The sequence below is a fragment of the Nicotiana attenuata genome, chromosome 10 (genome assembly GCF_001879085.1).
Source record: "Nicotiana attenuata strain UT chromosome 10, NIATTr2, whole genome shotgun sequence".
Taxonomy (NCBI): domain Eukaryota; kingdom Viridiplantae; phylum Streptophyta; class Magnoliopsida; order Solanales; family Solanaceae; genus Nicotiana; species Nicotiana attenuata.
Genome location: NC_031998.1, coordinates 28,975,347 through 29,047,435, shown reverse-complemented (window position 1 = coordinate 29,047,435; position 72,089 = coordinate 28,975,347). Strand labels below are relative to the sequence as shown.

At 39.3% G+C, this 72,089-nt stretch overlaps 2 protein-coding genes and 1 long non-coding RNA gene across 3 annotated transcripts in view; 1 reads left to right on the top strand and 2 right to left on the bottom strand.

Moving 5' to 3' along the window:
* Positions 23,771-26,912, top strand: LOC109233213. The gene is made up of 4 exons (XR_002069058.1): positions 23,771-23,940; positions 24,305-26,422; positions 26,538-26,598; positions 26,700-26,912. It is a non-coding gene; the product is annotated as an uncharacterized LOC109233213 (long non-coding RNA).
* On the bottom strand, positions 34,599-53,616 carry LOC109233672. Its single transcript, XM_019399543.1, has 4 exons — positions 53,605-53,616; positions 51,938-52,523; positions 39,270-39,330; positions 34,599-34,674 (listed from the first exon to the last, which is right to left on the bottom strand). The coding sequence occupies exons 1-4, from the start codon at positions 53,614-53,616 to the stop codon at positions 34,599-34,601; spliced, it is 735 nt and encodes a 244-aa protein (XP_019255088.1).
* Positions 67,540-72,089, bottom strand: part of LOC109233212 (cleavage and polyadenylation specificity factor subunit 1) — a 40,404-nt gene continuing 35,854 nt past the window's right edge. The window contains exons 25-26 of the mRNA XM_019398999.1: positions 70,924-71,309; positions 67,540-68,287 (exon numbers count right to left, since the gene is read on the bottom strand). Coding sequence (XP_019254544.1) covers positions 68,173-68,287; positions 70,924-71,309 — 501 coding nt within the window. The 3' untranslated portion in view covers positions 67,540-68,172. The remainder of the gene's footprint in view (positions 68,288-70,923; positions 71,310-72,089) is intronic.

The following is a 72,089-nucleotide window of genomic DNA, read 5'->3' as shown; positions in this document are numbered from 1 at the left end:
TGGACTGGAACTCATGCTAAGTGGCTTTCGCCATCAAAGATCAATCAGTTCGACTCTCTTGCTCGTAACTAGGACTCAGGCTAAGTGCCTCACCATCGAAGACGGCGAGCTAGTGTTCGACCTTCGCTCGAACTGGGAACTATCAGGATAAGTCCTCGGCCATCAAAGATCGACAGTTCGACTCTGCTCGAACTGGGACTGCAGGCTAAGTGCTCGCATCGAAACTCGACAGTTCGACCGTTGCTCGAACTAGGACACATCTACAATGCCTTCCGCCATCAAAGATCGATCAGTTCGACCTCTGCTCGAACTGGACTTCAGGCTAACTTGCCTTTGCCATCAAAGATCGACAAGTTCGAACGTCGCTCGAACTGGGACTCTAAGGAATAGAGTGCCTTCGCTTATCAAGATCGACAGTTCTGATCTCAGGCTCGGAAACTGGGGCTCAGGCGAAATGCCTTCGCCATCAACAATGACGTTGCACCTTCGCTCGAGACTTGGACCCTCAGGCTAAGTGCCATCGCCACGAAAGATCGAGAGTGACCTCGCTCGAACTTGGACCTAGGCATAATACCTTCGCCATCAAAGATCGACAGTTCCGACCTCGTCGAACTGGACTCAGGCAATAGTGCCTTCGCCATCAAAGATCGACATTCGACTTGTGCTCGATACTGGGACTCAGCTAAGTGCCTTCGCCAATCCAAAACTCGAGCAGTTCCGATCTCGGCTCGATACTAGGACTAGCAGCGCTGGTGCCTTCGCCCTCCAAAACTTCGACCACGTTCGACCTCGCTCGAACCTGGACTTCAAAGGCTAAGTTCCTTCGCCCATCGATAACTCGAAGTTCGACCTGCTTGAACACTAGCTCAGGCTAAATGCCTGTCGCCATCAAAAGATCGACAGTTCGAGCCTCGCTCGAACTGGGACTCATGATACAGTGCTTCGCTATCAAAGATCGACAGTTCGATCTTCGCTCGATAACTGGGGCTCAGGCTAATATTACCTTCCTCTCTCATCAAAGATCGATGCAGTCGATCCTCGGCTCGAACTTGGACTCAGCTTAATTGCCATCGGCCATTCTCTCAAAGATCGTAGTTCGACATCGCTACGACTTGACTCAGCGCTAATCTTCGCCATCAGATCGAGCAGTTCGACCTCCGGCTCGAACTTGGGACTTCAGGCAAAGTGCTTCGCCATCAAACATCGACAGTTCGACCTCGATCGAACTGGGACTGTGCAGGCTGTGCGTTCGCCATCAAAACTCCCCCGACAGTTCGACTGCTCGAACTGAGGACTTTCAGAAGCTGTGCCTTCAACCATCAACGATTGACAGTTCGAACCTCGGCTCGAACTGGGACTCAGGCAAAGTGCCTTCCATCGAAACTCGACAGTTCGAACCTTGCTCTAAACTAGGACTGTGATAAAGTGCTTTGCCATCAAAGATCGACAGTGTCGACCGTCGCTCGAAATCGACTCAGGCTAAGTGCCTTCTGCATTCAAAAATCGACCAGTTTCGATCTTGCTCGAACAGGGCTCATCTAAGGCCGTTCCGCCATCAAAAAGATAGACAGTTCGCCTTCGCTCGAACTGGACTCAGGCTAATTGCCTTCGACCATCGAAACTCGACAGTTCGACCCTCGCTCGGACTAGGACAGCATGCAATGCCTTCGCCATCAAAGATCGACAATCTCGAACCCTCAGCTCGAACTGGACTTTGAGCTTTGCAGGAAAGTGCCTTCGCCAGTCAAAAGAAATCGAGAGTTCGATTCTGCTCGAACTGGGCTCGAGGCTGAATGCCTTCGCCATCAAAGATCAGCGAGTGCGACCGTCGCTCAAACCTGGGGACTCCAGGCTAAGTGCTTAGCCATCAAAGATCGACAGTATCGACCTCGCTCGAACTTGACTCAGGCTAAGTCCTCGCCATCAAAGATCGACAGTTTCGGATCGTCGGCTCGAATGGGGATTCGGATAAGTGCCTTCGCCATCAAAGATCGACAGTTCGATCGACCTCGCTAACTGGGACTTTCAGGCAAGTGCCTTCGCCAATCAAAGATCGACGTTCTACCTCCTCGACACTTGGACTCAGGTTAAAATACTTCGCCATCAAAGATCGACAGTTCACTCCGCTGCGAATGGTACTCAGGCAAAGTGCCTTCGCCATCAAAGATCGACAGTTCGACCTCGGTTCGATCTGGGACTCCAGGCTGTGCCTTCGTCCATCGGAAACTCGACAGTTTCACCTCGCTCAACTAGGACTCAGCAGTGCCTTCACCATCAAAGATCGACAGTCTGACTCGCGTCCGAACTGGACTTCAGGCAAGTGCCTCCGAACATCGAAACTCGAACAGTTCGACCTTCGCTCAAACTAGACTGCCATGCTAAATCCTTCCGATCAAAGATGACCAGTTCGGACCTCGCTTGAAATCGGACTCAGCGCTAGTGCTTCGCCACAAAGAATCGACAGTCGATCTCTCCGAAAATGGGGCTCAATCTAAGTGCCTTCGCATCAAAGATAAGACAGTTCGACCTCTGCCGAACTGGGACTCAGCTAAGTGCCTTCACCACCGAAAACTCGAAGAGTTCGACCTCGCTCGAACTAGGACTCAGGCTAAAACCTTCGCCATCAAAGATCAACAGTTCGACTCGCTCGAACGGGACTCAGCTACAGGTGCTTTCGCCATAAAAGATCGACAGTTCGACTCTCGTGAACCTAGGGGCTCCAGGTCTAAGGCCTTCGCCATCAACACATCGACAGTTCGACCTCCGCTGCAACTGGGACTCAGGCTGATAAGTGCCTTCGCCATCAAGATCGACAAGTTCGATCGCTCGAAACTGGGGCTTCAGGCATAATGCCTTCCAGCCAATCAAAGACTCGACAGTTCCGACCTCTGCTCGAACTGGGACCAGAGCTACGTGCCATTTCTCCATCACAAAGATCGACAGTTCGACCTCGTCGAACTGGGACTCACAGGTGTCCTTCGCCATCAAAACAACGTCGACAGTTCTGACCTTCGCCGAACTAGGACTCAGGCTAGTGCCTTCGCCATCAAAGATCGACAGTTCGACTCTCCGCTGCGAACTGGACTCCCTACAAGATGCAGATCGCTCGACTGGACTTCGCAGCCGCATCGAAAACTCGACAGTTCAACCTCGCTCGAAACTAGCGATCGGGCTAAATGCCTTTCGCACATCAAAGATCGACATGTTTCACCTCGCTCGAACTAGGACTCAGGCTTAGGCCTTCTAGCCTCAAAGATCGATCGTTCGATACTCGCCGAGACTGGGGCTCAGGCCTTAAGTGGCTTCGCATCAAAGACACAGTTCGACTCGCTCGAACTGGACCGCTAGGCTTGAAAGTCGTTCGGACCTGAATGACTACAGCTAGTCTTACTCGAACGACGTTCTGCCGACAGCCCATATTTCGCATCAGCACAGTTCGCTCGAACTGGACTCATCTAAATGCTTCGCCATCAAAGATCAAACAGTTCGAACTCGCTCGAATAGGACTTCAGATAAGTGCTTCGATCCAATCGACTCGACTTTTCGACCTCGCTCGAACTGGGGACAAGCGTAAGTAGCCTTCGCCCATAAGATCGACAGTTCGATTCGCTCGAACTTGGGACTCAGCTAACGTGCCTTGGCCATCGAAACTATCAGACAGTTGACCATCATGCTCGAACTAGAACCACAGTGCTAAGATGCCTTCGCACAAAGATGCGACAGTTCGACTGCTCGAACTGGGACTCAGGCTAATGCCTTACGCCATCAAAGATCGACAAGTTCGACTCTCGCTCGCATACTCAGGAATAGTTTGCTCATCCAGTCACAGTTCGTCTTCGAATGGCTCAGCATCTTCGCCATCAAAACGTCGAAAAGTTCGACCTTCGTCGAACTATGGACTCAGGCTTAAGTCTCATCGCATCAAAGATCGACGAGTTTCGACCTCCCGAACTGGGACAGGCTAAGACCTTCGCCATGAACGTCGACATTCGATCTCGCTCGAACTAGGACTCAGCTAAAGTGCCCTTCGCCATTAAGAATCGAAGTTCGAGCTCTGCTCGAACTGGGACTCAGGCTAGTGTCCTTCGCCATCAAATATCGACAGTTTCGCTCGCTCGAACCTGAGGACTCGAGCGCTGTGCTTCGCATTCAAAAGATCGACAGTTTCGACCTCGCTCGAACTGGACCAAGGCTAAGTCCTTCGACCATCAAAGTTCGACAGTTCAAGCGCTGCTGAACTAGGACTCAGGCTAATGCCTTTCGCCATCAAAACAAAGATGACAGTTCGACTCGCTTCGGACTGGACTCAGGTTCCTTTCGCATCAAAGTCGAGCAGTCTCGACCTCGCTCGAACTGCTCAGGCTAGATCCTTCTCCATCAAAGATCGACAGTTCTTCCTCGCTCGAAGCTGGGTTCAGGCTAAGTGCCTTCGCCATCAAAGATCGACAGTTCGATCCTCCCTCGACTGGCCTCGGCTTAAATAACCTTCGCCATCAAAGATGAACAGTTCCCGTCGGCTCGAACTGGGACTCAGGCTAAGTGTTCGCCATCAAATGACACAGTTCGACTCCTGACGAACTGGACTAGGCTGTGCCTTCGCATACGAAAACAGTTCGACCTCGCTTCCGAACTGGACCAGGCTGGCTTCCCTCCAGGATCGGACATCGACCTACCAGCTCGACTGGGCTCGCAATAGGCTCCCATCGGACTCCAATTCGCCTTGCCAACGCGTGGATCCATCAAAGATCGCATTGACCATCGCTCGAACCTCGAACCAAGGTAAGTCACTCGCATCAAAGATCGACAGTTTCGATCTCTGCTCGAACGGGTCCAGTAAGTTTGCCTTCGCCTCAAAGATGACAGTCGACCTCGCTCGAACTGGACTCAGCATAATGCCTTCGACCCTAAGAAACTTGCGTTGACCTCCCTCGAACTGGACCACATCTAGTTGCCCTTACCACAAAGATCGACATTCCACTCGTTCGAACTGGGACTCAGGCTAATATCCTTCCGCCATCAAGATCGATAGTTCGACTCGCTCGAACTGGACAGGATCTAAGTGCCTTCGCCATCAAAGATCGAAAGTCGATCTCGCTCGAATACTGGGCTCGGGTAATCGCTTCAGCACATAAGTCGACAGTTTCGACCTCGCTCGAACTGGCACTCAGCTAAGTGCCTTCGCACAAAATCGACAGTTCGATCTCGCACGAACTGGACTCAGTGATAGTGCCTTGACCATGAAACTTGACAGTTCGACCTCGCTCGAACTGGGACTCAGGCAAATGCCTCGCCATCGAAGATCGATCAGTTGTTCGACTCGCTTGAACTTGGAACTCAGGCTAAGTGCATTCGCCATCAAAGATCGACAGTTGAGCCTCGCCCAGAATGGGACCAGGCTAACTGTCCTCACGCATCGAAACTCGACAGTTCGACTCAGCTCGAACTAGACTCAAGCAAATGCCTTTGCTATCAAAAATCGACAGTTCGACCTCCGCTCGAACTAGACTTCAGATAAGTGCCTTCGCTCAAAGAATCGACAGTTCAATCTGCTCGAACTGGGCTCAGGCTCAGTGCTTTCGCATCAAAGATCGACATTAGAACCCTCGCTCGAACTGGGACTCAGGCTTAAGTGCCTCGCCATAAAGATGGACAGTTCGACCTCGCTCGAACTTGGTCCAGGCTAAATGCTTCGCCATCAAGGATCGAAGTTCGACCTCGCTGAAACTGGACTCAGCTAAGTGCTTCGCACATCAAAGATCGATCAGTTCGATCCTCGCTCGAACTGGGACCAGCTATGCCTTCGCCAATCCCACCATACTCGACAGTTCGACCCTGGCTCGATTTCCTAAGGACTCAATAGACTGTGCCTTCGTCGCCCTATCAAAGATCTGAATTTTGAACGCTCGCTCGAACTAGGACTCAGGCTAAGTGCCGTTCGCCATCAAAGTAAATCGACAGTTCGATCTCGCTCGATTGGGGCTTCAGCTAAGTGCCCTTCGCCATCAACAGATTCGACAGTTCGACCTCGCTCGCACAGGACCTCAGGCTAAGTGCCTTCTGCCAACAAAGGATCGACAGTTCGACCTCGCTCGGAACTGGATCCAGGCTTAAGTGCCTTCATCCAACAAGATCGATGCAGTTCGACCTCGCTCGAACCGGACTCAGGCTAAGTGCCTCTCCATCGATCACTCAACCGTCGATCTGCTCGAATGGGACTACAGGCTAAATGCCTTCGCCATCAACCCAAGATCGACAGTTTCCACCTTGCTTGCGAACTGACCAGGCTAAGTGCCGTTCGCCATAAAGACTCGACAGTTCGATCTCGGCCGACACTGAGGCTCAGCTAAGTACCTTCGCCATAAATAGATCGACAATTCGACCTTCGCCCGAACTGGGACTCAGGCTAAGTGCTTCGGCCATCAAGATCGACAGTTCGATCTCGCTCTGAACTGCGGCTTCAAAATAATGCCTTTCGCCATCAAAGATAACAGTTCGACCTCGCTCAAACTGGACTCAGCTACAGTGCCTTCGCCATCAAGATCGAACAGTTTTCGACTTTCGCTCAAAAACTGGACTCAGGCTAGTGCCGTTCGATCATCAAGAATCGACATTCGACCTCGCCGAACTGGGACTAGGTTAGTGCCTTCGCCATCAAGACAGTTTCGAATCTAAGCTCGAACTAGGGCTTAGGCTAAGTGGCTCGCCCTCAAAAGATCGACAGTTCGACATCGCTCGAGATTGGACTCAGGCTATGACTTTACCATTAAAACTCGAAAGTTCGACTCGGCTCGAACTAGGACAGGCTTGCCTTCGCCATCCAAAGACAACAGTTCGACTCGCTCGAACAGTGGACTCAGGCAAATGCCTTCGCCATCGGAAACTTTCGACAGTTCGACCTCGCTCCGTAATTAGGACTCAGGCTCAAATGCCTTTCGCCATCAAAGATCGGAACAGTTCGACCTCGCTCGACACGTACGGCTCGGCTAGTGCCTTCCCCCATCAAAATCACAGTTTCGATCTCGCTTCGAATTGGGGCCTAGGCTGAAGTGCTCTTTGGCCATCAAAGACTCGACAGTTTCGCTGACCTCGCTTCCCGAATTGGGAAACTCAGCTAAGTGCCTTCAACATCGAAACTCGATCAGTTCGACCCTCGCTCGAACTGGACCAGGCTAAGTTGCCTTCGCCAATCAAAAGATCGACAGGTTCGACCTCAACTGCGAACTGGGATCCACGGCTAAGTGCCTCGCCATCACCCAATATCGACAGTTCGACCTGCTGAACTGGGACTCAGAGCAAGTGCCTTCGCCATCGAAACCGACAGTTCGACCTCGCTCGAACTAGGACTCAGGCTAAATGCCTTCGCCATCAAGTTGACAGTTCGACTCGTCGAACTGGGACTCAGGCTTAGTGCCCTTCCCCCATCAATAGATCGAACAGTTCGATCTCGCTCGAAGTGGGGCCTAGGCTAAGTGCCTTTGCCATTCAAAGATCGACATTCGACCTCGCTCGAATTGGGACTCCAGGCTAAGTGCCTTCACATCGCAACCGACAGTTCGACCTCGCCTCGAACTGGGACCAGGCAAGTGCTTCGCCCAAAGATCGACAGTTCCGACCGCCGGCCGAACTGGACTCAGGCTAAGTGCCCTTCGCCATCACAAGATCGACAGTTCGACCTCGCTCGAACTAGGACTCAGCTTGCTTCGCCATCAATACTCTACCAGTTCGACCTCGCTCGAACTAGGACTCAGACTGTGCTTTCGCCATCAAAGATCGATCAGTTTGACCTCGCTCGAACTAGGACTCAGGCTAAGCTGCCTTCGCCATCAAGATCGACAGTCGATCTCGCTCGACTGGGGCTCTAGGCTAAGTGCCTTCGCCATCAAAGCATCGACAGTCGACCTCGCTCGAACTGGGACTCAGGCTAAGTCCTTCTCCAACAAAGATCGACAGTTCGAACTCGCTCAAACTGGGACTCAGGCTAAGTGCCTCTCCAACAAGATCGACAGTTCGACCTCGCTGCGAACTGGACGCCGGCTAAATCTTCTCTCCCTCGAAACTCAAACAGATCCACCTTGCTCAAAACTGGGACTCAGGCTAAGTCCTTCCGCATCAAAGATCGACAGTTCGATCTTCCGAGCTCGAACTGAGGGCTATCAGGGCTAAGTACCGTTTCGCCATAAAAGATCGACAATTCGACCTCCGCTCGAACTGTATCTCAGGCTAAGTCCTTCGGCCATCAAAGAGGACAGTTCGACCTCGCTCGAACTGGGACTCAGGCTAAATGCCTTTTTCGCCATCGCCGAAGATTGCGAAGTTCGACCTCGCTCGAATTGGAATGCATGGCTCAGTGCCTTTGCCATCAAGAAGACAGTTCGACCTCGCTCGAACTGGGATGCACTTGTGCTCGGAATTAAAACTCGACATTTCGACCTCGCTCGAACTAGGACTCAGTTGTGCCTTCGCTCATCAGATCGATATTCACCTCGCTCGAACTGGGACTTCAGGCCTAAGTGCCTTCGCCATCAAAGATCGAACAGTGTCGACTCGCTCGAAACTTGGACTGGTCGAACTATCGATCTTTGATGGCGAAGGCACTTAGCCTGAGTCCCAGTTCGAGCGAGGTCGAACTGTCGAGTTCACAGCCTGAGTCCTAGTTCGAGCGAGGTCGAACTGTCGAGTTTTGATGGCGAAGGCACAACCTGAGTCCCAGTTCGAGCGAGGTCGAACTGTCGATCTTTGATGGAGAAGGCACTTAGCCTGAGACCCAGTTCGAGCGAGGACGAACTGTCGATCTTTGATGGAGAAGGTACTTAGCCTGAGTCCCAGTTCGAGCGAGGTCGAATTGTTGATCTTTGATGGCGAAGTCATAGTTCGAGCGAGGTCAAACTGTCGATCTTTGATGGCGAAGGCACTTAGCCTGAGTCCCAGTTCGAGCGAGGTCGAACTGTCGATCTTTGATGGCGAAGGCACTTAGCCTGAGTCCCAGTTCGAGCGAGGTCGAACTGTCGATCTTTGATGGCGAAGGCACTTAGAACTGTCGATCTTTGATGGCGAAGGCACTTAGCCTGAGTCCCAGTTCGAGCGAGGTCGAACTGTCGATCTTTGATGGCGAAGGCACTTAGCCTGAGTCCCAGTTTGAGCGAGGTCGAACTGTCGATCTTTGATGGCGAAGGCACTTAGACTGAGCCCCAGTTCGAGCGAGATCGAACTGTCGATCTTTTATGGCGAAGGCACTTAGCCTGAGTCCCAGTTCGAGCGAGGTCGAACTGTCGATCTTTGATGACGAAGGTATTTAGCCTGAGTCCTAGTTCGAGCGAGGTCGAACTTTCGAGTTTCGATGGCGAAGGCACTTAGCCTGAGTCCCAGTTCGAGCGAGGTCGAACTGTTGATCTTTGATGGCGAAGGCACAACCTGAGTCCCAGTTCGAGCGAGGTCGAACTGTCGAGTTTTGATGGCGAAGGCACAGCTTGAGTCCCAGTTCGTTTTCATCGATGGTTCGATGCCTCGGGCGTTAAGTGTTGGCTTCGTTTCGGCTTGTGGGTGTATGTTGTGCCCGTGCTATGATTGTTCGCTTGACCGTGGCACTCAGGTTGCTTCGAGGCGATTTTCGGTTCCTCGTTTGAAACACCTCTGCACTGGTTTCCGGCCCGATACAGTATGGTGGATGAGGGGGGTGCTCCATTCTTTTGCCCGGCGCTCGGGAGGAGAAGGGGGAGCGCTTTGCATCACTTCTTTCCTCGCTCGGGCTGTTCGAGGTCTACAGGGCAGAAGATTTCTGGCTCCCGTTGAGGCGTTCGATTCTTCTCTTTTTCTTTTTGTTTGATGCGCTATTGACTCTGGTTTGAGTCGAATTTGTTCTTGGTGTTCCCTTTTCTTCGATCCAGGAAGAACTAAGTATTTTCACTAGGAAATTCCCACAGACGGCGCCAAATTATTTGACCCAAAAGTTGTTTAATACTTTCTAAGCAAATTAATCAATGTAGATGAAGGGGTAAATCGTAGTCAACATTAATTGATACTGGATCGAAGAACATAATCGTAAAGATAGAAGAATAAATTAAAATGACACCTGGAAGGTTTTTATTGATTATAGAAATTCGGTCTGCCTCTCCTTGAAGAGGTTCAGGAGATTACAATCAAATTCTTTCTTCCTCCTTGGAGGTGGAATATCTTTCTCTAAGATTGTTTCTTCTCTCTCTCTTGGAGCCCCCCCCCCCCTCCCCCCTTGAGGGGTTCTTCTTCCTTCTATTTATAGCCCAAAACTCCTCATGCTTATCATATTTTGTTTGGGCCGGGTCGGGAAAATGACCTCCCCTCATGGGGAGGCCTAGACCTCGACACTCATGTCATAAATAGCAGCAATTAGGCGAAGTCGAATTTGTTGACTGCTGCTGCAGGGTGGTCAGGACGGGGTCCTTGCTGCTGTGGTCGGATTCTGACCAATACAAAATTAAAATTCAGGAGCAACTGCTTTCGTTTCATCATGCGAAGTGATTGTCGATTGAAAACTCTGAGAATGTTATAGAATTACTATGATCAAATAGAACCCGTCAATATTGTTTTGATGATTGTAAATTGGAGAGATGTGTCATTGGGGCTGCTTAGATTCTTCGAAGTTTGCTGCTTTGCATCTTATGGTATAAGCCTAAAGAATGATTTCTACAGGTTGTTTGTTTTGAGCTTTTGACCACATGGCAAGGTTAGGTGTTGCTTGATTTTTAGCTCTTGTTGTTCGGTTTAATGAATCGACTATGTCTATGTCCTAAACTAAGTTAGCTATGTGCATCCTCTCTATCTATTTCAGTACAAATAAATCAGAAAAGTAGTCTTCTTGGCATAGGGGCGGAGCCAGAGTGTGGGATGCGAGTTCGGCAGAATCCACTAGCTTTTGTTCAAATCATGTATCTATCTTAAGAAATACATTGAATACTTAAAAATTATTAATTTAGAACCGAGTAACTTAAAAGGATAACATCACGAACCCATAAGATTCAAATCCTCCGTCTCCGCTTCTCGGAGAGTGCGGACTGTCATTCTTTGTATTATGAGTGCCCATGACAGTGAGCTATGAGCTTTATATGGGTCCAAATTTGTACGACCACAACCATCGACAAATACGACAGAAGATGAGATCTTCATAGCTCGACGCCCTGCGAAGGACGACAGGCAACGAACAAAGGACGTATGGCTTTTGCAGTAGTGTAGGCCCCATAGGGGGCATTAGGAATATGCTCGCGAATATTCCCTATGGTATGTTTTCTAGGGTTTAGAAGGGGGTTGTCCCTTATATGTAGTGGGAAAAACACCTTGTTAAAGGACTTTTGACTCTTTCAGCTAAGAAATCTAATGGTAATACCTTTTCTATATTAAAGATTGGCATTCTCAATGTGTGATCACTCACTTTCATAAGGTCAACAAATATTTTTTATTGTGTTCATCGTTTATACCTTTTGTTCTAGAGTTCATTATACTTAGTTAAGATTTACCCCTTCATTCTCTTTGATTAATTTGTTCATAAAGGTTCTAATATCGTTTGAATCAAACAAGCTTTTCAGCTATTTTTCGTAACTAACTACTATAAATGAAGTTCCTTTGTGTTCGTAGCGGCAACAAATCCATATTTTTTTAGCTAAATAACTTCCCATGCATTCTATAGGTGGACTTGTATAACATTTTCTTTGAATGTATAAACAATATCTTCCTTTCACCAAAAAATTATTAGTATGTTTCTCTAATGTAAGCAACGGAATTCAAATTCAACATAATGAGAGCAGACACACTTGCTCTCCACCATTCCACCAAAATAAAAAATAGACGATGGAGATGACCGTATAAAATTGTATGCTTTCATAGCTACAGTTAGATTCACAACACAAGCCTCTATAAATCTACAAGATGTCAAGAAGCTCATAAGTTAATAATTTAAAACTCTTACTACATGGATCCCCTGCTCATCCTGTATTATCATTAGAGTTGTATCTGGGTGAAATAATCATTTTTTTATGATTACATTTGACTTTTATTAATCAACTATAATTTTCAAGTAAAAGGTTGATTCTCTCGAAGATTTAATGTACACAAGTTTTTTGTATAGGGCATAATAATTAAATCACAATCGCCAACAACTATGTTTAGTTTACAATTGATTATACAGTGTATTTGATCACCATAACTTAGGGATATAGCCACCATAGAAAGGATCACTAGTACACACCTTTAAATTATTTTTACTCCGTTAAACATGATTTTGCTGAACGTCACATATCACAACTATCATCCGAAGCTCAAATTGCTCCAAGCCAGCGAAAACTACCATGTCCAGTGAACCCATATAAAAGAAAATGTCACAATGCCCCAAATATATATGAAATCCATCAATCTAAGTGTTGGGATATACTATTAACCATGCGGTTTAGACATAGTATTATATTTTATTCTTTATGAAATAATTATTTATTTCATTTATTCAATTCAATAAAGTACTATTTTAAATAGATCATTTGTTACATGTGTGTCCTTTTAGTTATGTAGTAGACAATTTAGTGTATGGAGTCTTAGCTCATGCACAGAAGATTAAATTGTTGGTTCTCATAATTAATAAACTACGTTCACAATCAAAGATATTGTTGGACAAAATATCTTGATGATTGTAGCACAAAATTATAGTATAATTTGTCTTGATTATGGGAGTAGTTTTGCTCCAACTTCTTGTGCTAGTATACTCAGTGTATATTGAACGGACCAAGTAGAGAAAAGATGTTTTTTGTACTGAATATATAAAACATTTTCTCTAATTCATTAAATGAGCTTAAACTCCTAATCTTGATATGATTATTATGATCAATGTAATTTGTTTATTGTTTTGATTTATCAAAAGGTACGACTCTATTTAGAGTTAGTGTATGCCTAATAGATTGGACAATAACAAATAACATTTGTGAATAATAATTAGTTGATAGACTCCATGACTCGGTTTTTGAGTTTGATGATACCCCTTTATGTAAGCTTATAAGTTTTTGTGTGAAAATCCGGCCGGTGGATTTTGTATCCGTCACATGATATGTTTTAAGAGGAATTGTAAAGGATTTAATTAGTTGATTAAATTAAATTTTCAGTGATTTAATTTAATTAACTGATATTTGAGATCTTAACATGCGGAGTTAAAATAAGTGTTTTTAAATTTTCGAAATTCATATTGAGGAGTTCAATTGCAGTTTTTTAGTGGAATAAATTGTAATTAATTATAGTAAGAATTACTTCATGCTAATTTCGAATTAATACTATAATTGGTAGCCTCTTATTATTTCTGTGGTCCCTGCTATACCTAGTAAAAACCTGGACAAGACTTGGGTAATAAGTGACTTGGGAGAAAAGTCATCTAATAGAGTTGGAGTAGGATTCTACTTGTAGAAGGAGAATCCTACACATTTTTGGAGGAGGATTTTCGGCCAAAAATAACTCTATTAAAGGAAGACTAATTTCACCCAATAACTTACTTTTAGAGTTGTATTGTTCTTGCCCACCCAATAGCAAAATCCTCCAAGGTTTTACTAGGCAAATCGCAGAAGACTGCAGCCCTAGATTCTTGCTGCTTGGAAGGTTTGTGCAACTACTTCAAGAGGTTAGTGCTTCTAATCTCGTTATTATTGCGTTGTCTAGTTCACATGTATTTGATGCCTGGTTTGTATGCTTGCTTCCGATGCGCATGTTCTAACACTAAGAACGACAATATATATGATCACTCAGAACATATCATATGGAAAGGTTTCATGTCAAGGCACTATTATTTGTAAAAGCCCTAAAATCCATTCACATTTTCTACTAAAGCTTCTTCCCCCTCAATCTTAGGTTGTGGCTCACTCACTGGCATCACAAACACTTTGACCAAAAAAAATATATAAATTTCATGAGCTAAATTTGCAAATAATTAGAACCAAGAAAATCTAGAATTAGGAGTATGTTTCTTACAAAATGCACCATGATGTAAGGAAATCTACTATAGAAAGTCAAAACATGACTAGTATAGACATTGAAATTGGGAGTCAATTACTCAAATGGTCACTCAACTATCTCAAATTAACTCCTAAAGTCACTTTTCTTTCGTTTGTAATAACAAAGTCACTGAACTATGCCTATTTGCACTCAGAAGGTCACTCAACTAGATTTTTCAAATTTTGGATTGCCAAATACCTATTCTACCCTCTAATTATAAACATTTATCTTCTTTATTTTTTTAAACTTTTTAATATTATGATTTTCCCCTTTTTAATTTATATTATGGACTTACCTATAGAATAAATAAATATTATTTATAAATTAAGAAAATAAAAAGTATTTAAGCATCTATAATGCTGGAATAATAAAATAATGAGCATAGTGAAAAAATTAATTAGAATAATCTGTTCGTAATAATAATTTTAGTATTAACAACAAAAATCAAAAATTTGTTTACACAATTCAGAATGAAAGAAAATAAAGGTTGTAGAATATATATTCCATGCACGTAACATAAAAATAATTATTTAAATAAAGATACTTTTATAATATACATTATATATTCTTGAAAATTATGCTCAATTATATTATATATATTCCATGCACGACTTAACATAGCATATTTTATCCTATATAGATAGTCCCCCTGCTTTTCAGTGACATAACTTTGTGTCATCGCAAAAGTTGGTAGAAACATAATGTAAATACCTAATTTTTGCTCTTTCTATTTCTCCTACATTACATTTTATTTTTCTTCTAGGTTTATTGTGTGCATTTATAGATTTTTGAATTTTATTTTAGTTTAATTAGTTTGTTAAAAGGTTTAAGGGATTGGGTTAATTATTTCAAAGTCAAAATTGGCCCAAGAAATCGGACCAAAATCGTAGGCCTAGTAGCTCCAAGACCCAATCCGAATGGGCTTCCTGGAAGACACCAAAACGACGTCGTTTTGGTTAAGTGGGTGAGATCAAATCACAACCTTTCATCTCTCCCAAATCCAACGGCTCTTATCATTTCCCACCCTAGGTATTTAAAGCCTAGTTTGGCCAAATTTTTGCCCCATTTCTCTTATTATTCTCCTCCTTTTCTTCTTCCTCTCTCTTCACTCTCTCTTCTTCCTCCCCCCATCTCCGCCACCCGCTCTCTCTACGGCGGCGGCGCCAGCCGAAAATCGCCCACCGCCGGCGGCTGTCCTCCAAACTCCCCCAAATTACACCATTCTTTTCCTCTCCTCACTCTCTTTCTAGATCCACAACCCAAATCCCCCAAATCTCCACCAATAATCAACAAAATCAAACCCTAGTCGCTCAGTCGCCACTGCCACTGCCGCTGCCGCCCGTCGTCCAAACTACACCAAAATTGCACCTCCTCCTCCTCTTCTCCCTCTCTCTCCATATCTCCAACTCAAATCCTCAAAAAACCTCACCACCGCCGGCCACCACCTCTACTGCCGTCCTCCAACCACCAAATGCCATGAACCTCTGTTTTTTGCTATTTTCGACTCAAAGGACTTCGTTTCTTTTTGGCAAGACGCTGAAACCCTTTTGTTTTAGCGTCTTCCCGAAAGAAACGTGCGTTTTGGAGTCGGACAGCCGCCTCTTAGCATCTCCGGCGTCTTTCTCATGGCTCGAACAGTTTCAAGCACGCTCGTTAGGTATAATCGCCATCTCTTTAATTAATTTCTGATTTTGTTTATTAGTAGGTTAGTTTCTGATTTTTAATTTTTTTCTTTTGGTTGTTTGTTGTTAATTAGAGTTTTAAGTTAGATTCATTTAATTAGTTATCTCTATTCATTTTGGTTGTGTGTTAGACTATTATTAATCAAACATAATCTTTAGTGTATTAGTAAAATCGTTTACTTAATTAATCAATTGTTTAGTTGTAAAACATCGCCGTCCGATCGTTAACGATGCTCGTTCTGTTTTGAGCATTAGTTTGTGAATTCAGTTGTTTGTTCTATGTTTAGTTTGCACAAATCAATCTGTCTTAGTCTAGTTAGTTTGAGTTTGAGTTTTAGTTCCATTTGAAGTCTTGTTTTTGTTTTGTCAATTGCTAGTTGTTTGAGTTTGTTTTGGTTCAAAATCAATAGGGTGGTATTGATGTTGTTAAAATCTGAAGATTAGATGGGTTTGATCATGAGTTAGAGTACTAGTAGCTTATTTTTTACTAGTAGGGTGGCTGAAGTGACTCTTTGCTTCCATTACAACAGGTTTTCATGCTGTCCTTTCACCTTTTGGATAGCCTTTGAACAATGTTTAGCACACAAAGCCAGTCTCTTTTTGGACAGATTTTTGGTGAACCAAAATCTGTCCAAAAAGTGGCTTTCTTTTCCTACTTAAGGGCTACCCTTTCCTCACTTTACATACACACTCTATCACACATTTGTTGGATAGTTTTTACACCCTAAAAATACAACTTTGAGAATAAAAATCAGCAGTTGAAGCACCCTTTAGTATGCTGAAATTGTGAGCTTTAGGAGTGAATCTTAGAGTGCAAACTTTTAGAAAAGTATAAGTCTTCTTTAGAGTTTGGTTCTGAGTTTCTTCTCTAAGTTTTCGGGCTGTTCAAACACGAATTTGCTGCTTGTTTTTTGCTGTTTTGCTGCTGTTAATGCTGCTTTTGTTGCTGAGCTTCTATTCTTCATTGCTGTATTTATTTTCCGTGACCCGGGTAAACCTTGAACTTTTTAATGCAGATTTTTATATTAAATGGTTGAAGATATAGACTTGTCTTGGCTCATTGGATCTGTTTGATATACCTTATTGAATGGAAGCATTGTAATTGAAGCATTGTTCAGTTGTGTATAGAATGTAGTTAAATCTCTAAAGTTTCCTTTACATTTGTAGTTTAAAATCATATTATGCTAAGTCTACTTAGTTGACGGAAAGATTAAAAATCTCATATTTGAGCATGTTTCTTTAGTTTGGGATCTTTTATGTGAGTTACTTTTAAGGTTCATGTATAATTATCTAGGAAAGACTTCTAGCTTCAAATATTTTGATGCTTTAAATTATAGTCAACATTATGTTATATATATAGTTCTTCTCTTTAGCATTAAAGTATTACCCCCCTTTTTTTTTTGCTCGTTTTTAAATTTTGTTGCGGTTGTAATTATGAGAGTGGATTCAAATGCTTAAGGTGTTTATGTTGCTAACGGATTTGTAGTCTGATTAGTGCCATGTTGGTGTAGATGAGTAGAAATATTAGTTAGCCCCTTGAGAAATAATTGACTAAGAAGATAAAAGAGCAAAGATAATTATTAGAATGTAAGTTTCTTTTATGAAAAATATTTTTTTTTAGTTTGGACATTAACGTGAGAAGCAATTTGGGCTTAGAAGAATACTTGTCACTTTATGTTGTCTTGGTCATTGAGGCTCTCAAGTAACATGGGCCAAATAAACTAATATCTGTAGGCCCAATGCCTATAAAAAGTAAGCTGTTCCTTAAAATCAATAATTTATCTTCTGTTAAATAATTTAAGTGGCCCAATACTAACATAAGCTTACCCGAGTTTAATGTCTTGCATTAGTTAAAAAATAATTTTAATAATATCATATTTATTTTTGGTCGAATGAGTAATAAAAAAAATAAGTGTAAGCACTTTCTTTTTTTAAAAACGCTAGGCAATTAGTAGGCGCGTTTTTAACTTCACAGAATCGTTTGCGTAGCGTGATGTTTAACATTCCATAAATTAATTGACTAATCCCATACCTTATCCAATAGTTTTAGTCAATTTATACTTTAAATATTCCCATAGTCAATTGAAATTGGGTGTCTCAATTTGGATGAGGTGATAAGCAATATCCTGGGAGTACACAATCCTGTATATCATACAAAGTATGATAATAGCTTCTACATATAAAATTAGATTAAAAGTACTCAAAACCAATCAATTATAGAATAAAATTAATAACTAAGCCTAGAATAGTAACTATGTTTACATGCCCTATATATGTCTGCAAATGATTATTATTTTCACCATGGAAGAAGGGGATGTAGTTTGCCACCACAAATCAAGCCACTAATAATAAAATGCAACACAAAATGCTGCCTAAATATATCTTCCCAGAACTCTCGTTGGCAAACCAGGAGAAGCATCTAATGCATGACAAAACTATCCCACCAAGGCATGCCTCAAGAATAAAAAGTATCCAACATCGCGCCATATTCTTCCACTCATCTGGATCCTCTGGCATTGGGGCGTAAAAGTGATACAATGTTGCCGAGAAAGCATATAACTAACGGACATAAAGTTTTTGTGGACGTTGGCACCAACAATGCTCCCCTCAAAACCGAAGAACAGAGCAACAAAAAGAGGGTCACGTAAATCTGGACAGCATTTACATATGATGGAATCAGTTGACTCATTTATTCTACTACTAGTAAATGTACCCGCGCAAACTACATTTATAAGACATTAATGAATGTATAAATTGATCTTTTTCTAAAATTTAGTGAGTTGGAGGAGATAAAAATTAACATATAAAGTAAATTATGTTTATTGATGAAATCAAAATTATTAAATTTTCTTTAGAAAAAAAGAAGTTCACTTTCAATCATTCTATGTGTTTAAGTATACTTATATATCATGAACACCATATATTTCTGAGACCAGTTTCATACTCAAAGTAAAACTATTACTATCTGTTGCACCAATATAAGCACTAAGATTCTTTTCATCTACAAAAAGTTAGCATCATTATTGATCTGCATCCAAAGGGGAAAAAAAAAAAGAGGAGGCAAATATACTCTTGACATAAGTGGACAATCTCACACTAAATCAAAAGATCATATATTAATCATATGACTAAAGAAGAAATACTCCTTTTCAAGAAGTTTGGTATCTTTGGTAATCAAGCAAAAATTGTGAAAATTTTTGTTCTCTGTTTTCTTCTGTACGATATTTAAAGGATGATTGGAGATAACATTGGCAAAACCTAGGAGTTCATTTGCCTCCGGTTAGCGTCAATTATGTACTATACCAAGCACAAATAACCAAAAAAAAAAACATAAACAACAATAGGTTTACAGGATAAGCCACATGCACACTTGAAGTAAAGAGTACTGCTCCTATTTGGTATTATGGATGCCCAAACAATATTTGGTGCGCTCATGTTACAAAGGTTTTTCCAAAAATCATAGCACACCGTTCACTCCGGTTTCTTTCCTTTACACCCTCAACATTCAAGAAACTGTTATTGAGAAAATTTTCAAAAGACACTACGAGTAAATTTTACACTCACGTTTGTTAGAATCTTCTCAAATTAAATCCAATTTCCAGGGGAAAAAAGTAGCTATGCCGAATTTGTCTCAACACGCGGGTCTGACTGATATCATCATCTGAGTTAAGCAACTCTTCCAATCAACTTTCACATCCTGAAAATCCAAATTTTTTACCAAATTAGTCAATAAATCTATCATTGTACACCCATGATTTTATTAACAAATACAAACACTAAAAGAAAGATATTGAATGAAGAATTTGAGTAGTTGTGAATATTATCTAAAAGAAAACCAAGCAAAATAAATCACATAAACTAAGTATGAAGGTTTGAAAATAGAAAAATAAGCAAAAAGGAGCAAGAGGAAAACGGATTGAGAAACCAAAGGAATAGATAGCTTAAAGTTCTGGTTAGGTGCGAGTAAATTTGAAAGGGATAGGTAGAATAATTATATTATAAGAATGAAGAGGTGTTGTAAATGTGGTAGACCTCTCATATTTAGCCGTTACACATTGGTGGCTGTTACCTTTTTTTTTGTAACTGAAATAGATATAATGAGATGTAATAAATAAGATAGAAAATGATCAATTTTTAATTATTATTAAACAAATTAAATGGAAGAATGGAGGGAAAGAAAGCAAAAAAAGGAAAAAAAGATAAATAGCATTCTTGGCCAAAGAGAGGTGCCAAGTCACCTTTTTCATTCCCTCCTTTATGTATACTAGTCTTTATGTACGTGCTTTGCACGTAAATCTTCAGTCAATTATTTAAATAGAGGAGCAAAAAATTAAATTTAAGGAAAATTATATACGAGAAATAAGTTTGTTTGAAGATAGTCTTTTTTAAAATAAGTTTGAAGTATCTTCAATCCATTATTTGCCTTTTAAAATAAATTTTATTTTCTATTATATTTTTCAAATTTTAAACAAATTTTTTGAACCAAAAGAAGCAATTTTTGAAGATATGGTCATACTTCATTTAAACAATTCATCTCAATTTATACGATAAAAATTGAGTAATTAATTACATATACGTATTATAACCTCTAGAGTTTCCATAGAGCAATTTAAATACAATTAAATTAAGATAAACTCAATCGTAGTAAATAACATCACATTATCAACAAAACTCAAAGACATTCGAAAAAAAAAATACTCTATGTATAAAAATCTATCAATATTTTTGCATCAATTCAAATAATAAAAAAGTAAACACAAGACTTACACTTCATAGACAAATTAAAAGCTATATATATATATATATATATATATATATAAGAGAGAGAGAGGGAGACAGAGTCATGTAAGTTTAAAGTTACCTACAGTCAGTTTTAAAACGTATTTTAAGAGAATAAATTTTTAATTGCATATATCCACCAAGTATATAGATAAAAATAATAATTAAATATTTCTTGAACCTTCCAAGAGGAATGATTAAATAAGATAATTGGTGTCCCTAGATAAAAAATAATTAAATATTTCTAAGAGGAATGTCTTACCTGTAATAGGAAAAGGTGCAACGACGAGCATGATGTATTGATAGGCTGCCTCGAATCTACAGTGAGAAAGAGAACTGAATTAGAATCCTAGGGCAGATGCAGTGGTCATTAAGTCTATTTCTTGACGTTATTTTCTTTTAAAATAAGCTACATGCTATCCCACAATAAGCTACATGCTAATCACAGCAAATTCCAAAGAAAAAAAAGAGGAAAAAAAAAACAAAGGAAAAGAATCTAGGGAAAACCTTAGTATGGTGTAAATCTTAAATATTATACATAGGCTTACGAAAGATACCAAAAATAGGAGAATCGAAATGGTAAATTTATACTTGATTTCGGAGTTCCAAGTCTTGTTGTTTAATTGGAAAAGGAATTTCATCATTGGGTAATTTACAATTAGATCCTTAAATTATACAAATATTTAAGGACATAAAAGTCAATTATTATTTCGAGGATATTTTAGTCGTTCAACATTTAGTATATATTATTCGTGCTTTTATCTATCTATACTATATTAAAAGCACGAAGGCCCTTAGCGAAATATCGTTCGCCTTTTTTACCTTTTAAAAGTAGATTTCACATTGGTCAAATTTGTAATTTAATTATATTTCTAATATTTAGGACTTTTTAATCAATTAGTTATTAAAACCTTCCTTACTTGACAAAAAGACATAATGTTAAGGACTTTAAATTTAATATACTTGTCCTATAAGGCTATACTTATATTACGACTAAAGTTTCACGGCATTCAAGAGTTATCTTATATTTAGGATTAAATTGTCATAGATACGGCCATACCAATATAAGATGGACAAGAACATGTTGGACCACTTTTTTCTTCTATAATGAAGGATCACGTTTAGTTTGAACTGCCTTAGTTATTGTTAAAGTATCCGTTTTTCAAAAGGTAATTTAATTATTTTCATAACATGAATCCTCTCTCAAAAATTACTCCAAGCATCTATTTCAATCAAGAACCAAAATACGAGATCTAGCATGCTTCTTGCTTTACTTGTATTATTTATCCATCTTGTATGATGTTATTGCATTTTTTAATAGTAGGCTTTTTCAATTGTTGCCAAAATATGATGTCTTTTTTGAGGTGATCTAATTTTTGTTATCGATTATATGAACTTTCTCTCAAAGACAATGTCGCCTATCTCATTGGAGAACAAAATAAGCCTACGTCTATAGTGTTATTATTGTTTTTGACAAAAATTATAATCTATTCTGTTTTGTGTCTCACACCTTCATGTAACATATCTATTGGGAATAACCAAATAAATCATACTCGATTCTTCTTCTTCTTAAATTAAAATTCACAAACTTCACAAAAATTAGAATTAGTTGACAAAAGATATTTGCCAAAAAAAAGTAGAGGTGGAGAGAGTTTTAATATTCAATTTGAGTTCAAGAGACGAAAAAACCCAGATTGAAGTGGTTTTCACTGCAAGCCATACTTGTTCGAATATCAAATTTTTCATGTAATTTTACAAAGTCCCTTAGCAAAATTTCGTTCGTCTTTTTTACCCTTTAAAATTTGAATTTACACTGGACAAAATAGTCATTTTATTATTTTTCTAATATTTAGAAATATTCATTTAATTAATATCCTACTATTTAGGAATAATCATTTAATTAATTTCTTACTATATAGGAATCGTCATTTAATTATACTCCTAATATTTATAAACTTTTTTTTTTCATTCAACCCCATTTATATTTAGGAGTACTAAATTTCTTCTTTTAGGTTTCGGAGGAGGTTTCTTTAGTTAATAAAATTCTGCCTAAAAGTTTCAGTTTTTTGAGTTCTCCTTTTAGGTTTAGGAGGGGTTTTTCTTTAGTTAATAAAATTTTACCTAAAAGTTTAGGTCTTTCTTTAGTTAATAAAGTTTGACACTGATCACGCCCAATTATGCCTTATAAAAAGGACTCTGCGGACGTTGCAAATATAACCCAAGTATTACGCCCAGGGTCGAATCCACAGAGAGTTAACCTATCAACCACTATCTTCAGACCCACTAATTCTTCAGAACCAGCTTCCCAAATATTCAAATCTCAGTTGAGTGTTCTTTAACAACTAGCTTGCAAGTAACTAAATAGCTGTAAACTAAATTAATAAGGTTGTAAACAATTATGAGGAAGAGCTAAGGCAATGATTTCCCCTATTGATGGAATCCCTTCTGTTTATGCTCATACAAATTTACCCACACATCACTATCAATCATGAACGCTAATCTTACCCCAAATCTCTCCCGAGTAATCACAGTAATTTACTATTGCACTCTCCCGAGATACACTAGCTTACTTTATTTAGCACAATTCACTTTAGATTACACCCAAGGCTTCGTTATCCCTAATCCCGCCTTTAAACCCGCAATTATAGATTCCTCTAATAATCTAGGAGTGGTGTTGTTCAACAATACCCTAAATATGCACTCTTTTCCAAGTTATGCACACTAAATAGGCACAGCTAATTGAGGATCCTGTCAATTAACTACAACGAACACGAAGTTGAACAAATAGAGATTAAACTAGCAATTTGTATTCACATAAACAAGAAGTTCATCACCCATAGGTTCCATCAAACCTTAGACAAGGAATTTAGCTACTCATGGCCTGAGTCCCAGTTCGAACGATNTTTAGTATTTCTTTTTAGTTTATAAAGAATATTTCATAATGTTAACGTTGTTTCTTAAAGTTTTGTATGCAATGATATGGGATACACGCGCAACGTGCGTACCCTAAGACTAGTAATAATATAGATAGATATAGATATAGTTATAGATAGATTTCATAGTTAAAAGGAGGTTGACTTGATGAATCTTTGAATATTTATCTTTACAGATATTCATTTAGCACAATGCACGTTACCACGAGATAGTGCTGTGCATTATTTAGGTCGAACCGAAAATTCGAACCGATCCATGTTATTTGGATCGTCTCAGATCGGATTTTAACTATTTATCGGATTTCGGATTTATAGATTTAAATATTTTGGATATCGGATCAGATACGATTTGGCTTAATTTAAATCAGAACCGATCTGAAATCCAATTTATAAGGCCTACATATAATAGTGAGGGTGCCATCGGATAGGGTTTCATTTGTCTTATTTCTCTCACATTGGCCTCCATCACTCCAAATCTCTTACAGCTTTTAGACCTGCCTCCATCACTCAAATCTTCAATATCGCCGCTTCATCTTTGCTCTCCGGAACCAGAGGTAAGGTTTGTTAGTTTTGTTTTGATTTTTCATTCTCTCCGTCCTTTCCATTTTAGATTATTGATTGATTCTTTCCTATCTATGGTCGATTTTTATTTTAGATTGATCTAGGGTTTTGATTTTTTATTCTCTCCCTTCTTTCCATTTTAGTACTTAAATTTTTCAAAGATGCTATTTGATTAAAAATATACTGCTGCTCATCTGATTTTCTCAAAGCTTAAATATTAAGTTTTTGCATGAATTTTTGTCTGATGTTAGCTCGTGCACTTAAGCACTTTTGTGGGTTCTTGTATTTCTTCGCTATCCTTTTTTAACTGCCGGTACTAATTTTTTACATGGATTTTATTTTATACTTGTTTCATAGATGACAGAGCCAGAGGCAGAGAAGGGAAATGAGCTTCAAATTATCCTAAAAGTTACTGAAAGTGGTGCTTTAATTGATTCCACAACGAACACACTCCATTGTGAATCTGCTTCTAAGAAAAGAAAAGGCATGAAAGAAAGATCAGTTGTTGGGGCCATTTCAGCAAGTTCATTGATGACAAAGGGATTAAAAAAGCGAGATGCAAGTATTGTCAAGAAGAATATGTAGCAAATACAAAAACAGCGGTACAAGCAATTTGCTATCCCATATGATCAAGTGCCCGAACAATCCCCGTAAGGTGGACACCAGTCAACAGAGACTAGCTTTTCAACCAAAAAAGGGTGGTCAAACAGGTGATGTGTCAGTAATCCCATGGAAATTTGATCAAAAGGCATGTAGGAAGGCTTTAACTCGTATGATAATTATTGATGAGCAACCCTTTATTTCTGATGAAAGGAGGGTTTTAGAAATTTTGTGAGAACTCTTCAACCTTTATTTCGTGTTCCTTCTCGTACTACTGTGACTAGAGATTGTCTTGAGATTTATAATGAAGAGAGACATGTTTTGAAGAGAATTTTCAAAGAATCAAAATAGAGAATTTGCATTACAACTGACACATGGACTTCAATTCAACGAATTAACTATATGTGTGTTACATCATATTATATTGACAAGAATTGGGAATTGCATTAAAAAAAATTAAATTTTTGTCCAATTACTAGTCACAAGGGCCAAGATTTAGCTAGTGGTGTTGCTAAATGTTTGCTTGAATGCGGATTGGATAAAATTTTTACTGTGATTGTTGATAATGCAAGCTCTAACGATGTTATGGTTAAAGAATTATCCAAACAATTTACTAGATGGAATACAAATTTGATGGAAGGTAAGCATGTTCATGTGAGGTGTATGGCTCACATCATCAATCTAGTTGTTCAAGATGGATTGAAAGGGGGAGTGTGTCTATTGAACGAATAAGACAAGCTGTCAGGTACGTAAGGCAATCTCCCGCAAGATGGAAGAGGTTTAAAGAATGTTATGATCTTGATAAGATAACATCTAAAAAATCATTGTGTCTAGATATTCCAACTAGGTGGAACTCCACATATTTGATGTTGAAGGTTGCGGCAGTTTATGAGGATGCTTTTACAAAATATTGTGACATTGATTATGGATTGATGCATTGTATTTCTAATTGTATTTGTGAGTATGGGCAGCCTGCAGGTCCACTTTTAAGTAGTGATTGGGAAAGTGTAAGACGTATTGTGAAGTTTCTTGAAATATTTTATGAACTCACCTTGAAGGTATCGGGCATACTTTATATTACATCTAATGTACATTTTCTTGAGATCTGTGTAGTAGGTTATTCTTTGAAAGAATTGATGGAAAATGAAGATGCTGCCGTGCGAGAAATAGCAAAGAATATGAAAGAGAAATTTGACAAGTATTGGTGTGATCCTCACAAGATGAACAAGATGATATTTATTTCATGTGTGTTAAATCCACGCCACAAGTTTCACTCTCTTTCTTTCGCACTTGGTGCTATGTTTGGAGAAACAAAAGGTGTGAGAATACAAGAGGAAGTGAAGACATACACTGAAACTTTGTTGAGTGAGTATGTCAAAATGAATGGTGATTCATGTCCATCTTCTCCATCTTCAACTTCATCTTCATGTCCATCTTCTCCATCTCCTCCATCTTCTTTATCATCATTCTCAAAATTCATGCTAGATTTAAAGAGGCATAAGAGTGGTGGAGGTATTGACTCAAAAACAGAGTTGGATAAATATTTGGGTGAGAGATGTTGAGGAAGAAAAAGATAAATTTGATGTTCTGGGTTGGTGAAAGTTGAACTCACCTAGATTTCCCACTCTTGCTGATATGGCACGTGATGTGCTAGCCATACCAATTTCTAGTGTTGCATCTGAATCGGCCTTTAGTACTGGAGGACACATACTTGATCCATTTAGTAGATCATTGAATCCAAGATTGGTTCAAGCTCTTGTGTGTGTCCAAGATTGGTTCAAGCTCTTGTGTGTGTCCAAGATTGGCTTCGTAACGAATCAACAACTACGGTTAAAATTGAGAAAGATTTAGATAATCTTGAACAACTTGAACTTGGTAAGACTATCTTTCTTCTTTTATTCTTTGTTTTGATATATATTTGATAACTTATTTGTATGTTTATTTGGATTCTTTTTATGTTAACATATGTGTGATTTTAAACTTTCAACAGAAAAAAGCCTTGCATCGTCAACATATAGTGTTGATGAAGATTATTGAACTATATTTTGCCGGTATAATTCTTTCACAGTTATTTTTCTGTCCAGAGTGTTGGTCTTTGGTTTTATATTTCAATTTTTTCACTAAAGTCTAAACCATTCCTTTGTTATTGCAGAAACAAAGGGGAGCAGTACATCTGGAATTGGGAGGGAGATGGAAGTTGGAACTCTTTAATTTTTTTTTTTTTTTGCCTTCTTGAGTTCATCCTTTAAATAATGGAAGACCTATATATTTTGTTGATCTGTTGCCTTGTTGGTATTGCAGTTTATTCAGTTCTGTTGCTACAATTATCAACTAGTATTATTCAGTTTAATCTTTTGGGTTTGTTTAGTTCTGTTGCTACCAGTGTTTGAAAAAGCGCGCGCTTCGTCGCTTAAAGCGCGAAGTGACGCGAAGCGATAGAGTATTGCTTTTCTGTGCCTAAGGCGACGCGAACAGCTGAAGCGCGCATCTAGGCCTATTTTTTTTTTTTTAAAAAAAGATTGGGTCTGTTTTTAATTTTATACAAAACAAACCCCTAATGCTGCGCGACATAACAGAACACAATTGCTGCGATTTTCTCTCTTCTTCATCGAAAAATTAGGGTTTTGGGACAGAAAGTTTCTGCTTTTTTTTCTCTTCTTCATCGCAGCAGACCAGTACCAGTCCACAGCTCCAGTCGACCAGTCCAGGTAAATTTTCTTCTCCTTTCTTCTTCTCATTTTTTTTCTTCTTTCTTTCTTCTTCTCATTTTTTTCGTCACTGACTCGCTGGGCTGGAGTTCTGTCTTCTTTCGTCCTTCTTCTTTCTTCTTCTGAGTTTTGTCTTCTCTTTTTTACTTCTTTCTTTCATTATTTATAATTTATATATTTTATATTTTTCAGTTTATTTGATTTTTTAGTGTATATTTCAGTAATTAAAATTAATTATTATATATGTTATATTTTCAGTTTATGTGATTTTTTAAATGTATATTTCAGTTTGTATAATTAATTATTATATATATTATATGTATTTTCAATTTATTGATTATGTTTTTTCTTATATCTTAATAGGGATATTAAAATGTTGATTCTAGTAATTTAGTAGCTTTGATTTTGCTTGTCCTATGATTTGTGGATGATTTGGTGGTACCTAGTACCTACTTTTGAGTATTTAAATTGAAGTTTTTGATTATTTATAATTTTACATTATGTTTTTTAAGAATTGCGCTTCACTTTAATAAAGCGTGCGCTTCGCGTTTGAAGCGAAGCGAGCCCTTGTCGCTTTTTTGCGCTTCGCGCTCTCCAAAACATTGGTTGCTACAATTATCAACTAATATTATTCAGTTTAACCTTTTGAATTCATATTGAATTGTTGATGTTGTTTATCCTTAATTCCTTATAGAGTATGTATTTCCTTCTCGTTCTAGCTGGGTTAAATTTTTATGGATCAGTTGTTAGATCCCCTCTTTATAGAGTATGTTGATGGTTATGCTACACCGATCACTAAGAGATGAACTCATGGAATAAGCATCTTAATATATAGGGCTTACAATCCGAACCGTAATCCGAAATATTTATTCGATTCAAATATCAAAATCTAATCCGAATCGAATTTAATTTTGTTCGGATTCGGATTGCAATTTACCAAATTTGAAATCTGATCGGATAGTCCAAAATGTGCCAAATCCGATCCATGAACAGGCCTACCACGAGATACTAAGCTTATATGAGCATTAACACAAACTGAACGAAATTTAATTGCAAACATAAGTGAATTAACACAAACAAAAAAGAGATTTCATTGCATGAGTATTTAGAAATAGATAAACAATCATACAAGCTTAGTGAAGCTTCTGCTTTAGGCCCCAAGAGCTGAGGCCACCAAAATATTGCTATTCTAATATAAAATATAAAATGATGTACTTAAGCGAGCCATTTGTTTTAATACGCTACCTTGAATCTTATTGTTAAAAACCTTATTATTAAATATAAAGATTTGAGTAGTTTAATTTAAAGTTCTAAAATATTAGTCAAAGTTAAACTTGAAAATTTGAAGTAATTGTCATGACCCAAATTCCATTATAGGTCGTGATGGCGCCCAACACCGTTGATAGGCAAGCCAACACTGATCGATTAGTGAGTTCTCATTTATTTTATTAAACATCCCAACATTTACTTAACTTAAATTTAAAACAGTCGATAAATAACGAATTTATAACGCATTTGAAACGGGAATGACTAAAGGAAATCATAATTATAGGAATACAATCCAAAAATAATAGTCTACTAATGTGTGTGCCAGGATCTAGTGTCACAAGTACGAGGGAAACTAGTAGAATGTACAAAAGTATAACTATCCTACTGCCTGAAATAGAATAGACAGTAATAAACAAAAGGAGAGACTCTGAAATACTGCTGAACGGCTCAGAAGGGGGCAGCTCACCGTGAAATCTCGATCAAGTATCAGGAATGCGCGCCGGACGGGTAGCTAGATGCACCTGCCTCAGATCCTGTACAATTAAGTACTATGAGTACATAAACAATATGTACCCAGTAAGTATCCAGTCTAACATCGAAGAAGTAGTGACGAGGGGTAGACTTGACACTTACTAGGGTCAATAATATTATAATTTAAGTGTTACGCTAAGCATGAATAACATAAATAATAATGACAGTTTGAGAACAGGGAGAAGTAAGGTATTCTTTCATAGACAACATGTCGATTTCAGTCATATCATGTAACAACTTACATTTCAAAGCATTTAAATAGTGTAAATCAAGGGAAGTTCCAAATAAATAAAATGCGCACTGCCAGAGGGTCGAATGACGCGAACCACAGATGCATCTATTTACTACCGAGGCGCTCGGCCCGATCCACAAATAACAATTTATTTTCAAGGAAGCACATATTGCCCATTTACACTCAAGTAATTCATACAAATTCTTAAGTAAGTAAGTATAGTCGTCTATATTTGTTTTACCAATTTCCAGCATAACTTAAGTGATCTTAGTAGCAAGTAAGGACGCAAGCATTGCAAGTATAGCATGATACGGGTCCTACACTACCCGGACAATTAGCATAATAGTAGCTATATACGGACTCTCGTACATACGTACGTAGCCCCCACAGATAGTTACATACATTTATTTAATTCACCTATGGGGTTAAATTCCCTCTTACAAGGTTAAACAAGAGACTTACCTTGCCCCAAAGCTTACTTCCAAATTCAAGAATGCGCTCAAACCCTCAAATCGGAGCCGAACGTTCCAAAACTATTCAAATGGGGTAAAAACTAATCAATATATGCTCAAGAGTTCATATTCTAACTATTAAAGTAAATTTCCAACCCTAAATGCAAGGTTCCTAAAATTCATCCCCGGGCCCACGTGCCCGGATCCCGGAAATTTTTGAAGGAAGTTGTTACCCATAACATTAGGATCAAGAATATATGATTTCTAGTACATTCCATAACAAATTTCGTGGTTAAATCTCATTTTTATCAAAACCCTAGGTTTTTGCTTTAAACCCATAATTTTCACTAATTTACATGTTGTAATCCACCCATAAACTATGTATTAAACTCATATTAAGTAGAAATTACTTACCTCACAAAGCTAGGTTGAAATCTCCCCTTTTGAAGCTCCCAAATCGCCCAATAATGGTGTGAAATGAGTCAAAAATGACAAACTCTCATATTAAAAGAAGTCCACTGCCTTCAACGATTTCCACACCTACGGTGCGTTGACCGCATCTACGGTCTCGCTTCTGCGGACGATTGTCCGCTTCTGCGGAAATGGGCCGGGCCAGCTGGGACCGCATCTGCAGAAGGGTGACCGCTCCTACGGTTCCGCTTCTGCGGAAAAGGAGCCGTATCTATGGAACCTGGGCTCCTCCCCTTAGGCTGCATCTGCGATGCTTCAGCCGCATCTGCGGGCTCGCACCTGCGGCTGGCCAACCGCAGGTGCAGTTATGACAGCAAGTGGAGCTTCAGCTCCTTCTCAAATTTTCAACTTAGTTCGAGCCTCGTTCGATTGACGCTCGGGGCCCCCGGGGCCCCGCCCGAACATGCCGACAAGTTTGGAATCATAAAACGGACTCGCTCGAACCCTCGGAACACCCGAAACAACATTAAAACTAAGAATCACACCCTAAAACCAATTGAATCAAACTTATGAACTTCAAGTTCTTTAATCTACTTCCAATGTGCCGAAACGTAGTTATACTACTCGGAATGATACCAAATTTTGCGTGCAAGTCCTAAATGACATTATGGAACTATTCCCGATCTCGGAATTCCGTTCGGATCTCGATATAACAAAAACCCGTTCCAAACTAAATTTAAAGAACTTCAAAATCCTTAAGGAACCACTTCCACTATTAGGCGCCAAATCGCTCCCGGGTCATCCAAAATCCGATCCGGACATACGCCCAAGTTCAAAATCATCATACGAACATGTTGGAACCTTCAAATCCTGATTCCGAGGTTGTTTACTCAAAATGTTGACCGAAATCAAACTTGGCCTTTTAAGCCAACCTTAAGGAACCAAGTGCTCTGATTTCAACCCAAACTCTTCCAAATCCCGAACCAACATCCCAGCAAGTCATAAATCAGTAAAAGCAAGTACGGGAAGTCTTATTTAGAGGAACGAGGTTCTAGAAAGTAAAACGACCAGTCGGATCGTTACAGTAATTACTTAAAGCTTGAAAAGAATATTTACTACATTCCTAATGCTTTGAAAAGAATATTTACTACATTCCAAATGCTATAATCGTACAAGGAAATAAGAAAAATTAAAAATTAATGGTCAACTTTTAACAAAGATGATTATTTTCTTGTAGTAAATTTTTATGCATTAAATAAAAAGGTTAAATAATTAAGATTTTTATTATAAATTGCAATTCTAGTTTATCCAACATATAATACACTTATGAAGAATATAAAATCGATCAATATTTTATTGGAGTTTTGTGCTTTATATAATAGTATAGATAATATATAGTAATTTTTATAATTAACATAAACAGAGGTTTCAAATTTTTTCAAGATTTGGTTGAGGCTGATCAAATGAGTGAGTAAATTAAAGTTTCTCTCTCGTTAATTTGTAAATATACCCACCCATTGGTTGTGGTTTTTGCTTCTTCGCATACATTCGTTCTATTTTCTTGACGACTTTATTTTCCAATTTTAACTCGATTTTCCAAATCAAATGTTTATATTTCTCATTAAAAGTTTGTTCGAAGGAATTAATTCTTAAAAAGATTAATTTATATCTTTGCATCTTAAAAACTTAGAAAAGTAAACTTTAAATAAAAATATACACGAACTTATTAAAAAGTTTATGGTATCTTATTAGATGTTAGCTTTAGGCCATCGATTTTATTGAGCCGTCCCTAACGGCTATGTATACTAATAATTCATCAAAATTTACTATACGAAGTCATAGTTGTATAGTTAGTCAATCAAATTAAACTGAAAACTACATAACACCAAGTATCAATTAGAGTCGACTGAATTCTCTATCTACTGTATTCTATTTAGGCACATTTCCTCCATGTCGATCGGATATGCTGAGTGTGCCCGGCTATACTAACAATTCATCAATATAACAATTCATTAAAATTTCACTATTTTGACACTGAACTAGCTATACTGAGCTCACATAGGTAAGAACAAAAAATAAAAACAGAAACATTTCACTGCATGAACATCAGCAAATATAGAAGCATGCTTACATTAAAACGAACTCAATGAATCGTGATTATCAAATTTTTGAAGTTCAGTTTAGTCGTCTAAAGTTTTTGGTTCTAAACATAGTTAATTAACAATACTCTACATGTAACTAGATGTTCTAAAATGATACAAATAAACAAAAATGATATGGACTCAATGAATCATGTGTACCGACCGGTCGTTTCGAGTCCTAGCGTGTCGTTCGACTGTTTGAGGCCTTGGGTAACTTCACTTCATGTATTATGACTTGTACGTATGGTCGGAATTGAATTTCAGGAAGTTAGGAGTTGATTCGGATGGAAAATTCTCAATTCGGAAGCTTTAAGTTGGAAGAATGAACTAAGGTTTGACTTTTGAGTAAACGACCTCGGAATCAGGATTTAAAGGTTTCAATAGGTTCGTATGATGATTTCGGACTTGGGCGTGTGTTCGGGTTGAGTATCGGGTGGTCCGGCAGCATTTCGGGCTTATTATGGAAAGTAGGCATTTTTGAAAGTTTTAGAATTTCATAAATTTGGTCTGAAGTGGATTTTGATGATATCGATGTCTGTTTGGGGTTACGATCCTTGGAATAGGTTCGTGTCGTGATTTGTGACTTGCACTCAAAGTTTAGCGTCATTCCGGAATATTTTGATATGATTCGGACGCGTTCGTCGAAGTTTGGAAGTTTGAAAGTATAAAGAAGGATTTTGATCGTCGATTCGTAGTTTTGATGCTGTTTGGTGTGATTTGAGGCTTCGAGCAGGTTTGTTTCACGTTTTGGGATTGGTTGGTGTGATTGGACGGGGGCCTCGGGTGTGTTTCGGGGTGGTTCTGAACCAAGTTTGGCTAAGTTGTTGTTGCTAGTGTCTGCTGTCTGGTTTTGTTCTTCGCGAACGCGATGGGATTCACGCGTTCGCGAAGAAGGATTTGTTGGATGCTGACTTTTGTGCTTCGCATTTGCGACTGGGGCCACGCGTTCGCGTAAGGTGAGGCGGCAAAGCTTCGCGTTCGCGATGGCATCTTTGCGTTCGCGAGGAAGAAGCTGGCCTGGGAGATTTCCTTAGCCTTCGCGTTCGCGGATTGGGCACCGCGTTCGGGATGGTTCACCTGGTAAAGCATCGCATTCACGAGCTCTGACTCGCATTCGCGAAGGAAGATTTTGGAGCTGGAGCTGGTATTGCTTCGCGAACGCGAGGGACTTGCCCCGTTCGCGAAAAAGATCGGATTGGGCAGTGTGATTTTAAAAACGGGGGTTTTGGCTCATTTCCACTTTATTTCTTCCATGGAAGCTGACTTTGGAGCGTTTTTGGAGCACCATTTTCATCGTCAATCATGAGGTAAGTGATTTCTACAAGTTGTGAGTCAAATGTACGAATCTAGGCTTGTAAATTCATGAAAATTTATGGAAATTATGAGATCTTAAGAGAAAACCTAGAAATTGGTACTCTTGGAATTTGACATGGAATTGGGAATAAATTATATATTTGAGATCGTAATGTTATGGGTAATGTTTATCTTCAAAAATTTTCGGAATCCAGGCACGTGGGCTCGAGGGTTAACTTTGTTGACGAGCGGAGTTGGTAAGTGTTATAAATTAATTAATTAATTAATTATGATGTTGGAGTATAGTTTTATTGGCTTTCATGATTGTTTGGCTAGTTTCGGATCGTTGGCTTTGAATTGAGGAGTTAAAGAGGTGTTGGAGCCGGTTATAGAACTTCGGAGTGAGGTAAGTCTCATGTCTAACCTTGTGAGGGGGAATCTACCCCCTAGGTGATGTAATTGTTATGTGCTACTTGTTGTGGGTGCTACGTACGCATGAGCTGACGAGAGTCGTACGTGGCTAAAGCATGTCTATGTTCGGGTAGACTTAGGACTTTACCATGTAATATTTGAATTATTTGAACTCATCCTGCTGGCTTAATTAATTGAAATTATAATTGAACTTGATTTAGAAATTACTTATATATTAGACCGAGCCTTATCACCATGAGTTGTTGGCAAGTTATTTGAGAATCGGTAAAGTTTATACTCACTTTGTGTTCATATACTGTATCGTAAGCACATGCCTCGTAATTCAAAAATTCCTTTCCTTTCTTCTGGAGTGGGCCGAACGCCTCGGTATGATCATGTACCACACTCTTATGGGAGCGGTCTGTTCGCCTCAGCAGTATAATAGATGCATCTATGGTTCGTGCCGCTCGACCCTCGGCAGTGTACACGTTATGATGGGATCGGGCCGTTCGCCTCAGCAGTATCATATTCCTTCTGGGATCAGGCCGTACGTCCTCGGCATAGTCGTGCGTTATATTGCTAGCAGTCAGAATGTTCACGAGATTATCCTTCCACTGATGCCCAGAACTTTACATGGCAGTTCTTTATCCGTTTGATATTGGCACTTGATATTTCTGAGCTGTTGAGATAGAATACGAGATTGAAAAACTGATATCGTTAAAAGAAATTTTGAAAGATTGTGTTAGTTACAGATTTACCTCACTACTACTGTTGTGCTTCCTATTTGTTTATGATTTACCATATTGATTTATTGGACCACTAGTAAGTGTCGATGTCGACCCCTCGTCACTACTTCTCCGGGGTTAGGCTAGATACTTACTGGGTACGTGTTGATTTACGTACTCTTGCTGCACTTCTACACTAAATGTGGAGGATCTGACATGTCCATTTAGTGATCATCTTGGCGTAGGCGCAACTGCTAAGGAGACTATATGTGGGCTGCATTCCAAGCTATGCATCGCAGTCCACAGAGTCTACTGTATTGGAAAAAAAACTGAATTTATAATTGAAGATGACGTGGCATGACACGTAGACTGGTCAAATGGTCAAAACATGATGAGCAATTAAGAGGCACGGGAGATATCAGATACGAGGAGAAGAAAGTTAAATAGGCACGAGATGCTATTCAAATGATACGAGTCTCGTATCTATTTAACTTAATTAAAGCCAGGAGGTCAGAAGGAATTGAAGATATGAATCTGATAACATAAAGGAGTCTAAATTCAGTATTAAATGTCAAATACGTTAGCGAATCAGTATTGATTAGGAATGATTGTGTAACGTTTCATTTAATGTCATTTAATGCTCATAATTGCCTCTTTAAGGCTAAGGCATTATACCTTTTCCTAGAAAAATCAACTATAAAAGGAGGAGGTCTCAGCATTTGTAAGGACACAAAATATCATTGAGATTACATTGAAATACGAACTTATTTACTGCTTTATTATCTTCAAAAATTTCTTATTCTTTTCATCTCCTGATTATCAGTAACCCGATTTTTCTTCTTAATTTCTAGTTTTAACCGAAATTCTATTTTTTTGGTTAAACATCTACATCGTACTCTTTATTTTATCCTGTCTCATTTACATTCTAGACAGATGTTGTATTATTATTGTACTCCTTAGTAAATGCTCATGCACTTGTGGTACCGGGGTTTTGTGATATAGTAGCTGATGCTTACGGTTCTGTATATTATCATCGCCTTTCATTTCTCTTATAAACTACAAAGTTTGTACGTTCCCGTGGATTTAAAAGTGTAAATTTCCTTCCTTACTAAAATTTATTATTTCGAAAGTAATTAAATGAGTAATTAAATCGATCAATCACCGTTGACTTGCCTGACGACGGCATTAAATCGATCAATCGATCTCACACTTTTGAGGTAAGTCAAAACTCAAAACATAAAGTGCTTTTACATTACATCAACACCAGAAGAATGAATCAACTAAAAAACTAAATATCAACCTAAATCATCGAGAAAAACTAATTAGAGTAGACAGTACGCTCGAGAAAAATATTTTTTTCGAGAAAGAGATGATAGACTCAAAACGCCGATTCTGAATTTGATAAGTATAACAAACATGTAATTAAATGTTATAAAATGATACAAATAAACCGAAACAATAGAGAAAAAGCTTATATATGAACGTCTCAAACAAACAAATCGAAAATCCATATCCGAAAACTGAATTTTATTGAAACCCAATTACATTACATTGTGGCTGCACTATTCGAGTGCTTGTCTATATTTTTGAGAAGAAATACTACTACTAGTTAGCCGGAGATAACCAATGGCTCCTTTTTGAATTGAGTCATTAATTATTCGATAAGTATTATTAATAGTCTAAAATCTTAATTATGTACCGTCAATTCTCTCTATAACAGTCACATTTGTTCCGATCTTTTTTGGTTTTTATAGTGAATGGCTGTTATGCACCTATAACAACATTATATTGGACGTTTAAATATTTTTTGGCTGTTATAGATAAAAGTTATTCAAAAATCAATTATTTTTTCTTTTTTAATGTTACATATAAAAGATAGAAAAGTATCTAAAATTAAATCTCAAAAGATATGCATAATTTACTAGTTAAATATTGAAGAAAGCTAATACATTATTAGTAAATTCATAACTAAACTTATACATATTTAAACTCTAAGGCAGACATTTTAAATATACCTAGAGAAATAAATTCTTTCAAGATTAATGGAAGAACTTTGTAATTGTAGCTTGTTTCGTAGATTTCATTCTCTTACTAATACAACGCTTGAATTGACAAAGGTTCGTGTCCAAATTTTCAGCAAAAAGATATCCAATAGCTTTTCCTTGAAGACAATATAAGAGCTTAACAGTTAAATTTTCTATCTAAATATTTTTTGGAATTTGTCCAATAAAAAATATATCATGTGCAAATCTTCAAATCTTATATATTATGTAAGATAGAAACTTTGTTTAATGGGATAAATTGTGTGAATATTTTTAGAATTATTAGTAATCTTAAAGATTCTATATAGATGTTATAGAGGGGTAATTTTACAAATAGCGTTCTGCATATGGATGTTGTTATAAGTAAAAAACTGTTTAGAGAGGTAAAATAAAATTTAAAAAATTGGTTCTGAAAAAAACTTAGCTTTTATAGTGAATGATTGTTATATAGGATGTTGTTAGAGAGAGGTCTGTATTTTCTCGAGTACTTGTTTATATTGAATTGCATAATTCTACATTATTTCCAAAAAAAACATTAATTTGCCTTTGATATATATCGCTTAAAAAAATTCTGAATATTCTCAGGAAGAATATTAAAGACAATAAACTTAGCTTGGAAAATATAAAAGAAAATTTCCCTACTGTGGTCTACAATCGTGAGGTATCATTTTGTGTTGTAGCATGTGCATATTTTTTGTACTTCAAATCGAGTAGTATCATTTGTGTTTTTAGCATATAAATTACGCTGATTCAATTAAGTATAAGGCATGAATATGAAATTAGAAAATGTAGAAAGACCTTCATTAGATGTAAAATTTAGGTAATCCACTTATGTTACCGTCATCAATTTTGTCGTGGCAAAAAATTCCAGTCCTTTTTAATGAGTAAGAGTTATCATTTACCAATTACTTTGCTTCACAAATCAACACCACCTATTTGTGGGTTTTCAAAATTTCTTTAGGTTCAATAATGGTGGATTTCGATTTCTCACTACAATCCACAAGCACTAACTCATAGTGTGAAGCAAGGGATTGTACAACAACTAAGAAGGAGGAGGAGGGGGAGAAGAAGAAACAAAGGGGGTTTGTCTGAAGTTTGCTAAAATTGGCTACAAATTAAATATTTTGGAATATCTAAATATAGCTTAAATAACATAGTCAAACTGGCTACCATGTGAAATTTTACTCATTCAAACAACTATTTATGCACTTCCCCTGTTTGTTTGGTGCGATATTGATACCTATATACAACTCTAAAGAGAAAATGACAATTATTTAGCCAATAATTGGCATTGGCTCGTATAGCCCAAAAACAATGGTAACAGATAGCTCGTATAACTTTGTCTCTCTAACTTTCTTCATATTTTTTCTTAACCCCACCCTAGATCTTTCTCCAATAACCCCTCAATAACCTAGAATTTTTTTTAAAAAAAATTTTAGGTAGTCCTTTGTCACTGGAAGGGGTGCAAGTTCAGCAGCGCGACTCAGGAAGAGTACGAAGATGTGAGGCTTGATTCACAAGTCATCTCTAAGAGAGAAAGTTTCAAGTACATTAGGCCTATTATACAAGGGAATGGGAATATTGACGAAGATGTGACACACTGTATTTGGATGGATGAAATGGAGGCTCGCTTTGGTATTTTGTGTGATAAGAATGTGCCACCAAAGCTTAAAGGTAAGTTCTATAGAGCGGTGGTCAGATCAACTATGATGTATGGGGCAAAGTGTTGGCTAGTCAAGACATCCCATGTCTAGAAGATAAAGGTGGAAGAGATAAGGATATGGAGGTGGATGTGCGAGCATACCATGTCAGATAAAATTAGAAATGAAGTTATTCGGGACAAGGTGGGTGTGGCCCCCATGGAGGAAAAGATGCGGGAGGTGAGACTTAGATGGTTCATGCATGTGAAGAGGAGAGGCACTGATGCTCCGGTGAGGAGGTGTGAGAGGCTGGCATGGGAGGGCCAATGGGGAGATAGAGGCAGGCCAAAGAAGTATTGGAGAAAGGTGATTAGGCAAGATATGGCGTTGCTCCAGCTCACTGAGGACATGACCATGGATAGGAAGGTGTGGAGGTTGAGAATAAAGGTAACGGATTAGGTGTTCGAGTGTTGTCCTTGTTTGTAGCAGTAGCTTTGATACACCACTTGGTGCCTTCTGTTTTTTTTGTACCCATAGTCTTATGTCACGACCCAAATTCTCCCTCCGTAAATTTGTCGTGACGATACCTAGTCGTAAGCCTAATATTTGCGGAAATAAAATAAAAATCCTAAAAGCTAACAACTAACAGTAACAGAACAACATAACCAATAATAACGCCGCTCGGTATGTACAGTAACCAACACTGAACGTACATAGTTTTCCCCCGGAACATCATGAGTCACAAACTACAGAGAGAAAAATATAGTATCTCTATACTCCAGAGTCTAACAAAAGAAAATAAAGTAAGTGTTTAACATGGGGAAGAGTAGGAAGGGACTCCGAGGTCTGCGGACGCGGTAGATATACCTTGAAGTCTCCAAAGCTGTCTCGACATACTGATAATGCGATTGATAAGCAGTACCTGAATCTGCACACACAAAAAACATGTGCAGGGAAGGGCATGAGTGCACCACAATGGTACCCAGTAAGTGCCAAACCTAACCTCGGTCGAATAGTGACGAGATCAGGTCAGGGTCCTACTGGTATATATAAAATAAAACAAGATAGAATGAAATATCACGGTAAAATAAAGACTAAATTTTAACAAGAATGAAATCATAGAAAGGTAACAGCTCAGTACACAGAGATAACAACAGGGGATCTCCCGAGATACCGTCTCGTAGTCCCAAACGTAAATGTGCAGGAGGATCTTCCAGAATACCGTTCAGTAGTCTCAAAGTAAATTGCAAGACATGGAGATCTCCCAGAATACCATTCCGTAGTCCCAAAATAAATATGCAGGGGGATCTCCCGGAATACCGTTCCGTAGTCCCAAAGTAAACATGCAGTACAGGGAATCTCTCGTAATACCGTTCCGTAGTCCCAAAATAAATATGCAGCTTAAAGAACGGAATTTAACAGTTATAGCAAGAAAACCTACAGTTTAGACTAAGTACAAGTCAAGGAATACCGGAAATTTCACTAAACATGCTGCACAGAATTCAGATAAGCAATTAAGGCAAATAGACATGCTATTCTAAGCTAACAGGATACTACACATGCTGAATATAACTCAAATAAGAAGAAGACAAGTTATTATTCAGTAGAAAAATTGGATTTTATAACAAATAGCCCGTGTATGTACTCGTCACCTCACGTACACGATGCTCACATATCAAACATTACCAAATCCTAAGGGGAGTTCCCCCACACAAGGTTAGGCAAGCAACTTACCTCGAACCAATCTCAATCACTTGATAACAATGCCTTTTCCACGAATATCCGACTTCAAATGGCCCAAATCTAGCCAAAATCAATTACATATCATAAATATAACTATAATAGACTAATCTAATTAATAAAATCAAGACTAAAATAAGAAATTAGAAAATCGCCCTAAAAAGTCTCCCCGGACCCACGTCTCGGAATCGGGTAAAAGTCACAAAATATGAACACCCATTCACTCACTAGTCCAACCATACCAAAATTAGCCAATTCCGATCACAACTCTACCTTCAAATCCCCAATTTATAGTTTATGAAGTTTCTATAATTTTTCTCAAATTTCCATCTCAAAGTACTAATTAAACGATGAAATCTGTTATATATTCATGTATATTAACCAAATTCGAGTTGGAATCACTTACCCCGATGAATTTCTTAAAAAACCCACGAAAAATCATCTCAAAGCGAGCTCCCAAAGTCCAAAAATGAAATAATACCCTAGACCTCGATTATATAGTACCCATCTGACCTCTCAATGTGTGTTCCGCACAATTACTATTGCGGTCGCACATCCTAGCTTCTGCGGTCGCACAAAAATTGTGCGGCCGCAGATCACAGCCTCTCCACTACCAGGTGTAACGACCCGACTGGTCGTTTTGAGCAATTGCGCGCAGCTCGACAGTTTGAGGTCTCGAGTAGCTTCATATTATGTGAATCGACTTGCATGCGCAGTCCGGGCGTGAAACCGGAAAGCTTTTATGTGAAAATATGAAGAAAAAAAATAGTAATTTTTAGAGTTAAAATTTGGTTTTTAGTTGACTTTGGTCAACATTTTTGGTAAACGGACCCGGATCTGTGTTCCGATGATCCCGGGAGGTGCCCGGTAAAATATAGGACTTGGGCGTATGCCCGGAATTGAATTCCGAGGTCCCTAGCCTTAGAAAACAATTTTTGAAGAAAATTATTGTGCTGGTTTTTAAAGGAAATAAAGAAATGAATTAATGTTTGAACTCGATGGTATCGGGCCCGTATTTTAGTTCCGGAGCCCGGTACAAGTTTGTTATGATATTTAAGTCCTATCTGTAAAATTTGGTGAAAACCGAAATTTATTTGACGTGATTTGGACGTCCGATTGAAAAGTTAGAAAATCACGAGTTTTGAGGTTAAATTCATAGTTTTGATGTTATTTTGATGATTTGATTGCACGAGCAAGTCCGTATGATATTTTTAGACTTGCGTGCATGTTTGGTTCGGAGCCCCGATGGGTTGGTGAGTTTCGGATAGGTTTAGGCTATGTTGCGCTTGTTTTTGGATGCAACGTCGTTTCTTCAAGCAAAAATAATACCATATTTAGCAAATGAGATCCAAATTCAGTTTTGTTTGAACCATTAGATCTGTATCGAAATTACGGATCCATAGGAAAAAGAATCACCGAATTTGGACATCGTATGAGGAAGTTATGCTCATTTTTGTGTCAGGAAAAAATTGCTGGTTCTGGTGTGGTCGCAAATGCGAACTTTTTAACGCATTTGCGATGCCGAGTTCGGAAATGCGAGATTTTTGTCGCAAATGCAACTTTTGCCAGCCCTGCGTTGTTCGTAATTGCGAGGGGTTCGCAAATGCGAACCTTGGGCCGCAAATGCGACATCTGAGATCTGTTAGTTGAGATTTTTGACGAGATTTTCACCCATTTTTCAATTTTCTCAGCCCTAAACCTCCATGGGCGATTTTACAAGGACCCAAACTTCTCCAAAACATTGGGTAAGTGTCTCTAATCAATTTCCAACTATATTTTGTGATTATATCTTAGATTTAACATCAAATTCATAAGAATCTAAAGGAAAATTTGGGAAAATTGTGAAATCTTTGAAAAATATAAAATGATGATTTGAATGAGCAAATGGTATCAGAAATAGATAATTTTTGTATGGGTGAACTCGTAGCGGAATGGGTGTTCGATTTTTATGTTCTGAGGTGCGAGCCCGGGGAGTTGACTTTTGTTGACTTTTTGCAAATTGTATAAGAATCATAGTTTTGTCAATTGAAATTGTTTTCTCTTACATTGTTTGATGTATTCAAGTCGTTTTTGGCTAGATTGAGCCGATCGTTGATGAATTGGTAAAGAAAAAGCTATATTGAGTATTGAATTGGCCGGATTGAGGTAAGTATCTTGCCTAACCTTGTGTGGGGGACTTCCACATAGGATTTGAGTCTTCTATGCTAATTGTAGTTCGTGCATGCGAGGTGACGAGTGGGTGCTCGGACTTTTTTGCGGAAAATTATCTCTAGGGTTCTTAGGTCCTTATGTGGAAAGTATCCTGTTATGATTGGGTTTCCTAGTTGCTTAAATTACCTCTATAAGCTCCATATGACGTTGTTAGCTTTTCTTTAATTCTCATGTGTTACATTGACCCTTAATTGTCTTAATTGAAGTGATTGCCTTCCTTATTATTTTGATACTTTTTGATTGTGAGTTCCTCCATGTCCAATTGTTGTGGTTACCGGTGTAGTTATCACGTGCTTATTATGTCTTGTTGTTTTGTTGAGGTTATCGTGCTTCTTGGTTTTTCCGTGACCCTTATTATGTACTTGTTGATTCCCTTGCCGGGACGTTATTTCTTATGATATTATTTCCCTTGCCGGGATATTGTTGTTATACTATTGTTCCCTTGCCGGGATGTTATTGTTTATGATATTGTCTCCCTTGCCGGGATGTTGTTGTTATACTCTTGTTCCCTTGCCGGAATTCTTTTATGATTGATGATGATTTGTAAATGGGAGCGGGTTGCACGCCTACAACGAGATATGTGAAATGGGATCGCGTTGCACGCCTGCAACGAGATATGTGAAATGGGATCGGGTTGCACGCCTGCAACGAGATATGTGAAAAGGGATCGGATTGCGCGCCTGCAACGAGATATGTGAAACGGGATCGGGTTGCACGCCTGCAACGAGATATGTGAAATGGGATCGGGTTGCACGCCTGCAACGAGATATATGAAATGGGAGGGGGTTGCACGCCTGCAACGAGATATATGAAATGGGAGCGGGTTGCACGCCTGCAACTAGATATATGAAATGGGAGCGGGTTGCACGCCTGCAACGAGATATGTGAAATGGGAGCGGGTTGCACGCCTGCAACGAGATATGTGAAATGGGATCGGGTTGCACGCCTGCAACAAGATATGAAATGAAAGTGAAATTCTGTGTTTGTTTTCCTTATCCTTGTTAGTAATTGGATTTTGGTGCCGTGCACTTTCTGTTTGCTATGTTTATTTGTTGTTACCAATTCAAGTGTTTTATCTGTTCAGATTCCTTTACCGATGTGATCCTTTGTGAAAGAACCCCATCATGTTTTCAATACTTTGCCGTATTTATATACATATTTTTTAGTACTTCAAATTTCAATAATTGTTTCATCCTAATTCATTTAGTTAGTCAATTAAATTTTCTTAAACCGTCTGAGGTTGTATTTTACTTGAAAATGGAATTTCTACTAAGATAATTTATTAAATTTTTTGTTAAAGGATATTTCTTTCGATATTGTACTTTAATTGAAAATGGTACTTTCTTTATTTAAATGATTTCTAAAAATAACTTCATCTTTTCTTGTTGAGTTCCTAATTGGTTTAGAAGCTTTACTCCACTTAGGTTATGTAAACCAGACTCCTTGAACATCTTAATTGTATTGGTTACAGACCCTATGAACCGAGTAACATGAGAGTGTTGTTGTGTAAAGTGAGATAGAAATATGTGGGCACGAGGTGCCGGGTGTGCTAAAAGTTTGGTAATTGAGGTTATGATATGAGACATCGAGTTTGAGATGGTTGGAAATTGTGCATCAGAAACGATATGACTTATTGAGCTGGCATCGCCTTCCTTGTTTGAGTATATTTTTCTTTACTTGTCTGTGTTCCAGCTATGTTGGTGTTAATTTATCTGGTTATCTTCGTTTCCACCCGTGTTTCTCTTTATTATTTCTACTGATTGTAGTTTGTTCTTTCCCTGCTGTTGATATTACGATGTCATTTTTAGATTGATAGTTTATTATCAAATCCTGTTCAATTTATTTGACCAGTACGTGTCTGAACTGTTCCTCGTCACTACCCCACCGAGGTTAGTCTTGATACTTATTGGGCACCGCCGTGGTGTGCTCATACTACACTTCTGTACATTTTTGTGTACAGATCTAGGTATTTGATTGATAGTAGTTGTGTGGGTTGTTGCGGTGGAGACTCAAGGTAAACCTGCTACAGCGTTCGCAGGACTCGGAGTCACCTTGATTTGTACATATTCCCGTTTGTTCCTTTTGTTTTGGAGTGGTGATGTATTTATTTTGTATAACTACTCTTAGAAAGGCTTGTGATTTGTACCAGCGGTTTTGGGAATTGTAAATTGTTAAGAGTTCAGATTAAAGTTAGCAAATATAAATGTTATCTCAGTTAATGTTAGGCTTACCTAGTTTAGAGACTAGGTGTCATCACGACTCCTTCGGAGGGATTTTTGGGTCGTGACAAAATTGGATACCAGTTAATTTTTTTTAAATAAAGTAAGTACAAGTTACATAGGAGATATCAAATTGGGCGGCTCATACAATTTTTACTAAGCATAGATCTAATTAACGAGGGAAAAAATTATGGACGATAATCTCATGGTATTATCAAGCAACCTAATGCTTTTTTTCACGCCCACAATATTATGGTAAAAAGTTATTCGTCCCAGTGTTTATATCAAGCCAATGAATGTAAGATAAATATATGTCTTGCAAATATACTTTTTAAAACTTAAACCTTGGTTACGTGATGTATATTTTCACTTCAATTTATATTCTTAGTGCAGATAAGTATTCACCCCATCTTATGCAATACTACCTCTTTTCTTATATTATTTTGTTTTGTTTTATAATGGTTATATTGCTGAATTTCACTGATCTTATAAGACTCGCATACACGTTTGTAAACTGTTGTTGTAGGAACCTAAATCCTAAACACAACTCACCCTTTTCTCCACCAATTGCATAATCTTGCTTCCCACACAGATATCCCTTGATGGGACCAAATCAAAAAGCCTCTTAGATTTGAAAAAAGATGGGCTCATTTGAGAGGGATATAACAACAATATCTAGTGACTAGGGATGAGGGGACTATACACAATAATGTATTATGAATGGGACTCCAATTTGGAAAAAGAGGAAGAAACTAATCATGGGGGAAGTGGCCACGAGGCCATATGCTATCTATAAGTGTACTAATCTCCATCGCATTGTGTGGAACTTGTGCCTCACTTTTTGTAGACATTACCAAAAGCCCTTGTCCCAAACTAGATGAATGGATTTAGTTCTCTTTTTCTATTTCTAGTCGTTTCTTTTTTGCCTCTCAAGGAAATAGTGGCTGTCATGCGTTTAAACAAGTTTAATATATAAATACGAATACACAATACAATGGATAATCATATAAAGAATACAATGTTACAAATAATCAAACAAACAATGGAGGCAAGGAACACAAAAATAACGAACAAAACTAGAAAATACAAGAATTTTATTATAAAATATTATATTATGTAGTGGATGTCTATAACTCGTAAAGAAGTTACTCCCACTACTATTCTCTATTAACCTCCTAATACTTCTTACAATTATTGTTGTAGCTCACACACCTCCATAACCCCCTTCATGATCTTCCCCCATGATCTCAATAGTTAATACCATGTTTATGACATCCCTTTGTATTACCTCAATGTCATCCTATAAATAGAGGGTTTGGGCATCACATTGTACACACTTGGAAAACACTTGAAGAAATAAGAATCTCTCCTCTCTTTTTCTCTACATTTTTGTCTATTTGCTTGTTTCATATTATTACTTTGAGCTAAGTTTTTTAACACGTTAATGTCAATTATATTAAGATCCATACTAATCTAATTATGCAATATTTTTTCTTTATGTTGATACTTGACAAAGTAATATCATTGTGTTTTACTAGCCTATTTTGACATCTTCTGTATAAAAACAGAATATGCTGGCGATAGTTATTACTTAAGATTATTTTCTTTATGAAGTTAAGTATATTTAGTTATGGCTTCAATTCTTGTGTACATTATATGTAATCATTATGCATTAGTTTGCAGTAACACATCACATAGTAATAACGCTACATGGTGACTTTCTGTTTTGAAATGTTTATATGTAAGATACTAGTAACAAGTTTGTACTCCATCTTATTTTTATTGATAATAGTTCTTATCATTTCTATTTACTTATTTGTGGCTACATAAAATTATGTTCCATTCCTAGAAGTGAATGAGACAATTTGTGATAAATATTATACGAGGGTAAGACGATGGGTTCAAGTCCCAGCGCACCATGAGGATAAGACATCGGGTTTGAGTCCTGATGCACCATGATGATAAGAGCTAGGTTTAAGTCCCAACTCATTATGGCCTAACATGCATTTTTATGGATAAGGCATTGGGTTTGAGTCCCAATGCACCATATTGAAAATATAGTGATGACTAAAGAAAAATAATATATTTTTCATGAAAAACATGAAGCTTGTCCCACTGTATTAGCTACATTCTTGAAGTGAATGTGATAGCGATGCATAATAAGTCTAAATGAGGACAAGTGGTTGACCAATGAACGTGGGCGTGCCAAAGACCAAAATAATAATAGTCATGATAATTATAAAAAGGAGAACAATGGGTTCTCAAAATAAACCTTCATGGATGAAGGATGTGTATCAATATGGTCTCTAAATATGAGGCACGTTCAGATGATTAGTTCATTCTTTGAAAATGTAACTTGTGATAAGAATTGTATGTCACGACCCCAAAACCAACCCGGTCGTGATGGAGCCTATCATGGAACTAGGCCAGCTGACACATTCCCAAAATAATACGATATTTCATTAAAATTTAGATAATAACCTTTTTCATACTAAATTTCCATAAAGAGATGAATTCAAAATCAAATGCGGAAATAAAAGCCCGATCTCGGGTGTCACTAAGTCGTGAGCAAATACTACAACTGTCCGAAATATAACAAGACTAAAACAGTTTGGAAATCAACTACAAATATCTATAGGGAAATAGGAAGGATAAAAACAAGGCTGCGATCGCCATGCAGCTACCTTTCCAACTCAAAAATATCCGCGACGGATGAAGAATCAACGCTTCGCTAACACGTCCGGCAACCCCTGGATTTGCACGCAAGGTCCAGGGAGTAAGGTAAGTACGCCAACTCAGTAAGTAATAAAGGTAAATAAAGACTGAGCAGTAGGAAACATATAGAAATCCACATCGTGAAAACTCGATAAGTACAACATGTTTTCAAAGCAGTATATGAGTCAAATCATCTCGTTTAAAATCCAGTTTTCGGTAAAAATCATTTGAAGATGCTTTTCAACAGTTTCAACAGAGTCTCAATGCAATTTAGAGTAAAAGTGACAAAAATTATAAACAGCCCCTCAGGCAAAACATAGTTCGTATACGGCCCCTCGGGCAACGTGAGTCATAAATCGCCCCTCGGGCGTAACATCACTCAGAATCAACCCCTTGGGAAAACCTCGCAGTCACTCGTACACAGCCCCTCGGGCACAACATGAATCAAGAACAGCCCCTCGGGCAAAACATCATATCACTCACTCACGGTACCCGCGCTCACTGGGGGTGTGCAAACTCCGGAGGGGCTCCTACAGCCCAAGCGAAATATCAAGCCACCTCGTGGCATAATCAATCAGGCCCTCGGCCTCTCATAATTAGAATCAGTAACAACATGCTACGGCACGCAGCCCGATCCTATATATCCTCACAACACAGGCCCTCGGCCTCACTTAGTCAAAAACCTATCAAGCCACTCGGGCAATTAGTAAACAGGGTGCTCAGCCCAAAATATCATTTTATGCATCAAAACGGAGTAATAAAGACTGAGTTATGATATCAGTAAAACATAGCATGACTGAGTACAGATCTTAAATCAAAATAGTGAGGAAATAATAAGAAAAGGTCTCTAAGAGTCCAAACAGCTTTGACACGAGGCCCAAATATGGCATTCAGCCCAAATTATAGAAATCCTTTCTAAAACACATAAGTATCCTATAGTTTTCAGTCAAATATGCAACTTAATAGTTGCTACGGGACGTACCAAGTCACAATCCCCAACGGTAAACGCCCAAACGCTCGTCATCTAGCATGTGCGTCACCTCAAAATAGTGAAAACGATGCGAAATCTGGGGCTTCATACCCTCAGGACAAGATTTACACTCATTACTTACCTCAAACCGGTCAAATCTCTACTCCGCGACGCCCTTGCCTCTGGAATCGGCCTCCAAACATCCCGAGTCTGACCAAAAGCAATACAATGCAATAAATATAGGCCAATGAACCAATTCCAAACGAAAAATTATCAAATTATACCAAAATCCCGAAATTCACCCAAACCCGGTCCCCCGGGCCCAAGTCTCGGAATCCGACAAAAATAACAAAATTAGAAACTCATTTCACTCACGAGTTTATACATATCAAAATCTGACATCAAATGGTCCCTCAAATTCTCAAATTAAACTCTCCAATTCCAAGCCCTAATCCCTTCAATTTCATCTCTAATTTCTACTAATTTCATGCTTAAACAACTGAAAATCACCATAATCAGGAGTGTTAGGCTCAAGAAACTTACCACAATAAAGAACCCCTTGATTCCCTCTTCAAAACTCCCCAAAAGCTCCAATCACGTCTTCAAAAATGGAGGATATAGGCAAAAATTCGCGAAGGGTTTAATTTATACCTTCTGCCCAGGCATTTCCGCAGCTGCGGCCTTTTCTCGCACCTGCGCAACCGCTACTACGGTCCAATCAACCGCACCTACGATTTTCACTTAAACGCCCAGGACCGCATCTGCGCCCCAGGCACCGCACCTGCGGTCTCGCAGATGCGTCAAACACACCGTATCTGCGATTCTTCCCTTAGCCCCCAAATTCCGCATCTGCAGCTTCCCTACCGTATCTGCGACCTCGCACCTACGGTCCCCAATCCGCAGGTGCGGAAACATCAGAAGCAGCAGCTTCAGCTGCACAATCACAATTCCAACTCTTCCGTTAACAATCCGAATTCATCCCGAGGCCCTCTGGACCTCAACCAAAAATACCAACAAGTCACATATTACCATTCAAACTTGTTCAAACCTTTGGGACACTCAAAACACCAAATTACCCTCGGATTCAAGCCTTAGAACTTCCAAACTTCCGAATTTCGTAAACGATGCCGAAACCTATCAAACCTCGTCCGATTGACCTGAAATGTTGCACACACGTCACAAATGACACTACGGACCAACTCCATTTTCCAGAATTTCATTTTGACCCCGATATCAAATTTCCACTACCGGCCGAGAAACGCCAAATTTTCAATTTCGCCAATTCAAGCCTAAATCTACCACGGACCTCCAAATTATATTTCGGATGCGCTCCCAAGTCCAAAATCACCTAACAAAGCTAACCGAGACATCGGAATTCCCATCCGAGATTATTTACACATAAGTCAACATCCGGTTGACTTTTTCCAACTTAAGCCTTCTCAAAAGAGACTATGTATCTCAATTCACTCCAAAACCACTCCAAACTCAAACCAACCAACACCGATACGATGAAATACGGCTGAAGAACACATAAAGAAGCAGAAATGGGGGAAACTGGGCTATAACTCATGAAACAATCGGCCGGGTCGTTACATCCTCCCCCTCTTAAACAAACGTTCGTCCTCGAACGAGTCTAGAAACATACCTGAACCTCAAACAGGTGTGGATATCTGCTCCACATCTCCTGCTCGGTCTCCCAAGTAGCCTCCTGCACGGGCCGACCTCTCTACTTTCACTGAAGCTATATCCTTTGATCTCAATTTTCAGACCTGCCGCTCCAAAATAGCCACTGGCTTCGCATCATAAGTTAAATCACCGTCTAACTGAACCGTGCTGAAATCCAAAACATGAGACGGATCGCTGACATACTTTCGGAGCATAGAAACATGAAATACCGGATGCACACCCGACAAGCTAGATGGAAAAGCAAGCTCATAAGCCACGTCCCTAATCCTCCGAAGCACCTCAAAAGTCCCAATGAACCAACAACAACAACAACAAGCCCAGTTTGATCCCAACAAGTGGGGTCTGGGGAGGGTAGTCTGTACGCAGACCTTACCCCTATCTAATTCAGGTAGAGAGGTTGTTTCCAATAGACCCTCGGCTCAGGAAGGGCAAGAAGAAGAAGAGGAAAGCAAGGGAGGAAGAAAGATGGAAGATAAAAAAATTTAAAAAAAAAAAGGATAAGTGGCACCAAATAATAGCAACAGGGAATACAATACCCGAGGCGAACAAAATCACATAACCTACTAAAAATCTAAGACTGTGAAGGGACTCGCCTACTACTAAGACTATCAGTGAACAACTATAAACTACCAACTAACCTTCTACCTTAATCCTCGACCTCCACCCTCTCCTATCAAGGGTCATGTCCTCAGTGAACTGAAGCAGCGCCATGTCCTGCCTAATCACCTCTCCCCAATACTTCTTAGGCCTACCTCAACCTCTTCTCAAACTCTCCATGGACAACCTCTCACACCTCCTAACTGGAGCATCACTGCTTCTTCTCTGAACCTGTCCAAACCATCTCAGCCTCGACTCCCGCATCTTGTCCTCCACGGAGGCTACTCCCACTCTGTCCCGGATATCTTCATTCCTAATCCTATCTCTCCTGGTACACTCACACATCCATCTCAACATCCTCATCTCTGCTACTCTCATCTTCTGCACGTGGGAGTTCTTGACTGGCCAACACTCAGCCCCATACAGCATAGCCGGTCGAACCACCACTCTATAAAACTTACCCTTAAGTCTTAGCGGCACATTCCTATCACACAAAACGCCGGAAGCGAGACTCCACTTCATCCATCCCGCTCCAATACGATGCGCGACATCTTCATCAATCTCCCCGTTTCCCTGGATAATAGACCCGAGATACTTAAAACTCGCTCTCTAGGGGATAACTTGAGCATCAAGCTTAACCTCTACGTCTGCATCGTGGGTCCCGTCACTGAACTTGCACTCCAAGTATTCCGTCTTGGTTCTACTCAATTTAAAACCTTTAGACTCCAAGGTCTGTCTCCAAACCTCCAACCTCGCGTTAACTCCGCTACGCGTCTCGTCAATCAGCACTATATCATCGGCAAATAGCATGCACCAAGGCACCTCCCCTTGGATGTGACGCGACAATACATCCATCGCCAAGGCAAATAAAAATGGGCTAAGATCTGATCCCTGGTGCAACCCCATCACCACAGGGAAATGCTCTGAGTCACCACCCCCAGTCCTCACCCGAGTCTTAGCATTATCATGCATATCCTTAATCACACTAATGTACACTACAGGAACACCGCTAACCTCCAAACACCTCCACAGTACCTCCCTTGGAACTTTATCGTATGCTTTCTCAAGGTCAATAAACACCATATCCAAATCCTTCTTCCTCTCCCTGTACTGCTCCACTAGTCTCCTTACCAGATGAATCGCTTCCGTAGTCGAACGCCCCGGCATGAATCCAAACTGATTCTCGGAAATAGACACGCACCTCCTCACCCTAGCCTCCACCACCCTCTCCCAAACCTTCATAGTGTGACTCAACAGCTTGATACCCCTATAATTATTGCAATTTTGGATATCACCCTTGTTCTTGTAAAGCGGAACCATCGTACTCCACCTCCATTCTTCGGGCATGTTCTTTGTCTTAAAAATAACATTAAACAGCCCAGTGAGCCACTCCAAACCTGCCCGCCCCGCGCTCTTCCAGAATTCCACCGGGATTTCGTCTGGCCCCGTCGCTCTACCCTTGCACATCTTACGCGTTTCCCCTTCTACCTCCTCTACCGTAATCCGCCTACAGTACCCAAAATCCGGCCGACTCTTGGAGTGCTCCAACTCACCCAGCACAATGCGTCTATCCCCCTCCTCATTCAACAATTTATGAAAGTATGTCTTCCATCTTCTCATAATAAGTGCCTCGTCCAACAACACTTTTCCATCCTCGTCCTTGATGCACTTAACTTGGTCTAAGTCGCGGGCTTTCCTCTCCCTCGCCTTGGCCAACCGGTACAGCCTCTTGTCCCCGCCTTTGCCCTCGAGCTCCTTGTACAAACGAGCAAACGCCGCGTTCTTAGCCGTCGCAACTGCTAACTTCGCCTCTTTCTTTGCCTTTCTGTAACACTCCCGATAAGTCCTTTTTTTCTCCTCGTTTGTACTCTCCACTAGCTTCAAATAAGCAGCTTTCTTAGCTTCCACTTTACCTTGAACCTCTTCATTCCACCACCAATCCCCTTTATGACACCCAGGAGAGCCCGTTGTGACCCCTAAGACCTCTCAAGCAGCTACCCTAATGCAATCAGCAGTAGTGCCCCACATACTAGACGCGTCCCCCCTACTCATCCAGGCCCTCATAGCCAACAACTTCTCCCCTAACTCCTGAGGACTCAATTTGCCCAATGAACCGAGGACTCAATTTGCCCTTCTTCCCAAATCTCATAACACCCTTCATGGGTGAAACCTTCAGTAGAACCTTCTCCCTAACTATGTAAGATACATCACGAACCTTCCTGTCAGCACAACTCTTTTGTCTCGACTGCGTTGTACAAAGACGCTCCTGAATCACTTTCAGCTTATCCAAAGCATCCTGTACCAAGTCTGTACCCAAAAGCCTAGCCTCTCCCGGCTCAAACCAACCCACTAGAGATCTACATCGCCTCCCATATAAAGCCTCATATGCAGCCATCTGAATACTCGACTGATAAGTATTGTTATATGCAAACTCTACGAGCGGTAGAAACTGGTCCCGTAAACCCCCAAAATCAATGACAGAAGTGCAACATGTCCTCCAATATCTGAATAGTGCGCTCGGATTGCCCGTCTGTCTAAGGGTGAAAAGTTGTGCTCAACTCAACCTGAGTACCCAACTCCCGCTGCATGGCCCTCCAAAACTGCAATGTAAACTGTGTACCTCTATCTAAAATGATGGAAACCGGGACACCATGCAGGCGACAATCTCTCGGATATAAATCTCAGCTAACCGCTCTGAAGAATAGGTAGTACACACAGGAATGAAGTGCGCAGACAGTTGATCCACAATCACCCAAATAGCATCGAACTTTCTCAAAGTCTGTGGGAGTCAAACTACGAAATTCATGGTGATCTGCTCCCACTTTCACTCCGGAATATCCATCTGCTGAAGCAAGCTGCCCGGTCTCTGATGCTTATATTTCACCTACTGACAATTGAGACACCAAGCTACAAACCCCACTATATCCTTCTTCATTCTCCTCCACCAATAGTGTTGTCTCAAATCCTGGTACATCTTCACGGCACCCGGATAGATGGAATATCGCGAGCTATAGGCCTCCTCTAGAATCAACTCTCGAAGCCCATCTACATTAGGCACACATACCTGGCCCTGCATCTTCAATACCCCGTCATCACCAATAGTCACATCTCTGGCATCGCCGTGCTGAACTCTGTCCTTGAGGACAAGCAAATGAGGATCATCATACTGGCGCTCTCCGATACGATCAAACAAGAAAGACCGAGAAACCACACAAGCTAAGATTCGACTGGGCTCCAAAATATCCAACCTCAGAAACCGATTGGCCAAGGCCTGAACATCAACTACAAGAGGTCTCTCCCCAACAGAAATATATGCCAAACTGCCCATACTCACCGCCTTCCTACTAAAGGCATCGACCACTACATTGGCCTTTCTCGAATGGTACGAGATAGTAATATCATAGTCCTTTAGCATCTCCAACCATCTCCGCTGCCTCAAATTGAGATCCTTCTGTATGAACAAGTGTTGGAGGCTACGATGGTCAGTAAACACCTCACAAGACACACCATAGAGATAATACCTCCAAATATTCAATGCATGAACAATGGAAGCCAACTCTAAATCTTGAATAGGGTAGTTCTTTTCATGGGGCTTCAACTGACGAGAAGCATAAGCAATCACTCTATCCTCCTGCATCAACACACACCTGATGCCGACCCAAGAAGCATCACAATATATTGTATAAGAACCTGAAGCTGATGGAAAAACTAACACTGGAGTTGTGGTCAAGGCAGTCTTGAGCTTCTGAAAGCTCGCCTCGCTTTCATCCAACCACCTGAGAAGAGCACCCTTTTGAGTCAACTTGGTCAAGGGTGATGCAATAGATGAAAATCCCTGAACGAACCGACGGTAATAACCCGCCAAACCAAGAAATCTACGAAGCTCAGTGGCTGAGGACGGTCTGGACCAACTCTGAACCGCATCTATCTTCTTCATATCAACCTGAATACCCTCACTAGACACCACGTGCCCCAAGAACGCAACTGAACCGAGCCAAAACTCACACTTGGAGAACTTTGCATAAAGTTTCTCCTCCCTCAACCATTGCAACACAACTCTCAAATGCTCAGCGTGCTCCTCATGACTACGCGAGTACACCAGAATATCATCAATGAAAACAATCACAAAAGAGTCGAGATAAGGCCAAAACACGCTATTCATCAAATGTATAAACGTTGCTGGGGCATTGGTCAGCCCAAAAATCGTAAGGAACTCATAATGACTATATCGGGTCCTGAAAGTTGTCTTAAGAATGTTCGAGTCCCTGATTTTCAACTAGTGATACCCTGACCTGAGATCAATCTTGGAGAACACTCTCGCTCCCTGAAGCTGGTCAAATAAATCATCAATACAAGGCAAAGGATACTTGTTCTTGATTGTGACTTTGTTCAACTGCCTGTAACCAATGCACATCCTCATCGTGCCATCCTTCTTCTTAAATAGAACAGGCGTGCCCCAAGGCGACACACTAGGCCGAATAAACCCCTTATTAAGGAGTTCCTGAAGCTGCTCCTTCAACTCTTTTAACTCTGCCGGTGCCATACGATACGGTGGAATAGAAATGGGCTGAGTGCCCGGCACCAAGTCAATACCAAAGTCTATATCCCTGTCAGGCGGCATGCCCGGTAGGTCTGCAGGAAACACATCCTGATAATCCCTCACTATCGAAACTGAATCAATGGAAGGGTCTCTGCACTGACATCCATCACAAAGGCCAAATAAGAAAGACATCCCTTCCCAACCATCCACTGGGCCTTCAAAAATGAAATTACCCAATTGGGAACATAATCCGTCGAACCTCGCCACTCAATCCATGGCTACCCCGGCATAGCCAACATCACTGTCTTAGCATGACAGTCCGAAATAGCACGGCACGGAGACAACCAATCCATGCCCAATATCACATCAAAATCAACCATCTAAGTAACAAAAGGTCCACTCGGGTCTCCAAACCCCCGATGGTCACCACACACGACCGATATACGCGATCCACAACAATGGTATCGCCCACTAGAGTAGATACACAAATAGAAGAAACAAGAGACTCGTGGGGCGTATCTAAATAATGAGCAAAATATGATAACACATATGAAAAAGTGGAACCAGGATCAAATAATACAGAGGCATCCCTGTGGCAAACTGAGATAATACATGTGATCACAACATCTGAAGCAATAGCATCTGATCTGGCTGGGAGTGCATAGAAACGGGCCTGACCACCACCTTATCGACCTCCCCCTCTGGGACGATCCCTGGCTTACTGTCCTCCACCCCTAGCTGACTGGGTGGGTAGTGAAGTAACTGGTGCTGAAGTCGATGGCTGACTCCTCTGCTGAGGCGGACCCCATGATGACGAGGATACTGCCTCAACTTGTGTCCCAACTCTCCACACTTATAACAACCACCTGGTGCTGGTGACGGGAACTGAAGTGAATCCCTAGCATCGGGATGACTAGTAGAAGAACCTGGCATGGAAGAGCCCTAAACTGATGGAGCACGGGACGAACTCTGGGCTGGGAGAGCACTAAGTGATGAATGGCCCTGATGAGAACTGTGAGAACCATGGCCCGATTATGCCCCATGGTGAACCGGGCGAGCTGACTGAGCATGTATGAATGGACGGCCTCTGCCGTGCTGAAACTGACCCCCATGAGAAGCACCCCCAAAACTACCAGATCTACGAGGCCTCTTGGCCTCCCTCTCCACTTGCTCCTGTTGGCAAATCAACTCTATGTCTCGAGCGATGTCAACAACCTCCTCAAAAGAAGCACCAAATACCCTCTCTCTGGTCATAAGAATCCGCAACGGATACGAAAGGACATCCACGAACCTCCTGATCCTCTCCCTGTCCGTGCGAACCAACCAGATAGCATGACGGGCTAACTCAGAGAACCTCATCTCGTACTGTGTCATAGTCATATCATCCTGACACAATTGCTCGAACTGCCTATGCAGCTCCTCTCTGTGGGACTGTTGGCACATACTGTCACGCCCCAACCTCGGGAGGCGCGACCGGCGCTCGATCGAGTGAACCCAACCGAGCAAGCCTTATCACACACTTCCTACCCCACTCTTCATGAATAAGATGGCCATGTTCCCTTTTTATTTAGGCAAGGAAAGGTAGTATATTCTACAGTGATAGTTCGTTCCATATTACAAGCTTAAACCATAGTTAAAGTTAATTTCCGGAATTTCCATAAAGTTACAATTTATAGAAAGAAGGAGTTTATAATTACAACATAGTTCATGAGCCCCACAACACCCATACATGACCCACACATATGTCTACAGATCCTCTAAGGATACAAAAGATGAGTACGACAATGTCGGCAACAAGGCCCCGGCTATACCTCAAAATGGAAATCCACGTCAACAAAAGATATACAATACAACCCCTTGAAAGAGGAAGGGGCTCACCAAGACTTTGAGGAGAAGGTAACCTGCTATGCGCGATCGGCACTATCCGCAATGGAGCCACCTACATTCATTTAAAAATGTAGCGCCCCCGGCAAAAGGGACGTTAGTACCATGGAATAGTACTAGTATGTATAACTAAACACAATTTTACTAGAAAGAACTATCAAACAAGAACAAGAAAATCACAAGAGTAATTCAAAGGCTTTAACCGGACACCACATCATCACATAAATGAACCATACAATATTCCACATAATTTCCATAATTCGATCTGGGGCATTTCTCCCATATACACATCACTATTCTCAACACCACCGCTATCTTGAGCAGAGTCCGATCACTACCCGATCGGCTAGGTCACCTCATTCGAGACATGTACCTCAGTCATCAATTCATTTCCCTTTTCCGAAATTCAACATTTTGCACATCACCACCATGTGTGCGGCATGGTGTCCGACCACAGCACGATCGGCTAGGCCGCCTTACCTAGGCGTTGTTCCTTTCTCATTATTCATCTCATTTGATTCTTTATTTCACATATATCATTTCTATTCATTGGCACTTAGGGCCATAATTATCCCATCTTTTCCATTTTCAATGTCCATCTAGCAATTTGTGATCATAGGCACATACAGAAGCAATTCAAGTGGCAAACACAAGTAGGATTTCACATAATTAGCACGGCAATCTCGGTTTAAATCTTGGCTTATAGCCCAGGCATGTCAACACATGATTTGTATTCTTCACACACCTTTAAATATCAAGGATAGTTTATTACACACGTTAAGGCACATTCTTCATGTTGATATATATACAATTGCAAACCAACTCATATGAAACAATAATCGGTACATCAACAAGTTCTAGTCTTACCACATTTGCGTAAACGCCAACGGAGCTCAATTTCTAATAAAAGGGGATTTTAGCCATACATACCTCAATATAGCTTTCCTTAATCCTTACGAAATTTCAGAACTCTTAGCACTTCAATCTATTGTGTAAGAATTACAAATTGAACCGAGAATTAGAGACGAGATTGAGATTCTAGCTTGGTTCGAGCATATCATCAAACACTAAAGGCGCATTGTGATCTTAGCCCCTTTTTGTGAGGAATTTCTATCATTTTATACTCCCAATTGCCTTCTTTTTAGTTTTCTACCTTCCAATATCCTATGGGGTAATATGCATGCAAGAATTTCATTCTTATACTCATGAATTACTTCACTACTGGCCCCTTATAGCTAAGTATAGAAATAAGAGTTGTGGTGGTAAATTCTTACCTCTTGGGATGAAGATTTAGGTGTCTTCACTTGATTATCTTCAATGTTTTATCAAGGTTTCATGGAGTAATTTGATGGGAGACACTTTCTCTCTCTAAGACCCTCTCTCTCTCTCTCTAAAAGCCTCAGAAAATATGCTAAAAATGAGCTACAATATCGAATATATCGATAGGGGGTCGGGTTTAAAAATTAGAAAATTGGAGCCCCGAGTCAGGTTTGCGATCGCAAAGTGGAAATGCGGCCCACAGAATGGACCGCAAAAGTGCTCCCAAAATCTGATCATTCTGTCTGGGTTTGTGGCAGAAATGCGGTCCGCATACCCGTTCTGCGGTCGCATAATGCACCGTAGAACTGCCCTTTACAAAATTCCAAGATAATTATGTGACGACTATGCGGTCCGCATATCAGTTATGCGATCGCATAATGGACCGCATTTTTTACCTCAATTTTGACTAACACATTGACTCACTTTGCGGTAGAAATGCGGTCCGCATACTTGATTTGCGACCGCATTCTGGATCGCATAAATGCTTAAAAATTCTTGATTTTTAACTTGGCACTACGAGTTTCTAAGTTTTGAGCACAAGTTTTCACGGGGCCTTACACATACTTCTCTAGAAAGAGAACAAAGAACTGCTGCCAGGTGAGGGACGCTGCACCAACAGGCTTACGCCTCTCATAAGCCTCCCACCAAGTAAAGGCAGCTCCAGAAAACTGAAAAGTAGTAAATGAGACCCCACTGGTCTCCAGAATACCCGCTGTACGTAGAATCCTCTAACACTTGTCCAAGAAACCCTAGGCATCCTCGCCCTCTGTACCACTGAAAGTCGGAGGCTAAAGTCTACCAAACCTCTTAAATCTGTGATGCTCATCATCAAGCATGACTGGTACCACATAATCCTGAGCAGGTGCAACCGGCTGGGCTGGTAGTGCCTCCGGTGTCTGCAGTCCCTGAACAACCTGCTCGGGTGTAAGGGCGGCGGGAGTCTGAGTGCCTCCCCGGCCTAGGAAGTAGCTGCTGTAGTAGAAACTACGACCACTTGAGCAAGACTGGTGCACACGGTCAAGATCTGAGCTAAGGTCTCCTGAAGACCTAGAATGACAATAGGCACAGGCGGTGCCTGAGCTGGTCCTGCTAGAGCGTCCACAACTGGGACTTGATCATGTACTGGGGCAGCTGGTGGATCTGCAGGTGCTGCCCTAGCTGTTGTGCAGGATACACCCCTGCCCCTACCACGGCCTCGACCGTGACCTCGGCCTCTCGCCACCCCAACTAGTGGTACTGGTGCGCGTTCGTCCTAAACGGTAGCACGTGTCCTCACCATCTATGAGAGAATAGAATAACAGAAGCTTAGTTACCAGAATCAACAGATTCGCACGACAAGAATTCAAGAATATGAAGTTTTCCTAAAGGTTCAACAGCCTATCGAAGATAAGTACAGACGTCTCCGTACCGATCTGCGAGACTCTACTAAACTCGATCATGACCCATGAGACCTATGTAACCTAGGCTCTGATACCAGCTTGTCATGACCCTAAAACCAACCCGGTCGTGATGGCGCCTATCATGGAACTAGGCCAGCCGACACATTCCCAAAATAATACGACATTTCATTAAAATTTAGATAATAACCTTTTTCATACTGAAATTTCCATAAAAGAGATAAATTCAAAATCAAAATGCGGAAATAAAAGCCGGACCTCGGGTGTCACTAAGTCATGAGCAAATACTACAATTGTCCGAAATATAACAAGACTAAAACAGTCTGGAAATCAACTACTAATATCTATAGGGAGATAGGAGGGATAAAAACAAGGGTGCGTTCGCCATGCAGCTAACTTGCCAACTCCAAAATATCCGCGACGGATGAAGAATCAACGCTCGCTAACACGTCTGGCAACCCCTGGATCTGCATGCAAAGTGCAGGGAGTAAGGTGAGTACGCCAACTCAGTAAGTAATAAAGGTAAATAAAGACTAGCAGTAGGAAACACATAGAAATCCACATCATGAAAACTCGGTAAGTACAACATGCTTTCAAAGCAATATATGAGTCAAATCATCTCGTTTAAAATCTAGTTTTCGGTAAAAATCATTTGAAGATGCTTTTCAACAGTTTCAACAGAGTCTCAATGCAATTTAGAGTAGAAGTGATAAAAATCATAAACAGCCCTTCGGGCAAAACATAGTTCGTATACAGCCCCTCGGGCAACGTGAATCATAAACTACCCCTCGGGCATAACATCACTCAGAATCAGCTCCTCGGGCAAACCTCACAATCACTCGTACACAGCCCCTCGGGCACAACATGAATCAAGAACAGCCCCTCGGGCAAAACATCATATCACTCACTCAGGGTACCCGCGCTCACTGGGGGTGTGCAGACTCCGGAGAGGCTCCTACAGCCCAAGCGCTATAACAAGCCACCTCGTGGCATAATCAATCAGGCCCTCGACCTTTCATAATCACAATCAGTAACAACATGCTGCGAGGCAGCCCGATCCCATAATATCCTCACAACATAGGCCCTCGGCCTCACTCAGTCAAAACCTCTCAAGTCACTCGGGCTATTAGTAAAACAGGGTGCTTAGCCCAAAATATCATTTTATGCATCAAAACGGAGTAATAAAGACTGAGTTATGAAATCAGTATAACATAGCATGACTGAGTACAGATCTTAAATCAAAACAGTGAGGAAATAATAAGAAAAGGACACTAAGGGTCCAAACAGCTTTGGCATGAGGCCCAAATATGGAATTCAACCTAAATTATAGAAATCCTTTCTAAAACACATAAGTATCCTATAGTTTTCAGTCAAATACGCAACTTAATTGTTGCTACGGGACGGACCAAGTCACAATCCCCTACGGTGCACGCCCACACGCTCGTCATCTAGCATGTGCGTCTCCTCTAAATAGTGAAAACGATGTGAAATCCAAGGCTTCATACCCTCAGGACAAGATTTACAATCATTACTTACCTCAAACCGGTCAAATATCTACTCCGCGACGCCCTTGCCTCTAGAATCGGCCTCCAAACGTCCCGAGTCTGACCAAAAGCAATACAATGCAATCAATATAGGCCAATGAACCAATTCCATACGAATAATTATTAAATTATACCAAAAACCCGAAATTCACCCAAATCTGGCCCCCCGGACCCACGTCTCGGAATCAGACAAAAAAACATAAAAGTAGAAACTGCTTTCACTCACGAGTCTATACATACCAAAATCATCAAAATCCGACATCAAATGGTCCCTCAAATCCTCAAATTAAACTCTCCAATTCCAAGCCCTAATCCCTTCAATTTAATCTCTAATTTCTACTAATTTCATGCTTAAACAACTGAAAATTACCATAATCACGAGTGTTAGGCTCAAGAAACTTACCACAATGAAGAACCTCTTGATTCCCTCTTCAAAACTCCCCAAAAGCTCCAATCCCGTCTTCAAAAATGGAGGAAATAGGCAAAAATTCGCGAAGTATTTAATTTATACCTCCTACCCAGGCATTTTTGCACCTGCGGCCTTTTCTCGCACCTGCGCAACCGCTTCTGTGGTTCAATCAACCGCACCTGCGGTTTTCACTTAAACGCCCAGGACCGCATCTGTGCCCCAGGCACCGCACCTGCGGTCCCGCGGATGCGTCAAATACATCGCATCTACGGTTCCTCCCTTAGCCCCCAAATTCCGCATCTGCAGCTTCCCTACCGCATCTGCTACCTCGCACCTGCGGTCCCCAATCCGCAGGTGCGGAAAGATCAAAAGCAGCAGCTTCAGCTGCACAATCTCAATTCCAACTCTTCCGTTAACCATCCGAATTCATCCCGAGGCCCTCGGGACCTCAACCAAAAATACCAACAAGTCACATATCACCATTCAAACTTTCGGGACACTCAAAATAACATCAAAATACTAAATCACCCTCGGATTCAAGCCTGAGAACTTCCAAACTTCCGAATTTCGCAAACGATGTCGAAACCTATCAAACCTCGTCTGAATGAACTGAAATTTTGCACACACGTCACAAGTGACGCTACATACCTACTCTAATTTCCAAAATTTTATTCCGACCCCGATATCAAAATTTCCACTACCGACCGAGAAATGCCAAATTTTCAATTTCGCCAATTCAAGCCTAAATCTACCATGGACCTGCAAATCACATTCCGGACGCGCTCCCAAGTCCAAAATCACCTGACGAAGCTAACCGAACCATCGAAATTCCCATCCGAGATCGTTTACACATAAGTCAACATCCGGTTGACTTTTACCAACTTAAGCCTTCTCAAAAGAGATTAAGTGTCTCAATTCACTCCAAAATCACTCCGAACTCGAACCAACCAACATGATACAATGAAATACAGCTGAAGAACACATAAAGAAGCAGAAATGGGGGAAACGGGGCTATAACTCATGAAACGACCGGTTGGGTCGTTACATTGTAAAGCAGACTCATTCCTGAAAGTGAATGTGAATATATATATATATATATATATATATATATATATATATATATATATATATATGCGATAAAGATTATGCATAATATTGTGCTTATGTATGGTTGGATAAATACCACAACTCACCTCTAAGGGAGGTTTGAGAGAAGGAAATATAATGAACATTACTGTGGTTACATGAATATGTCATTGGTCGCGTACATCTGGTACGCCAAAAATATTTTGCCATGCCTTATAAAAAGTTTAAAAGGAAAATCTAAAGCAGGAAATGATTTTGCTTATGATGACTATGACCATGACAATTCATAATGATATGATTTTCTCCGTGAAGTAGATAATTTACCATATGAATGGTGTGACAAAAGATCTTGTAGTACAAAATCAATTAAGAGCTTCGGAAGAACTAATTTATTACTACCCGGATGAATGAAATTGTTCAAGACATTGATATTGTAGTAAGTCTCAAAAGAAACTTTTTGAGTTTCAAATGTATAAGCCAAAGTTGTTGGCATGTTGAGACTATAAATGAAAGGAAGATTGAATATCTTCATATTACTATAATCATATCGGATAAATATAAAAGGTTACCCGACTTTTCTTCTATTTGTACTACACAAGTATAAGCACGATAATGCAATCACATGCCACAAGTAAACTAGAGGTTTACTAAAACAAATACTAGTTGGCATGAACGGTTGGCCATCCCGGTTCAATTATGATGTGAAAATTAATTTCACATTGGCATATATTGAAAAAATAGGAGATTCTTCAAGAATTCTCTTGTGTTGCTTATTCTCATGATATACCAACTAAGGTTGGGATTGAATCCATTGATCTCTGGAACGAATAAAAGGTGATATATTTATGGCCCCAGTCACCTGCCATGTGGACTATTTTCTATTATATGATTTTAATAGATGCATCTATTGTATGGTCACATGTCCGTTTGTTATCAACTTGCAGCTGGATTTTGCAAGGTTAGTTGCTCAAATTATTAGAGCACAGTTCCAGAATATAAATTATGATGATTTATATTGATAATGTTGGTTTAAATCCAAGTTGGTTTAGCAGAAATTGTATGCCTCCAATTATAGCTAAACTATTGGCTATGAAAACAGAAATCCCAAATAGAAATTTAGTATGAGGTGTACTATTTAATATACAACAGCATTTGTACGCATCTAGCCAACAAGCTATGATAAATTCTCCATATTACAATTGGTTGAGGATCAGAAACCAAATAATTTTCATCTAGAAATATGGATGTGCTATATGATTTAACTGTGCTACCACAATGCACAAAGATGGGATCCCAAAGAAGGCTGGAAAATGTGTTGGTGATCCAAACATTAGGGGGAGAAAATGGGCAGCTGAAAACGTGATACGTGGAATGAATTATTATGAATACATCTAGATCCTCGTACAAGAAAATGTGAACTTGAAGTTCAAGTGATAATTCATTTGCGAAATATTGCAGGCGCATTTGCTGACCCAAAGCTAAATGTCATATTTCAGCTGCTAATGCTCCAAATAGAATAAAGTTCATGATGGATAGAGTTTATGGCACGCATGACAAGTAATAGACTAATTGGTTCCAAAGATAAAACTCCTTGAAGAAGGAGAGGAGCAAATGTTCAAGATGATCATAATAAGGAGGCAAGTGCTTTATAAGAGCAACATGACATAACACTTTATAAGACCTCGTGGGAGAAGCTCGGGTACCTGAAAATATGAGATCTCGATAAGTTATGTCTTTATTGAGTGATGATGGAACCGATGCAAAATGATCGTCGGCGATGTTGTAGCGCTCAATATTTATTAATATTGACAAGGATCTTGAACTCAAATATGTCATAAAATATGGACAGATAAATGATTGGTCAATGAAAAATACGCAATCAAGATTGACTTCACTTGGAAAACATGAAGTTTAGGAGTGATAGTCCAACCACCTGAAAGTATAAAGCACTGGGGTGACACAAGATTTTTCATAGATGTCATGGCATTGGTTATATGAAACATGTTCTCTTGTGGTGGATGCAGTTGCTTTCCGATTTTAGTCTGACAATACCTGAAAATTTGATATGCGTATATAAAAATTATTGAAGGATTTAAACTGTTCTGAAGCATATTAAGGTTCCCAAGAAATTTATCAAATAAAAATCTTTCGCAAATCCTTATGTAGATTAGAGCAATCATGGTGTACATGATTTATATTTGTGTCTAGTGCAATTGGTACACTAATGTATCTTGCTAAAACTATGAGTATAACAGTATGCTTGCAAGATATACTTTTACTCTTATGTGGAGATATTGAAATACCATTAGTGTTATTGCAAAAGGAATCCTTGATATCGATTTGTTTATTCTAACAAATACTTCAAGATTTTGTTGGTTTTGCAAATGCAGGTTTTTTTTAAAGTCCGTTCTTCAAACAATCTATTTGCACGTGAGGGTACTGCTATATTATGATATTCAACAAGAACCAATAATATTGAAGACGATGTTGCATGCATAGCTCAATTAAAAGAAAGATATATTGAAGGAGACAGAATAAAGCACATTTGGCCAAAGTTTTGCAGCGACGATCTTCAACAAAATGATGAAATGGATGTTAAAGAAATCGTTCAAGTAATAATTTGGCGAAATAATACACTAAGGCATTGTCGATCTCAACATTAGAAAAGTTGTTATACAAGCTTGGAATTCATCGTCTCCGAGAAATAAATTGATGTTTTTATCAGGGGGAGGCACATACGCGCTATACTCTTTTTCCTTAGCTAAGGTTTATCCCACTGGGTTTTCCTGACAAGGTTTTTAATGAGGCGGCAAATAATGCGTATTACAAGATATGTGTACTCTTTTTCCTTCACTAAGATTTTTTCCCATAGGGTTTTTTAAGTAAGGTTTTAACGAGATACATTATCTATAGACATCCAAGGGGGAGTGTTATGAAATATCATATAATGTAGTGGATGTCTATAACTCCTAAAGAAGTTACTCCCACTACTATTCTCCATTAACCTCCCAATACTTCCTACAATTATTGTTGTAATTCCCACACCTCCATGATCTTCCCATGATCAATAGTTAATATCATGCTCATGACATTCCTCTGTATTACCTCAATATCATCCGATAAATAGAGGGTTTGGGTATCACATTGTACACACTTGGAAAACAATTGAAGAAATAAGAATATCTCCTTTTTTTCTCTCTACATTCTTGTCTATTTGCTTATTTTATATTATTACTTTGAGCTAAGTTTTTTAACAAATTTTAAAAATAAAAAAAATGTAAACAATTATGCATATAACTAACGAAACAACAGGGGCGGCTTAATAGCATCTGAGGCCTAAAGCAAAGCCTTAATAAGAGGTCTTATACATACATACATACATATATACATACATACATACGTATATATATATATATATATATATAAAGCATCNTATATATATATATATATATATATATATATATATATATATATATATATATATATATATATATATATATATATATATATATATATAAAGCATCATTATTTGAAAAATTAGAAAAGTGAGTATGTGAAATGGAAAAAAATGAGAATTTGATTTTTTATAAAGTACAAAAAACTCCAGAAAAGTAATTCAAAATTTTCACTTCAAAGCACTCACAAAAATTTAAAAATAACTCCAAATTGTATTCATGTCCAAACACAATTCTAATTTTCAAATAATTTTCAATGTGAAATTTTTTCTTACTTTTTTCAGGAATTTCACAATTCTTATGTCCAAACGCCTACTAAATTCAGTAATAATTCAACTTTATTTTTTTAACCCTTAATGAGATGATTTCTAGCCGCACAAGTTACTATGGTTTGTTTTAGATCACAAGTTTCAAAGGACTTTCTTTATTTCGTGAACTCCATATCTAGTCAAACACCTTCATGTAAATTGGGCCGGGGGGAGTATAATTTATGCGAGAAAAATAAATGATATGTTAGATTATTAGATATAATTACGCGACTAACTAATGAACAGAGAAAAATAATTCAGTAAAAACGTAAAATAAGGTTGAGTGAATACTATTTTGGATATATTAATTATAGGAAGAAATTAAGTTATTAAACAATATAAATATGAAAACAAAGAAATGAATTTATCAATGATAAAAAAATAACTATATAAATTATATACTATAAATATAGAGAAATAGTAATTTTGGGGCCCTTAAATTTTTGGGTCTGGCCGGCCCTGCGAAACAACAGGAAAAGATTAATATTGTACATATACAAGCAACTAAACGAAGCTAATTTGAACCATATTTATAAATACTTGAACCCAAGACCTCTGCTTTGAACTTCTAAGTCTCTGCCAAGTGTATTAAGGCTTCAAGTTTATCCTTTTACCTATTAGGTTCATAAACAATTACGTACAACATTTTCTGAAAAAGTAATTTATTTAAACTATACATATTTTCGGCCAGAACCATTTACTTAGACCCTTTTAGCACAAAAATGGGTCCAACCTTGCTTGGAGTCATCAATAAAGAAGTATTTAGTAAAACGTCTACTAACCCCACTCCTCTCTTTTGAGAAGCCATGGTCTCAAAGTTTTTGTTTATCTTCTTTCCATTACCACCACCCTGGATACTGTGGATGGAATTATTCGTCATACACGTGTGCGGGACTGCAACTCAAATTTCGTACTTTAACAATCATTAAGTTAAGAGAGGGTACCAAAAAAAAAAAAGGAAAAATTAGTTAAGAGGGCAGGGGACGAGTACCAATAATTGTGGGATAGAACATAACATTTTTAATGATTCTGAACATTCAATGTAATGCCAGAAACTGTAAAAAAAAGATGTAAACTGCTAACCACTAGAAATTTCCACGCCAACATTTCTGATTTGGGAAGTAAAAACACACATTCTCGTTTAATCAAGTTCAAGATGGATTGACCCCATATCTGCATCCGCTTTGTATACTTAGTTTCTAACCTTGTTGACGGTGTAATCACTTGGACATTATAATTAACCTACAAGATTACAAATGTTACCATTCTCAAAACAAAAAAATTAACCTACAAAACTACAAGTGTTACCAAAATAAAAAAAATACAATATTACAAAGATTGGCATATCAAGTTTCACATTTTTTAACTTATGCAGTACATTATAAATGGTCCTAGGAATGATACACCTAACTAATATACATCCATCAATAACAACAGAGAACCAAGAATTCTGGCAATCTCATTAAGAGATTGCAGCTGCTTGACGAGAATGGTGATCCCTGCACAGTTCTTCGGATTCATGATTCAAAGAGGAAACAGCATCATAGGTGTAAAGCCATCTTAGTTCCACAAGGATGATTACTGAAGGCTTTAAGACTGGCCGAAGATGACTTCTGAACCGCTCCAGTTCCCCACTTCCACCAAATTAGCAACATTGATTCTGATCTATTCGTCCTCGCCAGAGCTACACTATAAGAAGCTTGTGCCTAAGGTCAAGTCATTCAAGTTTGACATTATTTGCGTCCGTGTGGTTCCAATCTGCTGAGCTATCTCAAGCTGTTCCTCCAATGGGAGCATCTCATAGCTGCAAAATGGACAAAGATATATACGTTAATGATACAAATTCAGATGCAACTCTAACTGATCACCATTGTCAAACAGATAGAAGTAGACGGTGTATAAAAAACATCAAAACATAATTGGGATGCGTTATTGCAGACAATTCAGATGTCTGAGCTGTCTTATATGATAATGCTATGATAGATGAAAAGGTAATATAAAACATTAAAACAGAATGATAGAAGAGAAGTGCTTCAGCACAGCCAAGGGATAGGGAGAAACCTAACAAAGTAGAAAGCAAGTTCAATAAGACAATAGTAAAACCAAAAATGTGGAAGTGAATGTTGGGCCTCTAAGGCTTAAACTTTCCCATAAGATGAAAAGTTGCTGAAATATTGATCTTAAGATAGAAATCGGTGTTGTTAAAGGCTCATTTGAGGGGCGCTAAGATGCTAAAGCGAGGTGAAGCTCAGGCTGTGCCGCTGTGTTCTTTGCCTCGTTTTATGATTCTTAAGTGCCAGTATAATGTTGTAAGGTGTGCGTCTCATTGCCCATAGGCTATTCTAAGAGGTCAATTGATTTTGTGGCCCATTACAATTTTTTTAGTTTTATGTCAAATCTCCTAATATGATCTGTTTTTTTTTTACACTAAAAGATCTGAAAACTTAATACGAGATCTTTGCAGGGTCATTTTCTTCTATACAAATTATAAATGGTTATGTTGAACCTTTTCCTCACTATCTAGAAGATGGCGCATTAGACAATAAATATAATCAGAAAAGAAATATATTAATTGTTAAAAAAGAGGTTATGAATGAATTTGCTACTTACTTAGGAAGAGGAATTTAGAGATTTCTTTTAAGAAAACTAGTAGCTTAAACTGAATAAGAAACCTAAACTACATTTTTTTCATCTAAACCAAAATTTTAAATTGGTTTTTGAATCTACATGCTTTACACTTCATCTACTTCTTTAATATCTTTTTTCAATTACTATGTTCATATACAATGATTTTTCTTTGATTATAGTTTCTTTTCTAGCATTACGTATATAATTTTTATTTTTCCTTCATTGCGACTTTCTTTACGCCCAAGTTTTAGTTGTGCTTTGAGCTTGAAGGCCTAGCAGACCTTGGGCACTTTTTTGTGCTTTTAGCCTTTGATAATGTGAAATAAATAAAATAAGCATCCAATCCAAAACCTTAAAGTGCTGGATGGAGTGACCCGAGACATTATAAATTCTTTTGGAAACCCTTATATAAAGAATAAGAGATAAGAGTATTAACTAACACCCTCACGCACGAGTAACCCAGTTATAAGGGTTACGCACAGACTTAGACTTCTCCTCTTTTTTTTTCTTTTTTTTGCTTATTCTTTTTTGTCCTTTCTTTAGAAGACTGAACATTGGACTTGAAGTAGGGAGAGGAAGAGACAGTAGGATCAAGAGGGAGTCTGGAGTCAAGAGGGAGCGTAGGCTCAACATGCTTAAGGACTGGGCTGGGAGCAAATTTAGTTGGTCAATAGGTTGAATTTAGAGAGATACGAGAGAAGCCCCAAGTGATAGAATAGATAGAGAGGAATGATTGTGAAAATGGACTTACCTAAGTTTGGCACTGATACCACGTGAAAGAATCTAAGTGTTCAACCCAAAACCTTAAGGTAATGGGTGAGCCCCTTAGGACATTATAAATGCCTTACTTAAAATTGTATGGAGGAAAGTTATACACATGCAATCTCCCTAAGTCAGTGCAGACTTAGCTAAGAACAGAAAACAATAAAAAGCAAAATGGATTATATAAGTTATACCCAGAGGCGGCTCAATCAATACGGTGGCCTAAAGCAAAACCTTAATAGGAGGCATAAGAGATATTCAATAATTTTTTTTATATATTTTTATCGGAACTGAGAGTTTGAGAAAAACGTGAGGAAGAAAAAAAAAAGATTATGCTACTCAAATTATTCAATACCCTTGTTATTTGGCAGAATAGATAGATGAGCTAGTATGAGGAGAGAAAAAAAGAGAATTTGATTTTATAAAGAAGATTGAAGAAAGAAAAAAAATACTTTTTGGTCACTTGTAGGCCCACTGCCTCCCAATTAAAACACGAGAGCCTAAAAACATGTGATTTATGTGAAGAAAAATAAATAAACTGGAATAGTTTTAATTATTAGATACACATGACTGAATTACTACATCTACAAATGATAAAAATTTAGTTATACAAAATTTATTTTTTGATATATTAGTACTAATTTTGAGGCCTTAAAGTATTGGGGGCCTAAAGCAAGTGCTTGACTTGCTTTAGGCTTGAGCCGGCACTGGTTATACCAACCAGTTAGGATCAACGCTTAGTTGATATCACACTTATATTAGATCAAGTATTTTCTAGAAGTTCTTTTAATCTAGCCAAGACTCATATGTCTGCATAGCAACAAGTGTGAGATCTAGAGTACCCCATTTGTCTTAAAAAACAAACTACTGTACGCATGGAGTTCTTAAATCTAACCAGAAAGCAAGATACTTTCTTATTCATTTACCACCGAACAAAATATGGTACATATATCTCAATTGTCTAAACAGGGAAGTAAGCAACACATGAAAACAATTCTGAGTAAACCAAAAAGAAGTGCTCAACAGCTCCAGAGGGCAGAGACTACTTACTGGGATAGCAGCTCATAGTCAACTATGTTGTCTGGACCAGGCCGATGAGCTTTTCCATTTGAACGGAACTGCCGGAAAGATCTTGGATTTAGTCCAGCAACATGGGCAACAGCACTGACAAGCTTTTTCTGCAGGGACTGAAGCCTACGAAAAGTAAGTTCATCCAGAGGGGCTATACAGCCAAGGCTGCCATCTAGTGTACCAAACACTGAAGCGAAGCGATTTGTTTTATCAGACCCTGGAGTGGTAGCAGATCGGTCAGATATAGTGGGAAGCAACTGCAAGCGTAAGAACTTTGTAATGCGAGAACCAACATGGAACTCAGCCCTAGACAGAAGCTTCTGCCCTTTCCAACTTTCTGACACCTTTGGAGCATAGTAGAATATCTACATTCAAGAATATTATCAAATTAGGATCAGATATCAAGGCCCATGATTAAGTTTAAATAACACAGCGGGTCTCTCAAACATTGCTAAAGACAACGACAGTAGCAAGTAACAAAAGATATTTGTTCTTTTGATAGAGAACATTATGAGAAATGTTATGCAACATCAATGATGCTGACCACGGATATCAGAATAACTATTGCAAGTACGACTAGCTATTTACATACTATAACTATGTTGGTGGCCTCAAACCTCTTTAGGAAATTATCCTTCTCGGAAGTAAAAAAAAATTGTGACTTAAATGCATTTGCTCACGACATACTCAGTGGCAAAAGCAAATCTGCATCTTTTTCATGCATTAGTATTGTCTGTCATTGCAGACTCATCCACCTTTTCATAATCAATGCGAGTCCCCATTCTCCAGGCCGATGGAAAAGAAAGCAAATAATAATAATAATAATGTACAATGCTGGGGCAGAGATATGCAGAATGGTGCTTGCTGGCTGTGTTTATCACATATGACAGGAGAGGAACTTGAGGGTATTTCAAGGGAAGCAGAGGACAAGTGATATTATACTAAGACTGGTCATCCAAGAGGTGTTTTGTAGAGGTTATCTGAAGAGCAGACTAGCTAGGAGATTAGAATCTGCAAACTTGTATCCTTAGATGATATAGCTGGCCGTTTGTGGTTTAGTAGCTACTGAGGTTGGGGCAATATGTCCAACTTTAAGCTCTAATTTCTGAGTTTTTTGCTTTGTATTGTATAGTTTATCCCTTGGT

Bases quoted from the DNA above. Each gene is read 5' to 3' on its own strand.
- LOC109233672 (XM_019399543.1), bottom strand. The intron at 39,331-51,937 runs GTTTGGAGTGGC...TTGTGTGTGCAG, and splicing joins GAAGAGCGCGGGGCGGGCAG to ATTCAGGTACTGCTTATCAA. The intron at 34,675-39,269 runs GTATATCTACCG...CTATCTCAACAG, and splicing joins ACAGCTTTGGAGACTTCAAG to CTCAGAAATATCAAGTGCCA.